The sequence below is a fragment of the Rhinatrema bivittatum genome, chromosome 9 (genome assembly GCF_901001135.1).
Source record: "Rhinatrema bivittatum chromosome 9, aRhiBiv1.1, whole genome shotgun sequence".
NCBI classification, from domain to species: Eukaryota; Metazoa; Chordata; class Amphibia; order Gymnophiona; family Rhinatrematidae; genus Rhinatrema; species Rhinatrema bivittatum.
The window spans coordinates 190,854,032-190,926,120 of record NC_042623.1 but is presented as its reverse complement, the minus strand read 5'-3'; the positions used below and the strand labels follow the sequence as shown (position 1 = coordinate 190,926,120).

The window sequence follows — 72,089 nt, the reverse complement described above, 5'->3', positions numbered from 1 at the left end:
GGGGCATATTATACCTGGGACACTTGTTGGATGACAAGGGCACCCTATTACCCTTTGACACTTTGAAAGACCTGTATGGGTTACACATGAATCAGGTTTTTGGCTATTTGCAGGTTAGGCATTATATTCAATCGCTGGGTCCTGATGTTCGGCAGCCTTCCGTATTTCAAGCCTTAGATGCTTTCTTTCACTTTGACAACCCAAAGTCTCCTTCTTTATCCAGATACTATAAGGGGCTATGCCAGGGTCGACCAGAACCTACTTACGCTTTGTCAGTGGAGCGATGGGAATGAGATGGAGTGTTCCAGGTTCCTCTTGCGACCTTCTCTGCTTGTATGCGAAATGTGTGTCAAAATACAGGTACCATGTACTATCGGGAAATGCAATATAAATTTTTGTGGAGAGCCTATAGATCTCCCCAGAGGCCGGACGCTACATATTCCCGATGTCATCTGGCTGTGGGATCCCTCTCCCATGTATTTTGGGCATGCCCCTTGATCCAAATGTACTGGGGAAAGATTGTGGGGTTTTTGAAGCATCTCTTAAAGGTGAATATCCCGGTGTCTCCGCAATTAATACTATTTGATTGCATTCCCCAGTCTCTATTTAGGGAGGTGGGACCTTGATGCTTTGTTAAGAAGGCATGGCTGGTGGGGAAGAAAGTTATCCTACTTTACTGGAAGGATCCTTCAGCTCCCTCTTATTGGACTTGGCGTATACATTTTCATCGTATGATGCAGATGGATAATCTCACTTCAAGATCTTCGCCACAGCATTGTCGGTTGTTCCTGCGAACCTGGGAGGCATATATACAAGCCCTGCCACATCGCACCAGAAGTCTGATACTCAATGACTGATATTGCTGAGCTGTCCGTACCACCGGATAAGGAAGCGACTCTGCAGCTTGGGGTTCAGTATTCAGAAACATCAAGGACACTGAGACTGATAATTTTATTTGACTGGACCGGGAGGGTATTAGGGTTTTGATGCATAGTGTGGAATGTTGGTATTGTTCCTAACCGGGGGGGGGGGGGGGGGGGGTGCTGAAGGGTGTATAAGGAACCCTACATCCACGGCACCTCCGCAGATCTTTTTTGTATGTGTTGACAACTTTGTAGGCTATTATGTACCACCTGGGGGAGAGGATGAGACTCTAGTGGAGTGGGGGGGGGGAAGCAAAGGTCATTAAGAGTTGACTCAGCTCGGCTGATGGTGCCCGACCTTCCATATGTACAGGACTTGTTATTCTGTATCAGGAGACACCATTGTTTTGCTGGTATTTCCATTGTTCCATTTATTCAATAAAAATTGTTTTTCCAAAAAAATCATGAGGTAAGAGTTAATGTCCTTTTGTGAATTCCAAACTGGCTAAAAGATCGTAAACAGAGAGTAGGATTAAATGGTCACTTTTCTCAGTAGAGAAAGGTAAACAGTGTAGTGCCTCTATACTTGAATCAGTGCTTTTTAATATGTTTACAAATGATCTGGAAAGAATACGACATGTGAGGTAATCAGATTTGTAGATGACTCAAGATTATTCAGAGTAGATAAATCACAAGCGGATTGTGATACATTACAGGAGGACCTTGCGAGACTGGAAGCTTGGGCTTCCAAATGGCAGATGAAATGTAATATGGGCAAGTGCAAGGTGTTGCATATAGGGAAAAGTAACCCAACATTGTAGTTACAAATGTTAGGTTCCATATTAGGAGTTACCATTCAGGAAAAAGACCTAGGCATCATAGTGGATAATACTTTGAAATCTTCAAGTCAGTGTGTTGTGGTGGTCAAAAAAGCAAACAGAATGTTCGGAATTATTAGGAAGGGAATGGTGAATAAAATGGAGAATGTCATAATGCCTCTGTATCGCTCCTTGGTGAGAATGCAGTTTGAATATTGTGTGCCCTTATGGTCGCCGCATCTCAAAAAAGATATTGATGCACTGACGAAAGTGCAGAGAAAGGCATCCAAAATGATAAAGGGGATGGAATGGTTCCCTTATGAGGAAAGGCTGAAGAGGTTAGGGCTGTTCAGCGTGGAGAAAAGATGGCTGAGGGAGGATATGATAGAGGTCTATAAAATCATGAAAGGACTTGAATGGGTAAATGTGAATCGGTTATTTACTCTTTCAGATAACATTAGGACAAGGGCGCACTCCATGAAGTTAGCAAGCAGCACATTTAAAACAAATCAGAGAAAATTCTTTTTCATTCAATGCACAGTTAAACTTTGGAATTCATTACCAGAGGATGTGGTTAGGGCAGTTAATGTAGCTGGGTTGGGAAAAGGTTTGGATAAGTTCCTAGAGGAGACATAAACTGCTATTAAATTGATTTAGGGAGTAGCCACTGCTATTACTTGCATTAGTATCATGGGATCTATTTAATGTTTGGGTACTTGCCAGGTACTTTTGACCTGGATTGGCCACTGTTGGAAACAGGATGCTGGGCTTGATGGACCCTCGGTCTGACACAGTAGGGTAATTTCTTATGTTCTTCCTTTTTCTCTGGCTCAGTTTTGAAAGGGGAAGACGCGTGCACGCCCTTTCCCTTGGAGAACCGGTGCAAAGCCTGCAGGTAAAATGTCATGGCAGACTTTGATCAAGGTGAGCCGTTTGACAACTGCCCCTCCCCCAGGTCAGAGATACCCAGAGAAGTAGGAGGAGGGGGAGGGGAGGGCATGGCAAGGCGAGTGAGATCTGAAGGGTGTAATTCTACGGAGGACTCTGAGGGGGAAGGGAAGGAATTTTGCAATATGAAAATAATGGGGAATCAATGCTCTTGCCTTATTAGACGATAATAGTGTTAATTTTAGTCAGCATGAGGAAAACCATAACAGAATTTCTCTGAACTGGCCTAATGTATACATGGATCACAGGATCCACAAGTTCTCCAAGCTAGTGTCACCTGACTTCATTGTCGTAAGCGGTTTTATAACCACTAACAAAAAAAAAGTCCTCATGGCTATGCAGCTTTTTTTTTTATTATAGGCAGGGATTCCAATGGACAGAGGGGAGAGAAGGGGGCCGAGAGCCCCCATATGATGGAACAGAGCAGTGAGCGACCTGCCCACCTCCCCACATCCGGGACCAGCGTCATGCAGCACAGCCAGCGTCAGGCCAGGCTCCTGTAAACCTCAGCCGCGGTTTCATTAGCTGGTCCACCTGTTCAGAAGAAACTTCTTAACAACTGGCATCGGCTTCGTGTTGCAGGAAAGCTCAGCAAGCCACGGCACGGTGGGGGTTTTTTTACACATATAGGGGCTAACTTTCCAAAGGTTTCCGCGTGTAGAATCCACACAGCTGTGTAAGTTGCGCACACTTATTTATTTTACTTATTTAACATTTTTTATAGACCGACATTCGTTGGGAGCATCCTATCGGTTTACATATAACATGAATGCAGCGTTAAATAGCTTTACAGGGAACAAAGGTTAACATAAATAATAGTTGGAGAATACATTATAACAAATAATCTTTGGAACATTAGTCTCACAGGACACTTTCATCCCAATCCCTGAGCCCTTAATCTTATATATTATAACATATAAACTTTGGAACATAAGTCTCAAAAAGAAAATGTTTATGTTTACATTTTAACATTTTTTTTAAATCACAAAGAACAAATATTAAATATAGACTACATGGAATAGTTGGACAGTGTAACAATGTATCCGATTAAATGTAACAGAGTAACAGCAATATTAAGTGACAAAGAAAATTAGGGGTAGATTTTCAAAGGGTTATGCGCGTAACCCCCGAAAACCTACCCCTGCGTGCGCCGAGCCTATTTTGCATAGGCTCGGCGGCGCGCACAAGCCCCAGGACGCGTGTGTCCCGGGGCTTTGAAAAAGGGGCGGTCCGGGGGCGAGCCTGAGTCCTCCAGCACAGCGGCTGTGCCGGGAGATGGTGCGCCGGCGCACACAAGTTACGCCTGCCAGAGGCAGGCGTTACTCCGTCAAATAAGGTAGGGGGGATTTAGGTAGGGCCAGGGGGTGGGTTAGTTAGGGGAAGGGAGGGAAAGGTGGGGGGGGGGGGGGGAATCGAAAAAAAGTTCCCTCCAAGGCAGCAGCGCGTGCATGTTATAAAATCGGGTGTACATTTGTGTGCGTCGGGTAGCGCGTACAAATGTACCCCGAGCACTCCTTTAAAAATCTGGCCCATAGGATTTAGTGAAGTGATATGTTTGCATGTTCATTGAATTTGGGGGGAGGGGGGGTTAACAGAGATAGGCGAAGGGGGATTATGGTAGGGAGGGGTGGAGGTGGGAAATTTATTGAAAGATTTTAGTTGTAGTTATAGGCTTGTTTGAAAAGCCATGTCTTGAGTTTTTGTTTGAATTTTGTAAATGCATATGTATTAGTTTGGAAACCTCATGAACATGTGTGCAAATGTTAACCGAGGAAAAAAGGTGCGGCTTAGGGGCATTCTAGCGGGGGGGGGGGGGGGGGCATAAGTTTTGATTTTGTACATGGTAGCTGCGCTTTCATCAACAATTTTTATTGTATGTTTGTTTTATTATTTGTATTGGTATTTCTGTCAACAGTTTTTATAATGTGGCATTTTTATTTTTTTAGTTTTGTCATGTGTTTATTTTTTTTATTTTTAAACAATTGTGTTTGTAAATTGTAACCCCCACTTACACTTTTGTTACCCAGTAAAAAAAAAAATATCCGTGCGAAAATCCCCCAGAAGTAAACCCAGAGACAGGTATTTTATAAAAGCATGTGCGTATACCATTCTGAAAATACTTACCTTGAGCATGTACTTGGAATCACGGCTTCGTCGGTACCTCCTCTAGTTCAGTTTACCTAGACCCTCTACTCTGAACTCCCACCAGTTCCCCCCAGACCTCTCGTCCAAAACCTGACTTCAGTTGTGCTTATCCATTAGCAGGTGTGAAAGTGTCCAAACAGGATCGGCAACGTGTGCGCATACACATCGTGCAAAATAGCAACTAGAACATAAGAACATAAGAAATTGCCATGCTGGGTCAGACCAAGGGTCCATCAAGCCCAGCATCCTGTTTCCAACAGAGGCCAAACCAGGCCACAAGAGCCTGCCAATTACCCAAACACAGAAGATCCCATGCTGCTGATGCAATTAATAGCAGTGGCTATTCCCTAAGTAAACTTGATTAGTAGCAGTTAATGGACTTCTCCTCCAAGAACTTATCCAAACCTTTTATGAATCCAGCTACACAAACTGCACTAACCACATCCTCTGGCAACAAATTCCAGAGCTTTATTGTGCGTTGAGTGAAAAAGAATTTTCTCCGATTAGTCTTAAATGTGCTACTTGCTAACTTCATGGAATGGCCCCTAGTCCTTCTATTATTCGAAAGTGTAAATTACCGAGTCACATCTACTCGTTCAAGGCCTCTCATGATCTTAAAGACCTCTATCATATCCCCCCTCAGCCTTCTCTTCCTCAAGCTGAACAGCCCTAACCTCTTCAGCCTTTCCTCATAGGGGAGCTGTTCCATCCCCTTTATCATTTTGGTTGCCCTTCTCTGTACCTTCTCCATCGTAACTATATCTTTTTTGAGATGCGGTGACCAGAATTGTACACAGTATTCAAGGTGTGGTCTCACCATGGAGCGATACAGAGGCATTATGACATTTTCCGTTTTATTAACCATTCCCTTCCTAATAATTCCCAACATTCTGTTTGCTTTTTTGACTGCTGCAGCACACTGAGCCGACGATTTTAAAGTATTATCCACTATGATGCCTAGATCTTTTTCCTGGGTGGTAGCTCCTAAAATGGAACCTTACATTGTGTAACTACAGCAAGGGTTATTTTTCCCTATATGCACTTGTCCACATTGTCCACCTTGCCCATGTCCACATTGCGTGCATACTTCTGAACCTTATCCCAGAATGCCCTCTGACCACCTCTTTTTTTTTTGTTTTGCCCAGTAAAATGTATTTGCTTACTCTTGAGATGTTTAAAATAGCAGATACATGTTTCTTCCAAGCATCAGATACATAGCAAATAATGCCTTTAAAAAACTGGTCATCTGCTGGTATTGAATGCATTAACGATATTACACTAATTATAATGCTATGTAGTGTATTTTTACTAGCTTGGAAATTACTTTCATGAACAGCAATTTCTCGGCACTGTAAGGTGCAACATGTTCAAAACGCAGCCAGCAGATGGCGCTACAATCTGCAAGGTATTGGATGCGAAATCCTGTATAGGAAGGGGGTAGTGCAGGATCCAGTGCTGAGAGGTCATCATAGGCTTAACGTGTAAAGCTGCAGCTGAAATACAGGCAACCAGCACCTACAGAATAAAAGTAAAGAATCCCGCCTGAGCTTGTTGGAGGGCAAAGGGTTTTAGAGGCTCTTTGATGCAATCTGAGGGATAAGAACATGCCATACTGGGTCAGAGCAAGGGTCCAGCAAGCCCAGCATCCTGTCTCCGACAGTGGCCCAATATTTCAGTGACATGGATCCCCGGTGTTCTTAGACTCACGGTAAAGCGTGGAAATGTTTCTTCAGGGAAAGGGACGGATGCACGGAGCAGGCCCCCTAATGCTGAGGCGAAATGAGCAGAAGAATTGAAGAAAGCATGGAGCCGACCCGAGCCTCCCCGAACCTGACCTGGGGAGCCCCACAGCCAGCTGGGTTTTCAGGATAGGCTCCTTCATTGTGGACGTCCTGGGGAAACCCAGGACAGGTTTGTTTTTTTTGGAAGTACTCCCAGCTGTAAGGAAGCGAGAGGAAGGGCAGAGATCAATCCGGGTCTGTGGTCACGCAACAGAAGAGGTAGAGGAGCAAATCTGAAGGCCCTCGTGCTCTTCAGCTGCCGCCTGTTCAGTCACAGGAGACATCAATGTCCCGTGCTGGGCATCCTCATTTCCTACCCAAACCCAAGAGCCGGCAGTTTATTTTATTTTTTTAGGTTATTTTACTTTTATTTATATTCTGCTTTTCGGCGCTTCCAAGCGGATTACGTTCAGGTACCGTAGGTATTTCCCCCCTCCCCCAGAAGGCGCACAATCTAGTTTGTGCCTGAGGCAATGAAGGGTAAAGCGACTCCTTCTGCTGCTTGGCACATAAATGCTGTGCTGGGCATCTTTTCCGAGCCAGAGCTTAAAGCCAACTTAGTGGCACATTGGGGGTTTTTGGTTTTTTTTTTGGTTTTTCTTTAACCCAGTGCCTGCTTTGGAAATGAATGCCCCCGACTGGACTGGTCTAGGAGAACTGGACTGCTACCCGGAGGGCCAGCATTGCTTTTTAAGCAATGGTGATTGGGGGGAAAAATCATTAACAAGGCAAAAATAAACCCCAAAAAAACTCTTTTAGCTCTGACCTATCTAAAAGCATGGGAGACATTTGCCAATCTTTTCACTCATTTGCGACTCTGTGTATATGACATCAACCCGAGAGAATCCCATAGTCCGACCCCAGTGCTGGCCCTGTGCTCCTGGAAGCGTCCAGCTTCGGCTCATGCTCAGGGCCATTCCTGCAGCCTGGAGGGCACACACAGGGTGCTGCCAGGGATGAAATTCACCCTGCGGAGGAGGAGGGCGTATTTATTACAGTAAAATGCCTAACCATTTCTCTGCCTTTGTGCACTGCCGCGTGAGGCAGAGCTAACCCGCTGCTCGCGCTATTTATTCTGAGAGAGCGTGACAAGCCTGACAGCTATCTTTCTCCCTGGCCAAGAACGGAGCCACTCAATTCCTGCGCCACAGGAGAGGTGGAAGGAAGCCAAGCTGGCCCATCAGCCAAGAGGAACAGAGCACTTAACAGCAGAGGACAGAGCCGTGGCAGCAGCACAGTTATGTAATCCAGCTTTTCTGAGAGGTAGATATTAATTATAAGTATATCTTGAGGAAAAGTGGGTGGCAGGCAGCACTGCCCTTAATACAATGGAAACTTCAGGTCACTGAGGCTTTGGCTCTGGGGTTTCTCCCATTAATAATCCTAACTTTCTATTGAAAACTTAAAATCTCGCTGTGTGCATGCACTAGCACATAATAACAGTTCATGCGTTCAGCCTATGGTTTGAACAAAGCAACAAAATAAAAATCATTGGTTAATTTTAATGTGCTGTGTTATGTTTGTCGCCGGTGGCTGCACTCACCCTGGGACCAGCGGGCCTCGCCGCGGCAGGTTGCCACCAGGATCGTTCTCTCTGTATCTTCCCCCTAGGCGCGTGTGCCCGCGCATGCCCAAAGCTAGCTCTTCTACAGGGCCCGTGGCGGGAAAAGCCCGTGGTCCCCTTGTTTGATGTCATGATTCCTCGCCCTATAAAAGGGCTTTCCCCCAAACATCCTTCGGCGCCTCAGCAAGCAGATCACCGGCCTTCAGCCTCTGCCTGTTGCATTCGTGCTTGTTCTTGCCCTCGCTCCACCCTCTCTACCTCTGTGGCGGCTCCCTTCTGGTCTGACGGACAGTTGCTGCTGCGGCTTCTCCTCGCCGCTTCGCCCGGAGTCCCCGGCCTGGCCTGATGCTGCGGATCCGCCATGTTCCCGATGATGTAGGACATGCGCGCGTGCTCCAGGGTTTGTACATAGTGATGTCATCCGCTTCCAACATAAAAGGTCTTTGCTTGCGCTTACGAATTGAGTTAGCAAGGAGGAGGTGGGGAAACCTTCCTCCGCTGCTCTGCCTCCACAAACTTACCAAGGGGTACCCGCTCCTCGGGGGCCCCGCTCTCTCTCTTCTTGATTTCAGATTCGAAGACGGGATCCAGTACTCGCTCCTCGAGGGCCTTCGTCCCTGAATGCTCAGAAGACTCCCTATTGCCTGGAAGCAATCGCAGACGTGAACTCTGTGAGTTTCTATTACAGATAGGAACCAGTACTCGCTCCTCGAGGACCCATGTTCCTAAACTCTGAAGACTCTCTATCGTCTAAGACGCTATCGCAGGTGTACGGAGATCATGAGTTGTTATTGCAGATCGCAGATAGAAACCGGCATTCGCTCCACGAGGGCCCATGTTCCTAAAACCTTTCAAAGCCTGTCTTCTAGCTCAGAAGCCATCACATACCTATATCCTGTGAACTATTATTCCAGATTGCAGATAGGAACCGGTACTCGCTCCACAAGGACCCATGTTCCTAAAACCCTCCAAAGACTCTCTCCTATTTCAGACGCCATTGCATACACAGATAATGTGAGTTCTTATTCTAGATTGCATATGGGAACCAGTACTCACCTGGAGGCTCCTGCTCCTGAATATACTGAAGACTCTCTGTTGCATAGAAGCCATTACAGATATCTACAATTGTGAGTCTATCATCTACTACTGGTTATGTATCCAGCCTACCCTGTCTACTAACTACCTATAGTCTCTCTCTACAGCTTAGCCAATCCAGAGATCGCAGTTCCAGTATCTGAGGGACTTCAGCCCTGCCGTGTACATCAGCTCACTACTGCCACCTCTGGTGGTTCTACTTCCTGTCTAATAAAGAACTGTTTGTGTCTGTCTCCATATTCCAGCCTAGCCGGTGGTCCTTCTCAGGATATCCTCCTGGGGGCGCTGTCATCTGCCATCGGCCCAAGGATTCACCAATTTACATTAAGTGTTCATTCCTTATACCACAAGAGCGGTATCATAATAGACTGCCACTCTGAAGGAGTAGATCACTACAGGTTGCTAACCCTCTAGCAACATCACTAACTGATAGCTAACTCTGTCTACGGAGTATTATATATTGCTAGCTCTTCCCCTCGGGGGAGCAGCATGCTACAGTTTACTAACTCCTCCCCTCTGGAGGAGTAGATCAATGTAACATTGCTAGCTCCTCCCCTCTGGAGGAGCGGATCCTCAACAGATTGCTACTCCTCCCCTCTGGGGGAGTAGATCCCCTAACAATGCCACAGCCTTCGTCTTCAGCCTCAGCCTTGCTTCGTCTTAAGCCTAGCCCGCCCTTTGGCTTTGTTCACAGTTACAGACTTCTGGACCCCCCCTCTTAATCTGGCCCGTGCAGAGACTCCTTCACCTGCTGTCGGAGCAGACCTTAGGGGCCCTGCCCTCAAGGTTGCGCCAATTGCACCATGGCAAGAGGGGCTCAAGCTTACGACATTTGAAACTGCTATAATTGCATAAAAGCATTGCATACCATGGCAGATAGCGACAAATCCCTCCCCCCCCCCCACACACACACACCTAATCTGTTCTATGCCCATTATTCCATCCTATTGCAAACCCGCAGGCTCTGCTTTACCACTGCTTCCCTTCACTAAGGATCCTTTCTTGAATAAATACTAGCGTCTCTCTCTTCCTCAATGTGTGCTGGTATAAGTGTGTGTGTCTGTGTGCATTTGTGTGTGTGTGTGTATATATATATATATATATATATATATATATATATATACATACACACCCACACACATACATAGAGAGCTGGATTTCCCATTAGGCAGAATAAGCACCTGTCTAGGGGCACCTTCTGTCTGGATGGCACTGTGTGTCTTTAAGGAGGCAGGCTTCCGATGGGTTACCACCGCCATCTTTTTTTTCATCTGAAAAAGAGTTAACCTCTATATGTGATGTGTAGGGTCTTGTATCTTCATTGCTGTTGCTTTTATTATGAAGGTAGTTTTATCTGCTTTGAGAAGTGGACTACAAACGTTTACAAGGTAGTAAAATGTACCCTGTGTGTATGCACAGTATGTGTTTGTTGTGTACATGTATACATAATATAGGAGCTGATTCCCTAAGCCTTTCCTCCCGTTCTGTATCCATGGGGAGAAAAAAAAAGCTTAATGAATCAGTCCCTTAATCTAGTAACCAAGCTGTCTTTTGTGGCCCTCCTACCTTTCATGAAAAAAGTATCACTAAATTAGGAGATTCGCTATAACTGGAGAAGGAACGTGTCTGTCAGAGGTATAAGGGAACCATCCAAGACGGAACCTGCCAGACTGTGTTTCCTCCCTATCAGATGATTAATGGAGCAGTGAAGTCTATTCCTTGTTGCATCCGTCACAAGGCTGTGAATATGGCCAAAAAAAAAAAAAAAAGGCTATTGAAATAGGCCATACCCGATAGGTTTTTACTGTAATAGGAGTTTCATTCGCCGTAAAAGGAGTTTTGCTCTTTGGAAATACGTTGAAAGGAAGAAAGGCAGCAGGGCTCCAGGAAACATTTGCTAGAATAGGAAACACTGGGAATGCAATTGAGACTTGCAGAAGGAAAAAAAAAATGCTTCTCCAGCCTCCTCCCCTGAAGGCAATAATAAATGAGAGAGAGAGAGTGCAATGCAGCGCTAGAGGTCACAATTCCAATCTGACAGCTCACAAACGTTTCTTCGGCTCTGTGACTCGGAAACATTATATATATATACTTACCTGTTCGCTTTACATCTTACACAGTTTTAAAATTACTCTCTTTGCTCACTTTTCAGAGCAACAAAGGTTGGCTAATAGTTGCAGTTAGGGCTAGGATTTCATGTCATAAAGCGAAGCTGCTTGAGCTCCTAGCAGGATAATGGTATTTCTGGCGATTCAGGTTTGGCAAGATTCTAATTGATAGGAATTGATCCAGAGATTTGCACGGTTACCTTGCTAAGGGGGGAAAGAGGGGACGATTTTGTGCCTGCAATGTTAAGTGGTTGAAATTCTTTTTTTTTTTTTTTGCCTTCCTTGAAATCACCAGAAACTAAAAAAATAAAAAATACAAAAAATGCCCCCAGCTGTGGCTGGGCCCAAAATGTCAACCGTCTTCTTTCAGCCGGGCGACTCTAGATCACGGTGAGCATGGGTTGGTTCCAACTGAACGACGACAAAGTCGTTTTCTCATGGTATCCCCATTTTGCAAGAGATGAGGGGGCTCGCGGGATATCCCCTTGGTGAAGCTTAGGTACAAGCCATCGGGTTTCTGAGGTTCCACCTTTTCTGTTTTAGCCGTGGGGGCTTAGGATGCGGACAACGAACGATCCAATCTCAGAGCAACAGTGAAAGGAAACAGGGATAGAGAGAGAGGAGGAAGAAAAGGAGAGTGACAAAAATTCTCTTTAAGATATGGCACAAGTTCGGTCCCAGCTAAACACTATAGGCTGCAAAATAGAGGGGTGTGTAAGATTCCTTTATACTAAATAGACAGGCTGATGCAATAAGCCCTCAAATTCAGCGCATGGGTTTTTTTTAATGCATTGCATGCCCTAAAAAAACCAAACAGAAGTAACTCCCGATGCAGTGAGCTAATGGTGTGCTAATGCAAAGGCAGTTAAAAATGTGTGTGGACGTTAAAATCTGCTTTCAGCACGGGCTGAGCGCACATTTTAACTATGGGGGAGGTGTGGGGGGAGGGGCGTTCCTCTATTGGTACTCAGCTGCAATGGAGCTCCTTGCCCCTCTTCCAGTCAGCATGGAGCAGGGTTCGTGCAGGCACTGATGGAGGGGCCGGGGATCGCCTGAGGTGCTCCCAGATCAGTGAAAGCTCCTGGAGCAATGATGCCCGAGGGCACTGACATGGGCGGCCTCACAGCTTAGAGATCATGTGTATGCCGACTCCTCTGGGCCCCAGGTCTCTTACAACAACAGAACACCCTTTCCCTCCCCACCGACTCTGGGCCTGCAGACCACCCTGCCCTCACCCACCAGGGCCTTGGCTGAAGCCAACGCACAGCGACGTGTTGCCGGGAGTGTTGTGAGAGGCAGCAAAATTCATGGCTACAACTTTGGGCACATTTTGGCTGGAAAACAGTGTGGGTAGAATAGAAAATCCACCTTGCATCCTTACCCTGCCCTTTCCCTGAATGCATCTAAAAGTGCTGGCATTGTTTCGCAGTGCAGGTGCTTTTGTCCACGTTAAGGTGGGTCATTTAGAAAAGGGCATTCTAGCCAAAAACATTTTTTTTCTGAGAGAGCCTAACTTTCAAACACATTATTATTATTTACTGAACTTAACATACTGCCTGTAACACATATATCCAAGCAGTTTACAAAATAAAACAAGCATATAACCAATCAAGTCAACAATACATAGAAACATAGAATCATAGAAATGACGGCAGAAGAAGACCAAATGGCCCATCGAGTCTGCCCAGCAAGCTACGCACTTAATCCATTTTTTTTCCCCTTTTTCTCTCCCACCTGTTACTATTGGCTTCCAGTACCCTCCAGCCCTAATTCCCCTCCACCCAATTTAGAGAGCAGCTTTGAATCTGCATCCAAGTGACATCCAGCTCAATTGGGGGTAGCAACCGCTGCAACAAGCAGGCCACCCCCTGCTTGTTGCAGCGGTTGCTACCCCCAATTGAGGCAAATAATAACTAATGCTGTTTTTTCACCGTGGAACAAACTCCCAGAGTCATTTAGAGCAGAATCTGATCTGCTGCAGGTCAGAAAATTGCTTAAAACCCATCTTTTCTCTTTGGCTTTTTCCACTTAGTAATTTTTAGGGAATTTGGTCCAGATGGTGCTATGTTACTGCATTGCTTGGGACCAGCCATATGGGTGAGTCTGTTCATGTTAATTGTTAGAATTTTTGTGTTACGATCAGCGGTCCCCGGGGTGCTCCCATGGACCACCACTCTCACCTCCATGCCAAGGCCACTTTCCCCTGCCTGAAAGTGAGGAAAAGACGTCACCAGCAACCCCTGCCCCATGCTGTCACGTCGCTCCTCCATGCGGCGAGACGCCAAGGCTGACCCCTGCCCCATGCCGTCGCGTCGCTCCTCCATGCGGCGAGACGCCAAGGCTGACCCCGATGCAGCTGGCCACTACCTCCGACTCCTTATGCGGCGTGTTGCCCTAGGCATGTGCGCTTGCCTATCCCCCTTCGGTATTTAAAGGAGGCTCACCCTGTAATCGTGGCCTTCACCCTTCCGACGCTTACAACTCCTTGCTGTTACGATCCTGCTCGGGGAGCTCATCCCGTGAGCAGGCCCTCGCTCATCATTGCCGACGCTGCCGGACCATGCTGCCGCCCAGACTGCTGCTCTTGCCTCCTGCGGCAGGCCACCGCCGACACCATCGTCACGTGGCCCGCAAGCCGCGGCTGTCGCCTGTTTTCGCGGCCTGGCCGCTGCCGCTCCTTTCATCTTCGCGGCAGCCACCGCACATTTCTTCTATCTTGCGGCAGGAAGCCGTGAACGAGTCCTGTCTTTACGGCCTAGTGCCGCTGCCGAGGCTTGCTCCTGCTTTCCCTGAGAGGCAAAGGAAGCCGCTGCCGCCGCGACGCTATCCTGCAGCTCAGAGGCCGCCTCCGATGCCTTCCTGTTCCTGTTCTTTGCAGCCTGGTCCTGCTCCAGTTCCTGGGCCTTCCTCTAAGCACGGCACGTGCCTCTTCTGATATAAAGGGCCAGCGGCGGGAAAAGCCAGCGGCCCTACCGGAAGTACTCATCAGCTTTACTTCCTGCTTCAGCCCCATAAAAGGGCTCAGTTCGTTCCTCAGGGCCTTCGAATCCGGGGTCCCATGGTCTTCTTTGCCGGATCAAGATCCTCCGTGGTCTTCACTTGTCTAGATGGCTCTTCGTTCCATGTTCCTGGTCTTGTCCTTCGTCGGAGCTCCTTTGTCATCTATTCCAGTTGTCTTGATGTTCCGTGTTCCTGATGTCCTGGTCCTGATATCTTCATCTTCACCTCTGCAACCCATTCCCAGATTCCTTGTGTCCACCTTTCCTGGCGTGCCACCGTCGTGTTCCATGACCAGCCCATGGGGGGCTGTATAGGGCGCCTAGTGGCACATTGCCTCCTTCTCGGCTGCAGCACAAGCCTCTGGAAGACTCCTGTTTTTAATGCCTTGCTTCTGAGAATCCTGAGCCTTGAATCCTGAGTCTTGAATCCTGTCCTGGTCTTCGTTCCTTGTGACTGCTTCCTTCCATGCCCAAGACTCTGCCAGAACCTGCTCTGCTCCAGGGTGGTCCGCGACCAGCCATAGGCAGCTGTGTAGGGTGCACTGAGATGCAGTTCTCACCCAGTACTTTCGCCTGACTCCTGATTCCTTGCCTGAAACTTTCGAGCAACCTGAATCCTTGTCCGAGTCTTCTGAGTAACTTGAATCCTTGTCCGAGTCTCCTGAATATCCAAGTCTTCGTCTGAGTCTTCCGAGTAACCTGAGTCTTTGTACGAGACTTCCTAGTTCCTGAGTTCCTGTCTTGTCTTGTGCCTGCCTTCAGCCTCCATCTGGCCTCACGCACTCATCGTTCCAAAGCGGCGGGTCTGAAAGGGCTAGCGAGTGGCCGGAGGGCTACTCTTGTGATCAGCATTGCGTTGCTGGGTCACACTGGTGTGTGTAGGTCCAGCGGAGGGCTAACCTTGCCTTGTTCCTGCTTTGAATTTCCTTACCTTAGTTCCAGTCCTGCTTGTTCCTGCTCCACCCGTGCTTACATGTGCTCACCTCCCACGGTGTGCCCTGGAGCTCCTCCCTGAGTCATGCCGTGGTCCAGGGGCTCACGTTCTCCCATGAGCTAGCGATCGCACCGTGCTCTCATCACCAGCCTTGGCAGCTCCCACTACAGGATCCGCAGGCCTCACGGTCGCAACACTTGTAGGGAGTCTGGAGGACCTCAAACCTCTCCACAGTGTCTCCAGGACAATTCTCTTAAAATACTCTATGGACAATTAAAAGAACAGTTGAGACAAGAGAGGTACGAACATGAAAGTTTGGAAAGGAACACAACCGCACCAAGAAAAGATTTGAGTCTCTAGTCACCAGAAAAAAATGAAGAGATACGAATCCTGCACACCCTTCTTCAGAAGGAGAGGGAAAATAACTCCATATTTCTGTCTGATTCTACCAGACCAGATCCTAAAAAGAAGGTAACCATCCCCACTCCAGTTTTGGGGCCTGTCCTTTGCCAATGCTGCCAAGGAGAGGCCATCCCTCTGTCTGGAACTCTGCTTCAATCCCAGGAATTGCATGAACTATGTGAAAAAAACAAACGTTTGGTTGCAGAAGCTATCATCCAAGTCAAGAAACCCTTAGGGATTCAAAGGAATCTTCATGCCTGGTACCTCGGCAAACCCAAGGCCTCAGGAGAGAGGCTTAAGAGGGGAAGTACTGTTATGATTGGTGGTCCATGGGGTCTTCCCACAGACCGCCGCTCTCACCTCTGTGGCCAGACCACTTTCCCCATCCTCAAAGAGAGACAAAGATGTTGCCAGTGACTCCTGCCCCGGGCTGTCCCATTGCTCCTGTATGCGGCGAGATGCTGACGATGATCCTGATGTGGCTGGATGCCGACACCAACTTTTTATGTGGCACTTTGCCTTAGGTGCACGTGCAAGTTCCCCTTTGGTATTTAAAGGAACCATGGCGCGAAATCCCCTGCGGCCCCTACTGAAGATGTCCAATATTGATGCCTATAAAAAAAAGCCTCTCATGACATGACTCCAGTCCTTCAGAACCAGGTCTCCTTATTGCCTAGTAGTGTGAGATGCCTCAGCATTCCTGTCTCTGTGTTCTCCAGGCTTCAGTCCCAGCAACTTCAGTCTCAGCATCTTCAGTTCCTACGTCTTCTGCTCCAGTGTCTTCACTCTTCAGTTCTTATGGTCAGTCTTCAGTTCCTTAATTTTCAGTGAACCTTGCATTCTTTCTTGCTCCTCGCCTTCCTACCCTGCCTATCTGTCCCACCTTGCCTTTCGGTCGCATACCCTATACTCACTCTTGCCTGCTTCTTGGACCTGCCTGAACACTGCTTGCCTCTGACCATTGCCTGCTTCTTGGACCTTCAGCTCATTAGCAGAGGCCCGCACCTAAGACCTGCAGCTCCCGGCACCCAAAGGCTCAACCTGAGGGGAGAGTGGGCTAGTAAAAGCGAAGCTGCAGCTGGGCTTCTGACTCATCTGACTCTGCCTTCCAATGGTGGGGTCCTGCAGGGCGGTGGAGCCCTGCAAGTTGTGCCAACTTCATCTTGGCATAAGGGTCCATGGCCGCAACATTTGTTATGGTGTATGTTCATGATATGCTTGTGTTTTAAAATTTATTTTACTGTTCAATGAATCTTTGTTGACCTTATGTATGTAATATTGTTACTCGTTAAGCTCTGTGGACTAGCGGATTATAAATGTGTTAAATAAATAATTAAATATATAAATACATAAACAAAGTCCCAGGAGAAGTTATAACAATCTGCATCAACAATCAAACACCTGGCTAAAAAAAACCTATGTTTTAAGAGCTTTCCGGAATTTCATGTAGTTTAGTTCTGAACAGATATCAAAGGGGAGGCTGTTTCAGAGGGTTGGGGCTGGGTAAGTGAAACATGACTCTCTTGGGCCCTTGAGCCTAATAGCTGAGGGAGGTGCAGGAGATCTTTCTGAGAAGAGCGTAGGGTGCGGTTGGGAGGATAATGAAGCAGAAGGTTTGAAAGGTAGAGAAGGGACCCAGAATGTCAGGCAGAGTATTTAAATCTATAGGCAGCCAATGGAGTACTTGCAATGCTGGTGTGATGCAGTCAAATTTCTTCAGGCCAGAGATGGCCCTTGCGGCCGTATTTTGAAATGATAATTTGGGAGCCCAAGAAAAATCAAATTGTAATCTAGGAATCACAAAAGGATGAATAAGTAATTTTAAACCATGAAGTTCAAGGAATGATGCAAGCAACAAATATAATGGAGGGAAACAAAGAATTTATGGACTATACTAGAATTGTACAGATCCATAGACAGTTTAGAATCAAGCTGTACACCGTGGGTAATGATGACATTTTTAAGGGAAAAGAAGAATTTCTGGACTATACTAGAAATGTACAGATCCATGGACAGTTTAAAATCAAGCTGTACACCGCATGTAGAGATGACATTTTTAAGGGAAAAGAAGGATTTCTGGACTATACTAGAACTGTACAGATCCATGGACAGTTTAGAATCAAGCTGTACACCACGTGTAACGATGACATTTTTAAGGGAAAAGAAGGATTTCTGGACTATACTAGAAATGTACAGATCCATGGACAGTTTAATCAAGCTGTACACCGCGTGTAACGATGATATTTTTAAGGGAAACGAAGGATTTCTGGACTATACTAGAACTGTACACATCCATGGACAGTTTAGAATCAAGCTGTACACCACGTGTAACGATGACATTTTTAAGGGAAACGAAGGATTTCTGGACCATACTAGAAATGTACAGATCCATGGACAGTTTAGAATCAAGCTGTACACCACGTGTAACAATGGCATTTTTAAGGGGGGGAGGGGGTTATGAGTACCAACCATTATTGGAACAACAGACAAATCAGTGCCCAATGGCTAATCCAGAGGGCTCCAGACTTGGAAAGATTGACTTTCTGTTGTGGGAGTTAGCAACCTGTTGATGTTTGAGGTAGTTGTGGGTGGATTCTTGGGCAGGTGGCAGATGACCATGCCCCCGGGGAAAGATCCCGAGAGGGACCACCGGTCAGGCTCTGGATATGGAGACAGACACACACTAGTTCTTTTATTAAACAGTATATTGAACCACCAGAGGTGGCAGTAGTGAGCTGGTAATGCCCGGCTGGGCTGTAGTCCCTCAGATACTGGAACAGCGATCCCAGGATGGCTGAGCTGTAGAGAAACTGAATATAGTGAGTAGGCAGGGTATGCAGAGTTCAGGAATAGAGCCTTGATGGTAACACTCACACAATAGTCTCTTGAGACAGTCCAGGAGTTGGTATGCATTAGGGCCTCGAGGAGCGAGTACCTGGTTCCAGGGAAAGCTCTGAGAGAGAGATGGTAACTCACTGGTGTTGTAGGCAGTGGTGACTTCCAGGCAGAAGAGGTATTCAGCAACCAATCCGGGAACATGGGCCCTCGAGGAGCGAGTACCAGTTCCAGATTGTGACCTGAAAAACAAAGAGAGAGCAAGGCCCCCGAGGAGCGGGTACCCCTGGTAAGTCTGAGGAGGCAGAGTAGCTTAGAACGAATCCTTGTACATATCCAATTCCTTGCTAACTCGACTAGTTAGCGATTTCAGAGACCTTATATATCCGGCACGGATGACGTCATCTCAGGGGGACGCCCCTGAGGTTTGCGCCACTGCTAGTACATCAGTCGGAGCCGTGCCGCGCGCACGCCCTTAGGCCCTTGTGAATCATGGCGGCTTGCAGCGTCGAGCTGCTCCGGAGACGCCGGAGGGAGTCGGCAGAAAGACGCCACGGCAGCCAACCTTCCACTCAAGGAAGAGGGAGTCGCTGAAGAGGTAAGGTGGGCTTGGTGGAGATGTTGGGCAGCGACAGTCGCAACACTTTCAACCTGGGAATAGTAAGTCCATTTGCCACTTGATCTAGACAGTTGTTAAATTCACTTATTGTGTGCATACAGATTGCTATTTTATAACTATGAAAGCAACATGCCCATGGCTTTATCTGCGCATATTTACACCTGCTAATTATCTGGTGTAAGTGAGAATAAAACTCTTTACAGCCAAATACTGGCTGGGTGAGGGGTCAGGGTAAACTGGGGGGAGGTTCAGACTGAAGAACCAGGGGGGTCTCGATGACCTAGAGATAGACTGGGCAAACTGGTGGACCAGTTGGTAAAACTAGTAATTTCCTTCATGTGTGCATGCTACAAAATTTGATGATTTATATGCGTAAAAGCTGACAAGTGTTAAGGAAATTTGCAAGTTAAATTTCCTCTTGTAAATGATTAAAATTAGGAACACATATATGTGCACATAGCAGATTTGTGACACTTATCAGGATAGATTTTTACTTCTCTGGGTACGTGGCAGCTTGGACTGTCACTTAGCCGAATAAGTCACAGGAACCGTTACTTATCCAGCTATGTTGAAAATAAATGTCACGGATCTTTTAGATATGCGAACATATTGTTCAGTAGATTTAAGTATATTTTATATAGTGTGTGCCTATTTGCGAGCACAATGTAAAATACATGTGTGTATCCATTTAGTCACATATATGGGAGTACATACTCTTGTTTTAAAGTTATCCTTCCTGAGAGAAGGAAGTCGCAGTGTTTATAAAGATGGTGATCTGGATGGTGTTCTTGTACATGGGTTACTAAAACCCCAAATCCTGGATCAAAGTGGCCAGCGGGGGGGGGGGGGGGAGAAAAATGTTAAAATGTAAAGGTGCTAAAGTAGATCCTGGAGGGTCCCCGGATAGCAGAATTATATGATCAGAAAGTTGCTGGTTCCATTCAACATGAAATGACTGCCCATGAATTTAGGAGCAGAACAAAGATAGGACTATATCAGGCCAAGATCCTCTGTGTAGGAGGAGGAGTTCATGTTCAATGGTGTCAAATGTCACACTCATGTCTAATAGGACAATGAGGGCATCCCTGCCACCATCGGGCCGATATCATTAGACAGAGCAAGCAATGTGGACGCCATTCTATGTCCTTTTCAGAAACCTGATTGTGACGGATGAAGAATGTTTGCTTTCAGGTCAAGGTCACTAAGTTGGTCATAGACAACTTTTTCAATGATTGTAGACAACATTGGAAGGTTAGATACTGGCATGTAGTTGGCTAAAGAAGTTGGATCTAAAGATGGCTTCTTTAATAAAGGAAGAAACTCTAGCTACTTTAAATTGCTGCGGAAAGTAACCAGAAGCAAGCAAACCATAGAAGAAATTGGGTTAGCTAGGACTAACACTAGATTTTTTAAAAATTGAGAGGGCATAGGATCCAATTAAGAGGTGGTGAGACAGATTAATATCAGCAGCTGAAGATAAATTGAAGGTGGAAAGCTTGCTATTCAAATAATAATAAGAAGAGGTAGGTGATTTTAGACTGATTTTCTTTAACGCAAAGTCATTATGGATGATAAGCTTATTCAAAAAGTGCACAGAAAAACCATCAGCCAAATAGGCAGTCAACTGGGGGCAAAAGAGTAAGATGATTAAAGAGATTGGTAATAGTCTTGAATAATTGACGAGGATGATTATTGGCTGATTTTATCTTTTCAGAAATGAGAGAGATCATGGATCGATAATGCATATCAGCTGCTATCCATTTGTTTTAAACTCAGTAGTTTTTATATTGTTGCCAAAGGAGCTCAAAGTGATGTACTTGTTCTTTCAATGTTCTTAAACCAGGGTGCTACCAAGGATGGGAGAAATGATGACCATATATGCTTTGTGTTGAAGGAGCAACCTTATCATCGGTATTACAAATATCATGGCACTGCATTTGCACCATAAGTGGACACGAAGAGATGTATCCTAGTATTTTATAGACTGTGCAGCAGTTTATAAAGTATCGCATATTTCTGCTCAGAAAGTACATGTGTATATTTCAGTACACGCAAATATTTATAATGCAAGAAAATGCTTACTTTCGCTACCTATTTTATAAACATGTATAATTTATGTTACGTTTGGCAGTCTGCGGGCTGTCCTCATGAACTGCTGCATTCACCATCTCGGCTGGGCCACCCCTCACAGGCTGACGTGGCCTAGTGCCTCTGGCATGGCAGGATGCCACCACCATTTTGACGTGGCAAGATGCTACCAGCATCCCGATGCGGCAAGTCGCTGCCAACACCTCCTAAGTCAGGAAAAGACAGTGTGTATTCTCCTCAGAAACAGAATTTTATTTATCAGGTTTGGCAGGATATAGCACAGAAAACAACAATGTCTGTCTCTAATGACCTGGCCACTAAGCACCAGTTTTCCCTAAAGAAAGTTCTGTACCTTGGGTGGTAACAAACAAGCCATAAACCTTAGCCTGCTTAATATATTAATACTTATGACTAACTTACTTACCCCTGGTCCCAGCTTCAGGTGATAGCCCTGTGTTTTATCTCTGAAGGAGACGCTGGTTGGAGAATGTAGGCAGGAGAGAGGCTTGCTTCCTAGACTTGGTACTGGCAGAGCAGGCAAGCAGTCTGGGAAGGAGATTTGCTTCTGGCACTGGTACTTGCCAGGATATCTGGGCTTGCTCTCACCCCTCACCATCTCAGATTTCATGTCACTCTCTGCACCTGAACAGGATGTCTCCTCTTTCTGGTCTCCTGCCCCAGTCTCTTGGCCATACCTAGTCTTCTCTCTCCTCGATAGCAGGAGCTGCTGGTCTGCTTCAGGTTTCCCTTTCTTTTCTTTTAGGAATCCCTTCTCTGGTTTTAGGATTTTTCTCAGGATTCGCTCCATTCTTCTTCTTTGCCCCCTGTCTTATACTTTCCAGCTGATAAATATGCATAGGTTCATGCATAATCATGTGATGGGTGGAGGATCTTTGCCATATTGCAGGTCTTTTTCCCCTCCACATTTTTTTGGGGGAGAACTGCCATGTCTGTATGCCAAGCTGTGTGCCAGAGTGATTTTCTCTGTTTCTGACTGCCCCTCTCCTTTTTTCCAAGGGTGGGGGGTCTTTCTGACCTATGGACTCATCTTGGCTGGTCCCTGACAACTGCTTATGAGCTTAAGTTGTATTGTCCTTCTGTCTGCTTCTTTATTTAAACAGGCACTTACAAACAGGCACATCTTGATAAAGTATCCTTTAGTGTTTCAGGGCAAAAGTTCTTCTTTTTCCACTGAGCTATGACAGTGCTTTTGGGTCCTGTCAGTACACTGGCCTGTACATTTCTTGGCTGTTATGATTCATATTTGGTGATTCAGTGGTAAAACATGAGATATCTCCCTACACACCCAAAAGGCTCAACCCATGGGGAACGAGGGCTGGTATAGGTGAAATTCCTAATGTGTCTCTGCTTCGCTTGGGTCCTCCTGCTGACAGTGAGAACAGGGCCAGTGCAAGGGTAATAGGCACCCTAGGCAAACCTTCTGCCTTACGTCCGCACCCCCCCCCTCTCAACCCCCTCCCCAGTCCCGGCCCCAGCCCTGATCTCATTCAGTGAGATGCCGCTCATGGCTCGCTGAGTGCCTGCTTCTCTGGGTCGCAAACAGGAATGGCGCAGGTTGCGGCCTACTGAGTCTCTATTATCGGCTGTGAGTGGGATGGGCTCCGCTCGCGGCCCCACATGGCTGCTCTTTGCCGTCCCCAATGGTTGGCGCCCTAGACGACTGCCTAGTTCACCTAATGGGATGCAACGGCCCTGGGTGGGAACATGCAGGGCTGCTTCCTGCAAACAGAGTCAATCCTGCCTCGGACCAATTTAAGCACAAAAAAAATATATGCATAATAACTCTGATTATTAAATGGAGGCAAGTATTTTATAAAGTGTGGTTGTATACCATTTGAAAACACCTACATGCATACTTGAAATCGCCAGTTTGCCAGTAACCTGCACCAGTTCACCCAGTACTTCTCCTAGACTCTCTAGCATTTCACTCAGAATTCCCACCCAAAAAAACTGCAGTCAACATTTTTCACTTGTGCAAGTCAATTACCAGGTGTAAAAGTGTACAAATAAGTTTGGTAATATATATGCATATATATAATAGCAATCACCATGCACACTTCTGAACCCCATCCAAGAACACCCAGAGCCTGCCCCAGTAAAATGTACACATGAAATGGAAAATACACATAAACTCTTGACATTTATAAAATAGCACATAAACGAGAACATGATGCATACATACGTCTATATGCTATTTTTCCATGCAGAACCCATTTGCCTTGATAAAGGGCATAGAACAACATTTTTGGGATGCAGTATTTATTTTCTGTATCTGGTATCCAAATACTTGAAATGTAAGGGGGTGGCTTATGTAGCAAATGAAGCTGGGCAGGCAATATCTAGGATGAGGTTTACGAATCTTGCAGTTACTAATTAAAATCTAGGAGGATCAATTATTGAAGAAACACAAAACTCCAGGTCCTGTCTATGCTGCAAACATTAAAGATCCCTGGGGACTATGTAAGGATCATTTTCAATTGCGCAGATATGGCAGCACTATTGAAAATTAGGTAGCCCGTGGTTTACAAACTGTGCAGTGGGAGCCACAAGGTTATAACATACTGCAAATGACTGCTGTGAAAGTACACACACACAGTGACAGTAACTTTTAAACAGGCGCACGGGCACACGTGTGCACTCATTTGTCGCCCGCAGCCAGGGACACGCCATTTTATAACATACGCGCCTGCGAGCCCAACATATTCGCGCATCCCCTAATGAGTGTACGCGTCAGGTTTTTAAAATTCAGATTTATTAACTGCGTGAATCCCCACATTAAAATAATGTAATTTCAAAAGCCCAGCGTCTGCCAAAACCAGGAGATGCCTTCATGCCTTGGGCTGGTGGGCGCCAAGCTGATTTTAAAGGCCACCTGGGTACGCGCATGCTTGCTGCTATGCGCACAAATGGAAAAGTTAAAAAGAGGGGGCGGGGAATTCCTGGATTTTAACTTGAAATTAGCGCATAAAGCTTGCGTGCACTGGTGCGCGTCGTTGCCATAGCGTGCACAGCTCAGAAGTTTTCAAACAAGAGCAGGAGATGGGCGGGGCATGGACATTTCAAGGCATGAGATAAGTGCGTAAATGCTTATGTGATTCGGCGCGCAACAAGGTCCCCTGCCGCATACCTTTACTTCTGCTACGGATGACTTGTAAGTTAAAAAATAAAGTAAATGGGCAGATCTGCGAAGGTTTTAACGGTCATGGATAGCTGGGGGGAGTGAAGGCTATTAAACTAGGGGGACCTATTAGATCTATGTTTTAACTGGGTGAACTGGGGATGAACTGGTAAAAATTGGGAATAGCATTGACGTGCGCCCCTATTAAAATCCCCCTGATTTACGCGGTAGAAGTGGCATTTGCGCGCGCCTGTGTGCGTCCACTTAAAATTTGTCGCATATGTGTGCACGGCTAGGCTTTTATAACATGCGTGCGTACACACATGCACGTTATAAAATAGCCGTGTCCCTGGACAAGGGCCCATGCATGAATTAACGTGTGCCCTCGTGTAGGTTTGAAAGTCACTTTCCCTGTTTATAAAAATATACGCATATAGTTTGTGCATTAAATAATTGCAGCGTGTATGTAATAACTCTCAGTTTATGCACAAGGGTGAGTATTTTACAAAGTTGGCTGATGCATGCGCATACCCCGCTTATGGAAATATTTTACTTGTGCGCGTACTTCCCAGCACCAGTTCCCCTCTGCCCTCCACCATTTCACCCACACCTTCCACCACCTGCTCCAGGACCATCCCCCAGCCCTGCATACAAAAGCGATCAGATTGAATATCCATGACTTGATTAGCCGGGGTAAAGGCATGCGTACAGGTCTGATGATGTCCGCACAAACTCGGTTTTATGAAATCCATAAATGGGCGCACGCCTCAACGCCCAGCCCCAGAGCATTTTCAAAACGCCCTCCTGGTACGTGTGTACTTTTCCATGTGCAGCAGCCCCCAACTTTCAAAACTCCCCATAGTACCTATTCTCACGCCGAAGTGGTTGTGCGGAGATTTGTGCTAGCACGTCGCAAACTGTGTGGTAAGAGCTGCACTGTTTATAAAATGCCACCTATTTTTGCCCCAAACATACATCGTATGTTGCCGCACATGTGTCTATTGGTAATTCAGGAACCGGTGCTCTTTCTCTATCTAATTTAAACAAATGTGCAGAAAGGGGCAGACTTTCAAAGGCTACGCGCGTAACATACGCACGTAACCCGAGAAAATTTGCCCCTGCGCACGCCGAGCCTATTTTTCATAGGCTCGGCGGCGCGCACAAGCCCCAGGACGCGCGTATGTCCTGGGGCTTGCAAAAAGTAGCGGGCTGGGGGCGTGGTGGCGGTCCGGGGCGGGGTCGTGCTCCTGCACGGCGGCCTGTGCCGGGACATGGCGCGCAAGTTACTCCTGCCTCGGGCAGGCGTAACTTTTTCAACAAAGGTAGGGGGGGGGGATTTAGTTAGGGCTGGGTGTGGGTTAGATAGGGGACGGGAGGGGAAGGTGGCAGGGTGGGCTGGAGAAAAAGTTCCCTCCAAGGCAGCTCTGATTTCGGAGCGGCCTTGGAGGGAACGGGGAAAGCCATCGGGGCTCCCCTCGGGCTTGGTGCACGCAAGATGCACATATGTGCACCCCCTTGTACGCGCCGACCCTGGATTTTATAACATGCGCGCGTTAGCGCGCGCATGTTATAAAATCGGGCGTAGATTTGTTCACGCCGGGTTGTGCTAACAAATCTACGCCCGCGCATAAGTTTTAAAATCTGGCCCATATATTTTACATTCAAAATAATTGTGTGCATAATAATACAGAATTAAACATCAAAGACAGCGATATTTTAAAGTAACCGGTGGGTCTCCCCATGTGTGCCATGGGGAGACGCTGCCATCCAGCGTCCTGCCTCTTCCTAGGCGCGTGTGCACCTTGCCGGCCTTTAAAGGGGCCATGATGGGAAACTAACCCACGCCCTGGATGATGATGTCATCGGGCCCAACTACTTAAGGCAGGGTCTGCCATTCATTCCTTGCCTTGGCAACGTCTCCACACTAGTCGTGTGCTCGATGCTCGTCCGTTCCTGGTTCCTGTTCTTGACTTCATTCCTTGGTTCCTGTTCCTGCCTCCATTCTTGGTTCCTACCTAGTTTTGCCTTGGACTGGCTTTGACCTTTGCTTCGTTGGACTATGCTCAGGACTGATTACTGGCTTTGACCCTTGTTTCGTTGAACTAAGCTCAGGACTGATTACTGGCTTTGACCCTTGCTTTTGTTTGACCATGCTCAGGACTGGATTACTGGCTTTGATCCATGCTTCATTGGATTACGCTCAGGACTGATTACTGGCTTTGACCCTTGCTTCATTGGACTTCGCTCAGGACTGATAACTGGCTTTGACCCTTGCTTTGTTGGACTATGCTCAGGACAGATTACTGGCTTTGACCCTTGCTTTGTTGGACTATGCTCAGGACTGATTACTGGCTTTGACCCTCGCTTCGATGGACTACACTCTGGACTGTTTACCAGCCTTGACCCTTGCTCCACTGTACCTCGTCTAGCTCTGCTGCCTACCACGACTCCAGCCTGTTCCTGACTTCGCCTCTGGTATCTCCTTGGACTTGGCCTTGTCAGGCTTCGGCCTTCTGCTGTCCGGGCGTCACCTACTCTTGCTTCTGGCCCATCCTTGCCTTTGGATCCCTGCCTCATCTGGACCTGCCTCGGTCCCTCCCATACCTCTGCTGGTCCCTGGCTACCTGCTACAAACATCCACTGGGAGTCGTCTGACGGAGACCCGCGTAAGATCAGCTGGCCCTTGCACCCAAGGGCTCAACCTGCGGGGAACGAGGGCTGGTATTGGCGAAGCTCCAGTTGGCCTCCGTCTCCTAGTCTGCTCTGCCTACGGGTAGCGTCAACCCCATCTCGGGCCAAGGGTCCACCACCAGCGCAATAGTGTTCATGCATGTTCAGTATTGAATGTGCATATACTTACAAAACTGCAACTTGCATGCAAACTTATCAACCTCTAGATTGCCCCTCCCTCCCCATTAAAATTTATATGTGTATGCATGTGCTGGTGAGGTTTATAAAATATATACATGTGTACATGTTAACACGCATATATGCCATTTTGACTCATGCAGCCCCCATATATTTCTTTGAAAAATGAACTACTTACATACTGATTTTAAAACATACAACCCTGTAAGGATAAAAGGCATTACCCCCGTGTGCTGGGCTAAATTCTATCATAGGATCTGTTTTCTGCCGCCAGCGCCAGCACATCTAATAGCGCTATAGAAATGGTTGGTGGTGGGAGTGGTTGAAATTCCTCCCTCATAAGCCTTCCTGAATAATCCTCTTCTGCTTATCGCTTGTTAGCTTACCTATTAAATGCCTTACAGAAAAGCATTAATGGAATAGGAATATTTATAATAATAATATAAGCAGCACAAGTGCTCCGTTTGCAGGCATAATTGTCTAGCAACCAGGTACACAAGATGTAACTGTGGCTCAGGAAACCCTGAGCAAGGTCTAGGGAGTGAGGTTTATGTATCCAGTACATGTACAGAACAGATACGGGTGAGGTTTATGTATCTAGCAGTAAAGCTATCCAAGGTTTAGGGGTGAGGTTTGTGTATCCAGCACCTGACGAGAACGTCCAGAGGTGAGGTTTAAGTATCTGGCACTGAGATACAGAGGCAAGTTTTATGTATTCAGCATCTAGATAAACAGTGTCTTTTTATAAATAAATATCCTGCCTGCTTTTTCTCCCCTTAAATAAACCTAAAACATACATTTCTGGAGTGAGGAGAGGACCTTTTCAGAGAGTTTCCATGCCCACTATTGCTTAATAACTGTGATATCCCTTGTATCTTGTACGCCACTTTGCACGTATATTTTGGCAAGGTGGATAACAAATAGCATACATAAATAAATAAATGTATTAGTATACATGGATAAATTGCCTCCGTGTCGCTGCTTCATGATGCACCATGGTCAGTTTCCAACCTTCCAATGGCATGTCCTTAACCCCACTGGCCGCTCTGCTGTTCTTATATGCTACTTTTTTTTCTTGGATTATTGAACAATGACTAAATGCGTAAGAAATGTGCTTGACTTACTTAGCGACAAATGAGCGCCTGCTCTGATTTCTAGGTAGGTGTATTCATTTTCTAACAAAATGAAAAGCAAAGTGGAAACCAACCACCCCCCCCCAAAAAAAAAAAAAGCTAATCAAATTAATTTTTCACTGCTTCCTTTCATACGGGAAATGGAAAAACATATTTCTTGCCACAGAATTTTAAAAATAACCCCTGCCCGGGTCTCCCATATCCTCCCCCCTTCCCTGGGCCTGATCTTACCCCATCCATGGGGATACACGCTCAGTCGAAACGGGGGCGGGAGCATTCTCCAGTTGCTCCTGCCTTGCTGGATCCTGCTTTCAAAATGGCCGCAAAACAAAATGGCGCCGTCCTCAGGGCTGGCTGAGGACGGATCCATTCTGAAAACTGGATCCGATGGGGCAGGAGATTCTGAGGAGGGCTTCTCTCCAATTTTGACTGCTTCTTGCATTTGCAGTGCCTCCTGGGGAGGGTGGGGAAATACAGGAAGGCTGAGAGAGAGGCATATTCATTTATTTTCTTTATTTCAGCAGCACTTTGGGTTTCTATTTTTCTTTTCTTTTCTTTCCTTTTTTTTTTTTTTTTTGCTTTGTACTTTATTTTGGTTCAACTAAACAAAGCAAACTGCAAATAAACATCAAACAAACAAAAAAACGAATTAAAAATTGATTTCTGCAGGTGCCTGTAGGACAGGGCTGAAGACAAGGATTTAATGCCATGGGGCTCATCCACAAAGACTCCAGGTCAAGCTTCTAGAAACAAAGAATACACCAGCAACGTAGCAGGGGAAATTGAAACTGGAATGACAATGCAAATATCGAACTGTTTGTGTGAGCCCCAAAGTAATGCACCGACAGAAACCATGTCCCATGCCCAGCCCATTGAGGGGCTACAAGGAGTCTGGAAAACAGTAGAAGTGAGTTGAGGCAGGCCTGACTCAAATAGCATTCTTGTGCCTGCTGAGGGCCGGTTTCTGGCCCTATTCCACAGGAAATCAGGATAACATTTTAAAAGGTGGCTCTCGAGAAGCTCCTACTGATGCACCAAGTGTTGACGTTATACCGTGCTGCCTGTTGGTCCAGTCCCCCTAAAAAAAAGATTAAGTACTTACACCTTCAAATAAATTATAAGCTTTCATGCCGTTGTATATTTATTTACCTTTCTATTGAATTAATGTGTGTGCTGGAGGGACAGAAACCAAAGCCCTGTTTGTTTTATTTTGCACGCTTAACTGATCAACAAGCTGTGCCCAGTCCAACCTAGGGAGAAATCTCTGCTTGGTAACAATGGAGTCAACCAACAGAGGGCAATATTTCAGTTCTCTGTAACTCATTATTTCATGCTTGTTCTTGGGAGAAAAAGAAACTGAGATGTTGTAAGCATGGCCTAAGCAGATGAGTTTGGTTTTAACATGTAAAACATGAAGCAACAGTACCAGTCACTTGCATTTGGAGGAGCAAACAGCGGATGGTTTTTCAACCTCCGTTCATGAGCTCTCTCTCTCTCTCTTCTTACTTTTATCATATTATTTGAAAAGCAACATGCCACACAAAACGCAAAATGGCATGCCATGCAATGCGATGGAATAAATGACTACGTCAAGGAGTAGCTAGTCTAGGAACCAATGAGAGGGGGAGCTACTTTAGATCTAATTCTTAGTGGAACGCAGGATTTCGTGTGGGAGCTAACAGTAGTGGGGCTGCTCGGCAGCGGTAATCATATCGCGATCACATTTTGACTTAATGACTGGAGAGAGGACATTAAAGTAAATCTACTGCTCTAGCATTACACTTTCAAAAGGGAGACTTTGATAAACTGAGGGAAATAGTTAGAAAAAAATCTAAAAAAGCGCAACTACAAAGATGGGGAAGGTGACTTTTAAACAGCCGTGTGGGTGCTCGTGTACTCATATACATTGACTCACACCAATATACTTGGCCATTTTATAACATACGCACATAGATGCACGCTTAATATAAAATAGGCTGTACGTACGCATGTACAGGTGTACACAATTTTGTATAGATGTGCGTCTGTGTGCTTAAATGCTGCCTCTACCATGTAAGCGGGGCAATTTTAGTAGATTATGCACGCCGACGCAATTACCAGTTTCCCCAGTTCATTCCCAGTTTGCCCAGGTAAAGGATAGGACATTATAACCCCCCTAGTTAAATTACCTCCCTTTTACCCTGTTAGCCCCAACTGAGTAGCCTAGTTATTTTTGTTTCATGACTTACACACCATCCATAGCAGAAGTAAAGTTACGCGGTAGGGGACCCCAGCGAACATTTTTGAGCCCTGGTTTCCTTACGCCCTGGTTTCATTCAAAAATCCAGGAAAGACCATTCCCGACCCAGATCATGCCCACGCCCTGGCCCTTTTTTTTAAAAACAAGATTTGTGCACTTACTGGGAGATATGTACATACTCACGCACCTTTTAAAATCCTTGCAGCATGCACCGGCCAGATTTCTGCGCATATCTCATGGCTTTGGCACACAGAGGGCTTTTAAAATTCGCCTTTAAAGGTTACATCAGGCGTGGACATTGTTTAAAAATACCATCTTGGAAGCCCATACCAGAAGTATTCCATGAATTTAAAAAAGTGGAAGGAAGGCCAAAACGAATACTTGCATGGTTAAACGGTGAGATGAAAGAGTCTATTTTATCTAAAAGAATTTCTTTCAAAAATTGGAAGAAGGATCCAACTGAAGAAAATAGGAAAAAGCACAAGCTTTGGAAAGTGATATGTAAAACATTGATAAGGAAGGCAAAAAAAGAATTTGAAAAGAAGCTTGCCATACAAGCAAAAACTCATAATAAAACCTTTCTAAAATATATCTGAAGCAGGAAGCCTGTGAGAGAGTTGGTTATATTGTTAGATGATCGAAAGGAGCATTTAGTGAAGACAAGGCTATAGAAGAAAGACTAAATTCTTTACTTCAGTGTTTACTGAAGATGATGTTGGGGAGATACCTATGACGGAAATCGTATTTAATAGTGATGATTCATAATAAATAAATCACAGTAAACTGGATGGTGTGATACAGCAGACTGACAAACTAAAGAGTAACAAATCACGGGACCAGATGGTTTACACTTCACAGATATGAAAAACATTAAAAATGAAATTGAAGTTCTATTACTAGCAAGTTGTAACATAATTATAATTGTTTATTGTACCGAAAGCGGGTGGCCAATGTGATACTGATCTTTAAAAAGGACTCCAGGGGTGATCCAGGAAACTAAAGACCAGTGAGTCTGATGTCAAACTTTGCTAAAGAACAAAATCACAGAACATATAGAAAAACATGGTTTAAAGGAACACAGTCAACATAGATTTACACAAAAGAAATCCTGCTTCATCAATTGCTACACTTTTTTGAAGGGGTTAATAAACTTGGATAGCCAGTAGATGTAGTGTATTTGGATTTTCAGAAGTTGTTTGACAAAGTGTCCCATGAGAGACTACTGAGAAAAATAAAAAGTCATGGGATAGGAGGCAATGTCCTACTGTAGACTACAAATTGGTTAAAAGATAGGAAGCAGAGAGTAGGATTAAATGGTCTTCTCAGTGGAGAAAGATAGTGGAGTGCCTCAGAGATCTGTACTGGGATCTGTGCTTTTTAATATGTTTATAAATGATCTGGAAAAGGGTATGACGAGTGAGGTGATGAAATTTGCAGATGACACTAAATTATTCCCAGTTATAAATTACAAGCAGATTGTGAGAAATTGCAGGAGGATCTTGCAGGACTGGGAAAATAAGCATCTAAATGGCAGATGAAATTTAATGTGGACAAGTGCAAAGGGATTCACATAGGGGGAAAAGTAACTGTAGTTACACAATGTTAGGTTCCATATTAGGACTTACCACCCAGGAAATGGATCTGGGGCGTCATTGTGAACAAAACTTTGAAATTCTCTGATTAGTGTATGGTGGCGGTCAAAGCAGCAAACAGAATGTTAGGAATTATTAGGAAAGGAATGGAGAATAAAATGGAGAATGCCATAATGCCTCTGTATCACTCCATGGTGAGACCGCACCTAGAGTACTGTGTGCAATTCTGGTTGCCGCAGTTCAAAAAAATGTAATTGAACTGTAAAAAAAACCAAAAGGTACAAAGAAGGGTGATCAAAATAATGAGGGATGCGTTGAGGAACGGCTAAAGAGAATTAGGGCTGTCTAGCTTGGATAAGAGATGGCAGAAGGGGGGTAGGGAGATATGATATAGGTCTATAAAATCATGAGTGAAATAGAATGAATAAATGTGAATCGGTTATTTATTGTTTCAAAAAAATAAAAGACCAGGGGAACTCCATGAAGTTAGCAAGTAGCACATTTAAAACAAATTGGAGAAAATTATTTTTCACCCAACACACAATTAGGCTCTGGAATTCATTGCCAGAGGATGTAGTAATCACAGTTTTAATATTTGGACAAGTTCCGGGAGGAGAAGTCTATAAACTTTTACTAACCAGATAGACTTGGGGAAAGCCACAGAACTTATTCCTGGGCGTTAGCAGCTTGGATTGGAATATATCTGCTGTTTGGGATCCTGCCAGGTATTTGTGACCTGGATTGGTGACTGTTGGAAGCAAGATACCAGACTTGATGAGCCCTTGGGCTGACCCAGTATGGCAATTCTTATTTCTTATGATTATATTTCTTTATGAACATTTGATATTCTTCTTTTTGCCAGGTGTGGTCTCAAAACAGATTACAGAAATTAAGATTCAAACAGGTATAATATGGTTAATATCAATATATGTATGGCATTAAGGACTCAGGGTGGGAAAATTTTAATATTCCTAATGAGCCATCTGGGAAAGGTGATCGAATTGCCCTGCCTTGGCTTTTTTTTTCTGCATGGGTACAGTAACTTCATTCCAAATCTTTGGAGGACGGCAGGTGATGGCTCTTAGCCTCGTGCAGATTTTAATTACCAATCTAGAATGTACTCAAGTGACTTGGTAGTCTAAGTGCTAGTTTCGCCATGCAGGAAATCTGACCTCAGCTTCTGCTCCTTAGGCTAGGGCTGGTGTGGATTGGAGGGGGAGCGGGAGCATTGAAGGAATCTCAGAAATTCAGTGGCCAGGCTCATGGTGCATGTGTCTCCGGGCTTCTGGAGGGAGCTGGGGCTCAGTGGTCCCTGCCTGAAGACTATTGCTTTGTCGGCTGGACTGAAAGGGAGGTGGGGGGAGGATTGAAAATACAGAAAGAACTCCAGGTAGTCGTGCATGAAGACTCATGGTGCTGTTGCTTCTAGTAGACTAGAGGCCAGTTTCGGTTAAGATGGAAGCCCCAAAGTTGGAGAAGGAAATAGACACAAATAAATGTAAAGGGTAGATTATCATATTTCTGATGAGAATGATAACATCTAAAAACCATTAATATTTTTAATACCCAATTTCTCCTATATCGAGTGCATGGATGATAAACTAGGTATATGTGCCTTGGTGCTGGATAAGAAAATGTTATGTCTCTCAGGTTCAATGGCAGATTTGGGGTATTTTTTTAGGAATGTGCAGTAAGGTTGTGCACACAACAATTTTGGTTTTGTTTGTACATTCATTTTGCTTTTTTGGGGGGGACATTGTTCATTTCATTTAATTAATTTTGATAGTTGAGGCACATAAAATTGAATTTTATACATGTAAAATATTTCCACAAATAAGAAAGTGTGCCAAAGATGCTATCTAAAGATAAAAGTACTAGGGATGTACACACAAAAAAAACCTATCAGTTTGGTTCATTCATACCTTTTCCTTTTTTTTTCAGCACATTTTTTGATTTGCTTCATTTATTTCAGTAGTTGATGCACATAAACTACCAAAACAATGAACACAAATGCACACTCCCTCATGTGCATCTCTCATGTGTATTGGTTTTCATTCATTTTTGTAGTTGATGCGCATCAATTACTGAAACGAATGAAACAAACTGAAAGAATGTACGAAAGAAAAGGGGGAACCAAACGAGCAAACCAAACTGAAAGTTTTTATATGCGGGTCCCTACTACTTTCATCTTTATGTAGCATTTTTGGATCAACTCTTATGATAACTTTCTGCATCAGGATTTTGAAGGGGCTTTACAATCGGTAGGGATCCTAGGTCAAGCTCCATGAATAATGATTTGTAACTAGGCCTGGGATTAGAGGTGAATGCATTTGCATGACCAGGAATCAAACTTAAGCAGATTTCATGCTGATTCGAATCCACAGAAATATGTGTTTTAGCTCACTTTTCCAAATAATGTTCAAGGTGGCTTACAGCAATTTTAAGTATTTAGGTACAATGAGTCCCTGCCCCAAAGAACTTACAATCTACTTGGATGCCTGAGGCAACAAGGTGGAAATGTGAACTGAACCCTGGTTTGCAGTCCATTACTCTAAACAACAGGCTACCCTTGCTTCCAGTTTCCCCAAACCAAATCACAAGTCTTCTTCTATACGGTGCATTTCTACTTAGAATAAGAGCTGCAAAGGATGAGCAGTTGATGCTGTTTTCCCAAAATTTTAACAGCCAAACCTTGAAAGGGAAGGTGGGGTGGATAATGTCAGCCAGGCAAGGGCTCTAGCCTTTCAACATAGTCCCTGTGTCAAAAAGATTTGGTCTATTGGAGGAGATCTGGGGACGGAAATCCCAGCAAAACTCGCTCTGAGAGATCCGAACTTTGCATCTAAGTTTCTGTGGGCCCTAAGGATGGATAGGAGTTCATTCAATTCCCTCCCCCCCCCCCCCCCCCCCCCCGAACTGTGCAATTTTGGGAGCACTATACGACAGAGGCATTTGGATATCGAAGAAAGTGCATTGTACCGGAGATAATCCTGCATCTATGCCACTGGTTGCATCCTATGCAAAGAGCTAAGGCTTGGCTAATGCACCCAGCCTGTAGCCCCTGCGCTGCATCCAGATGGTAGAAGGCATGACCACCGCAGGGTAGACAATAATCAAGAGACGATTCTCATAGTAAGCTCATGCAGTGAGTCACATCTGTGTGGTATATAAGCTTAGTCACCTGTTTCTGAATTCTAGCTAGGCGAAAAAAAAAAAGCATTTTTCTACTGTTAATTTTGTAGGGCAAACGTTCTGCCTGTAATACAGGGCATGGCTGATAAGCCTGGTGAAGTCGACCACGAACAAATGCTTTAGAAAGTGTAAGGCTCCCTTTATTTTCTGTCTTATTATGACTCAATAAACGTTTCCGAGATGGTGTTTCCCTTCCAGCAGCTTTGTGTGTGTGTGTGTGTGTGTGTGTGTGCAGGTAGATTCAGAGGGTGGATAAATGCTGTTTCAATGCAGAGGGGAAAACTGACCTTTGACGAAGACTCATTTAGATAATCGACGCATGTAATAAGTCAGTTATTATGGAGTAATTTAAGGTTTAAGCATGTAATTTGATTTGAAGAGTGGGATTTAGTTTGATCTGGGCAATTAGCATTTGGAATGCAGCACCCGGGTGGGCATATAATGAACTATACACAAGCCACAGTTTAAGAAGACATTTGACAAATCAAATATATATATATTATATATATATATTTAAAAAGAAATTCTCATGGAGTGAGGGAGTCATTTCACTTTTGATGCCATGTTGGAAAATGTCTGAAATGAAAGAATAAGAGGGAAAGTGTCTCTCTCTCTTTTTTTTTTTTTTTCCCTGTGCCATGGATTAACAGAATAAAGTGTCCTCCGGGGGGTGAAATAAAATAACATTCCATATGCCAGGCTATTCTCTTCTTGGGCTTGCTTTGCTTACAGGTTACCCCTGGACTATCCGCAGATCGTTTCCGAAATAAGGTCAGGTTACTTCTCCCTCTCTCCCTTTGTATATCTTGCCATGGCAGGGAGGCAGTGCCTCGCTTTTTAACACTTATAGTTCTGTTATTGTTAACCCTTTTCTCACACTTCCTCTCTCACCTTGTATGCAGAGAGTCTTCTGGGTCAACAGAAAAGCCTATGCTCCGGCTTTATATTCTAATTACCCCCACTGATTTCTGTTTCCCTCACCCCCTGCAGACCCTTGGCCCGGAGTATCCCAATCCTTGGGGGGGGGGGGGGGAGGGGCTTCTTTTCCTGTGGTTCATTAATGCCTGATGCCCCCCTATCACAGCACATCACGGCCGGGTGGCAGCAGCCTGCAGGGCAGGGCATTCACTGCCAGTGCCTTCCAGTCTCCTACGATTGCACAAACTTTAACGCCTTACCTTCTCAGACCTGAGGACTTTTTATTATTATTGCCAAGACTGAAAAACAAAAAACAAAACCGCCTTGAATGTATTCATTTGGCCAGTTTAGCTGCCTTTTTATTTCGCCCTTAGCTCCCTGGATCTCAGATCCCACTGCACGCACCGCTGAATAGAAGTCCCCGTGCGATCGCAGGTTGGAAGTGAAACGCATTCATAAATCATTGCAACCGAGCAGGAGGAGCAGGCGGCACACGGAACTGGCTCTTGGATTGTTGTTTGTTTGTTTTTTTGTTGTTGTTGTTTTTTGTGGTTTTGGATTTTTTTTTTTGTTGTTGTTGATTGGTGGGGACCCGAAAGACTTTGATTTCTGGCAAGTTTGCAGTATTCCCGCACGTCACGAGCTTGACAGCTCCGCACCGAATCAGAGCGCGGGGCTGGGAGAGAGAGAGACCTGAGGCATCGCTGCAAGCTCCTTCAGCCGGACCTCGCCTTTCCCTCCCCCGTCCCCCCGTTTTTTAAAGCTCCGGGCGGCTTTTCAGTAAAACCTGTCTCCCGGCGGCCACATCTCCCCTCCCAGGATGGTAAGTGCCACTCCGGCGCCCACTCTCTCTGCCCCCTGCTAGCCGGGCTTTCTACTTGCACGACCAGGGGCTGATCGTTGAAGGTGGGGGTAACAATCTGCACGGTTAATGTTGCTGTTTATTTGCGTGCAAGTTTTCAGTACTGTATAAATAGATTTTTTTTTTGGGGGGGGTGGGGGTAAGTACCGTTTACATATATTTTTTTTCTTTTAACTTTTTATTTGAGGCTTTTGCTTGGTTCCGATTTGGAAGGCATTATTTTTGCAGAAATGTGTTTTGATTTTTTTTTTCTAATTCGATTTCAAGTCTCTCTCGCAAAGGAAACGTAAAAGCTGAACGTTACAGATGGGCGATTTAAAAAAAATAATAATAAAAAAAAAAAAAAGTGAATTCGTGCTCACGAACACGGACTCAACTCCCAAACTTTCAGGGAAGCAGAGGGAGTAGCTGGGGCAGCGTCCCTGGTGCTCACCTGGAAGCCTGGCAGTAGAAAGGGGGGGGGGGGGGGTCTGTGCCTTTCCGTGCCCTCTGCACTCCCCCCGCCAGCATGGAGTCTTCCTGCTGCTGCCTGTTTAATACCCCCCCCCCCCCTCCCGGTGAGACCCTGCCCTGTTCCTCATACCTGTCCAGGTGAACAGACTGAACCTGGAGCCAGAGCTGCCGGGCTAATGCTCCCTGTCCATGGGGTTTGTTTTGTGGTTGTTTTTTTTAAACACTAAATATAGCTGTGGGAAAAAAAAATCTTTCGTTATTTAAACCTTGCTCTTAAGGATAAATTCCTAAGCAACTGGCACGTTTTGGCACAGGTGATTTTAAGCAAGTGCATGCATCTCACTTCATAAAGTTGCTTGCTCTGTATCTGTAGTGTGTTTTCATTTTGAATATGTGCATACAGCTGATATTTCCTGTTCTTAATCTGCATTGGCGAGTGGAAGTGAGAGAAACACTATAGAAATACCTGCTTTTCTAATGCTACCTTAGGTCAAAAGGAAAGATCACACAGGTGTGTGATAAAAGTCACTGCAGGGCAGAGGTTTTTATGTACTTAAGGTCCTATTTGTAATTCACTTTGATGTTTTTAGAAGGGCAAAAAACAATTATCTGGATAAATAAATCAGTCGATTAGCAGGAGCTGTACTGGTCCTGGAGAAAGCCTAATACTTCACAAGGTGTAATATCTTTTCTTGGACCAAGAGAAGAATTGCACCAAGCTGTGATTCTTTGTGTGCAATTCAAGACCTCGATGGGTCCCTTCTCCCGACTTTTCAGGAGCTCGGTATGGGTGGACAACAGAAGTCCACTCCCCTCATTCTGGAATGCTGGGAATTCCTGAGCTGCTCCTCGTGGAAGCAGAGGCTCCCCGTCACCATGCTCTCTGGCGGCCCCATCTGGACCCACGCTGCGGGGGGAGGAGGAGGGGGGCGAGTGACTGGGAGCCTGCCCACTCTGCCCATTCCTCCTGTGCTACAGCCTCTGCTGATCCCATCTTCTCTGGACCCAAAAATAACTTCTGCCATTGGTTTCACCACCCGGGGATGATAATGACAGTGAAACTGTGTCTGAGGAGTGGGGGTGGGGAAGGTTTTTTGTTTTTTTTTTTTAATCTTTTTCTGATTTGCTTTTCAAGTCTATTGAACCTTCTCCCCTGCCCCTTGTGTTTAACTTTTACAGAGCACCATTCTGTCTTGCCAAGATCAGTACTTTGCAGGGGGCCAAGGCTATGACTGCCCCTATTCCGCCGCGACGTCAGCAGCCAGTGTTGACGTTTCCAAGGAAACTTGGGTCTCCTTCTGGGCCGCTGGTATCCGGGACAACAGTGAGTGCCAACACGAGTCCCAGGCACAGGGTAAGTCTCCTCTCATCTGTGCCACTTCCAAACTGTGTCTGTCCGTCCCCCCCTTCACCACACAGAAAGCCCTAAAATAGAACCTTCCACCCCCCCCCCCCCCAAAAAAAACCCCAAACCCCTAAAAATGCCGATCTGCCTTAAATTTCAAGGAAATCCAAGATCAAGTTTAAAGGCAGGAGGTCTATTTTTCTTAATGGGCCTTGCAGAAATTCCTCCTGGGTTTTTCTGGTCTGCTGCCTGCCTGCCTGAAACCGGCTTCCGATTCCCGTGTGCTCTACCTGCTGCTTTTTTATTCACCCCCCCTCCACCCCAACCAACTTCAGCCTTCGGCAAGCAGGGGGATGCAAAATCTGTAGTCGCCGAGGAAGGAGGGCCTGCGAGTATGAGGCCTGCGGATTTCCAGCCCCGAGGCCCAAGCTCTGAAAGGACGTCCCGACCCCCAGGCCTCCGGAGGCTGTACCGGGTTTCCAAGGAGGAGAAGAGCATGAACAACATGCCTGTTGGGTGTTTTGGGAAAATTTTGGATGCTGAGGTTCCTGCTTTAGGGAGGGGTGGGGGGGGGGGGTCATAAAGTGGGATGATACAGGGGGAGTGGGAACGTCATCGGACAAGAGGAGAAAAGCCTGAGGGGTCTTCTCTGTGGCCTTGCTAGGGTTGAGTTCTTCTCCAAAGCCCCAGCCCTTACTTCATAAACAGGAGAGGGGGGAGAACGAAGAATTTCTGCAGCTCTCATTTTAAAAAGTTAAAAAGGAATTGTTGCTTATACAATACTCTTCCTAATCTGGTACATTCCCCTCGTCATTATATCAATGAGGCAATTCAGTGTTAGCTATGTGGCCACTGGCCAGTGCTTCAGTGTAGAAAGTGTGGTAAGGGGCTGGCACTGTTTGCATTAAAGCTTCATGTTTCTACTAAATTGGATTGCTTGCAAATATATTTATAGGGAAAAGGACTTCAGATTCTACATTTTGTTGTTATGTAGTTTTTTAAAGAAATTTTACTGGGGAAATAAGTGAATATGATAAACATGTTAAATGTAATCTGAAAAGTGTTGGTGTAGAGAGAGAGAAAAAATGTTTGTTTTGATTAGAAATATTGCAAATATTTACCAGTGAGAAAATATAGCACTACAGGAAGTCCTGGACTTAAGGTGTTTTGAGTTACAACGACTCCGAGTTACTATATTTCTAAATTGATACCTATTATCCAATTTACATTTGTTTCAACTTTTAAGATGCCTGAGTGGCTCCCAAGAGGCTTACATTGGTGTACCGATGACCATGAGGCCTGGTGAGACGATGTCAATAGGAAGAGTAACCAGGGACTTCCTCTCCTCACATCAGTGTCCGTGCCATGTCCCGTAGGCACTTTCCACTTTAGACATAAAAAAAAAAGTAATGCTTTATAATGTCGCTGCTTTTTACAGTAATGTACATACACAGTATCACCAAATTCCAGGTTATTCTGGTGAGAAAAGGGTACTGGACCGTGGTGCTGGCACCAACATTAGTTTTATGGGACAATCAGTTTTGACTTGTGTTTCGATTCAAGACTCGGGTTTCAGGAACCAATTGTGTCTTAAGTTCGAGGACTTCCTGTACATATTTTACTTCCTTTCAACATTCAGATTTTTAACAGTTGAACTGATTTCTAACTGTATGCTTTATTGGATGAAGCTCAATAGTTAATTGTAGTTGATGTTCTAATTTCTTTGTGGGGCGCAAAGGGTACTCTTTTTGGGATGGGAAAGTTGGCTTACTTGAATTTGGTTTTTTTTTGCTTTTTCTTTTTCAGATCTTTGTGACAGTCTGGACTACACGGATGAAGAAGAGTTCGTTTGGGAAGATCCGCTGTCCTCTCAACTGCACAAAAACAAGCAGGTGTGTACCTCTAAAACAGAAATCGGTGGAAGACGTAATTGCCCATCTTCTTACAATACAAAAGCCCTGTTTTAATTTCTCTCCAGCTTGCTAATACTAAGAGGAAACATGAGAGTGTAGGGATGAGTTCTTGTCGCCATATTGGTTGTGGAGGGAAATGGATTCTTCGCAAGGATGTTGATACCTTTATTTGGCTCAGAGTAATTATCCAAAACTGATGCTGTGTGTGAGTTTCTGAGACCCCATGGAAGGGGACCTATGTGGTCTTCAAGATTCATGTGCAACAACATGGACAATGTTCGTGCAATTTTTAGTTTGGGCCGATAAAAGGCAACACTCACATAGAATCCAACCAGTTGTCAACAGAAAGGTTATTTAATTCAGATACTGCAACCACATGAGAGCTTCACAAGAAGCTCAAAGATATTTTGAAATGGAGTAAAGCAGCTTTTGGAATTAAGCTAGAATAGTCCTTGGGCCCTTTGGTTTCACTGGTCAGCTTTTTCTCTAGGCTTACTGATTTCTAAAGACCTACAATGTCAATAATAATCTCCTACCAACTTTAACAAGGAACAGGGACCATTAAAAAAAAAAAAAAGACTAATGTATTCATGAGGCTGTTGTCTACTGTTGGTGCAATTTTCTTCATGCCCTTCAAGGTATCCATGAGCTGATATTCATATAAAATAAATAAATGCATACATGTGGAGATGATCTTGGGGACAACGGGTGAGGAGATTCTCATGGCACAAAGTCAAAGAATCTAGTTTAACATTTGTTTGCATATTTCAGCTTCAAGATACCCTTCTACAGAAGAATGAAGAACTTGCTAGACTATATGAGGAAAACAATAAACTCAAGCAGTACCTGAACTCCACCTTCCTTAAGTGTCTGGAGGAAAATGCCAAGGTATTTAATTACCCTTTACTGTGCCTGTACAGAATCCAGAAATCCAAGCAAATGATAGAATCTTGGTAAAATTATTCAAGGCTGGCGACATCGCCACCAATATGTACCCATATTTCTTGTAAGGAAATAATTCCTTTCCCTGAGTGATGCAGACATTGCACATTTTGACTTTGCTAGTTCTCCTCAATACTCCAAAGATTTTGTCCATGGAATGAGAAGATACCTTGGAAGAGTAGGGTTGTCAGGGTAGATGGTTAGGGCTTGGCTGGAAATTTCCTGGCAATGATGGGCCTGAGAGAGAGAGAGAGTTTGTATTGTTGCAGCAGTGTGTTTGTTCTAATTGCTCTTTCAGGTCACAGAATTTGGTTCTGTGACACTGGAAAGTCATCTCAACTATCAAGCATAAAGAGCTCTTCTCTTCCTCCGCCCTGCAGTTCAGATCGTCCCAAGTGTATAACGTGCATGTACAGGTGTGTCGGCATGGGTATTCCCTAGGGGCCTTACTGCCCACCCGTAGGACCTTGTCACTTAGTAGGTACTGTAAGACTGGGGAGAGAGCGTTTAGAAGCCCAATATAGTCATTTTTATCCCTATATAACAAACTAAAGACAAATTTTACTGCTATCTGCTTGGTACTGTTGCAAGATCTTGGAACGGTTCCAGTGTCTGCAGGGCAGGAAGGTAATTAGTGGTCACCTTCAGAGCTTGTGAATATCGATGAGTTTGGCACATTAGATAATTTGTGTGTCCAGAAAGTTGCTTGCCGCTTTTGGTGCTATGAGATTTAACAAAATGTAACTTAGCAGGAGGAAGTCTGCATTTATCTGGAAGTCTAATGAGCCATTAATATTAAGTTACAGAAACTTTCACAACACGGTCTGAGAGCAGATGGAACTGGCAAAATCGGAAGGAGGAAAACTAAGGAGGATAATTACCCTGCCCAGGAGACTCATCCCAAAAGGGCAAGGAGAAACCTTTTCAACGACTTTGCTGCCTGTGAGAAGCAGCCGAGCCCAGCTGTTGACTCTTGGGTGCTTCAGACCTTGGGATTGAAAGACATCAATACGATTGATGATTCCTTGTTGGCTAACTGCAGCGCCCTGCCCTCCGAACTTGTAAGCAGTTCCTACAATGAGGGCCCTTTGGAGGCAATGGACTACGGCAATGGCTCTGCCTCACCAGCAGCTTATGGCTGTGATCATGTGATGCCCATAAGCACTGCTGCTAGTCCTAGTGGCAAGGAGCTGACCTGTGCGCAGCATCTTTCTCCTCCTGCCTACAGCTCGGTACCGCTGCCAAGCAGTGTGTCTTTCACGCCGTCTGCATCTCCGCCTTACTATACTGCCAGCGTGTCTCCAAATAAAACGGAAGTGGCTTTTTCCACCTCCTTAAATCCTCACCGGAACGTGAAGACACATACCTTTGCCCAGGGACAAGCTTTTGTGCGCAGGGATGAGGAAGGAGGCTGGAGGTTCACCTGGGTACCCAAGCAACCCGAGTAAGCGAAGGTTGACCAGCAAAGGCACTGCCATGAACTCCTGCGTTTTACAGAACTCTCTTGCACTTGAATTTTGCCTTGGTCGGGAATGAAGTGGAGATATAGAGACTTATTCTAGGGTTGCACCAGTTGTAAAAGTACAACCCCCCCCCCCCCCCCCGTGCGAACAGGTGCAGTTCCCTTTCCCCAGGACTCCTCCCAGCTCCATTTGAAGGCGCACTGTGTCTGTTCTCCTCATGCTTGCTTACGAGCAGTTGCTACTGCTGGTTTGGTAGGAAGTGGGAGGGGGGGGGGGGGGAATACAGGATCTGCTTCTGCTATTACATTCTCTAGTAATTTATTAACATTTCCTATGTCAAAACAACTTCTTCACTGCCTGTATACATTTAAGTGTTCATTTTCCTGAAGACCAGACTGCCATTACAAAGCTTTATTTTTTATTGTAACAACAAATATTAATTCTGGGGGGTGGGGGTGGGGGGTAGTGAAATAATTAATGTATTAATTAGGCAAACCTTATATTCAGTAGAAATAAACAACACCTCCTGCCTATTCAGCTACCACTAACCATTTTTGAGGAAAGGAGTTAAGTGTCTCACATTGTAGGTAAGGAGCTCCTAGAAAAATTGGATTTTAGGGATTTTAGCATGGAGTGGGTTGTGTGATAAAGAATTTCCTTCCCATTTGCCTTATCTTAATAGTCTTAACAGTCAAATGCCCAGAGCAGGCTAACAGCAACTTTTGACTGAAATGGAAGTGGTCTCAGCTTTGTATGTTGTAGCCGACCTGCCTTCTCCTTATTGCGCTGGAAGCAATTGCTTAAAAGTCAGCTTGCCAGCATTGCTGGGCGAGAAGATTTTTATTGTTGTTATTATTTTGTCTACTCTTAACTGAGCAAATCACGAGCTTTAGCATAAAATTAACTGGTTATAAGAAACTGTGCAAGCTCAAATCTTACATCAGAGCTGCTCAGTCTTCAGTCGTATCTTTAAACTTCGGGATTTGTTCTTGGGCCTAGAAAACAGTCTAAATTTGTAGCATTTACTAGTTATCTTGGTTGGTGTAAAGCCTATATTGTAGACAGAGAGGAGGTGAAAAAAAGATACTAATATTATTATTTTTTATTTTTTAAATAAATCGGTAAGTTGGGTAGCAGAAACACAAGGCATTATCAAGACATAGGGCCTTGTTTATCAAGAATCTTCTCTTTGCCTTTGAAAGCAGTTCTGTCGCCTGTCTTGTGGGTCCCCATGCAGGTTTAGTTAGCAGAGCACCTAAAATCCACAACTTAGATAGACCAAACAGAAACAGCATGACTGCTCCTCAAAACCTGGGAAACAGGTGTATTACACACTCAAAACCACTCGAGCTGAGTGGATGAGAAGCTGCCAAGCAGATGAAGCTGTGAAACCAAATGCTTGCTCGCTTCACTATGACATGACCTTCCGCACACTCACACACACACACACTTGAGATATTATTTTCTACTGTGGAATTCAAGTGCACAGATCTGTGTAGAAAACTGTTCTTATTGCAGTAAGCATTTATAAATGGAGATTTTTCTAGATATACATTTTTCAGGGGGGTAAAATTGGGCTTTGCATGGATAGAACGGTCGAATCTTTCTTGGCCGGTTAAAAGTCCACATGCAGTTTCACAACGCGCACACTTTTAGACATATTATAACAAAATTTTAATTTGTACAATTCACTTTAGTTAAATAATGACCAGCTTTCATTTGAAGAACTGTAACTTCTAATTGCTCTGTCACCAGATTGGTCATAAATCTGCACTTGCCCTGATTGTAGTGATCTTCGTTTCCAAAGACGTTCTCCCATTCTGTGCCTATGGATAAAATCTTTTCAAAGTAAAGTAAAAAGGAAGGCACCCATATATTTGAATCGGTTGGGGATTTTTAGCCTGCCTTTCCAAACAAGGCTCAAGATTTAAGGTTCAGTGAATCCAGGCCCTCAAAAGCTTACAATCTAAGAGTACCTTATTCAACGAGAAAAAGTGACTAGCCCAAGGTCGCAAGGTCACGTCAGTGGGGGCGGAGGGTTCTCCCTGGTTCTCATTCCATTCCTCTAACCGCTAGGCCACTTCCAGGACACGAGAAGGTGGTTCCTTTGCCAAACATAAAAAGAACACAGTTTTGCCAGGAGAAATCAGTTTGGTCTCCAGGTCTAAACTATCTTATTCTATGGCCCAAAGGCCATAGAATAAGATGTCAAAACCACTGTTATTTCAGGGGGATTTTTCCTCAATTTTATTTGGTCAAAATTCTCGAGGTGACAATGTGAACTGAACAGATTCTTCACTGGCCAAGACTAGAATCCTGGTTCGGCTGGGGAAGCCGGTTTAAACGTCGAGAGCCATGCCTTGCAAGTTAGGCTGCCAAATGCAGCATAGAACTTACTGTATAACTACAGATATTTCAAAGACCTTGAACCCCCGGTGCTGAAGAATTCAAAGTATTCTTAAAGTACCCCGTTTTCAAATAAAGCTTTTTTTTGCTTCACCACAGAAGGAAAAAAAAATTATATTTTATTTTGCAGTTTTGGCCATAGGGAGGGTAACTTTAAAAAGGTATTTATGTGACCTAAAACAATGCTTTATCTGCATAAGTTCTTCTAAAACCTCCCACCCGATATGCAGGGGAAAAAATGCATGCGTGCCCCTCGTCCCACAACTCTTCTTCTCCCGCGTATCTCGGGGCCGTACCAGTGGACTGGTTCTGGGCAGGGATCGTTCTTAAACTGCATACGTTTTCATTTGAAAAAGGTGTGCACGTCAGTTCCGCCGGGAAGGCTACCCGCAGGCACCGGCAGGTTGCAATGTGTAAATGGGTGCAGGCATTTTTCCCTAGGATAACTTTCCAAATGAAAGGACATGCACACACATCCCCTTTGATCATCAGTGTGCCCACGGATTAGACAATGACTGAAAATTACACCTAGAACCCTTACCCTTGGGATGAGGGAGAGAGGAGTAATCTGTTTCCTAACAGCGAGGGTGGTGGGTGCACGGAACAGCCCCTCCCGGAGCAGATGCTGGAAACAAGGACCGTATCTGAATTCAAGAACACCAGGGACAAGCACTGGGGAGGGGGGGGTCTCTGAGGGAGCGGTAGGGATTGTAGGGATGAGCAGATTAGACAGGCTGTATGGTCTTTTTTTTTTTTTCTGCCGTCATATTTCAGTGTTTCTAAAATAATCTCTAAAAACCCGGGCAAGTACATTTGGAGGGGAACAGGAGGCATTTACAAATATTTCTTAAAAGCTTTTCTTATCTGTATTGCATAGCTATGAGTCAATTATTGTATTACCAGGTAGAATGGAAACAATAAAACTGCTACACAATGTATAAATATTTATTAACATATTTATTTTATTTTTCCTGCAGATTATTTAATATGTACATAACACAACTGAAGCTGCCTTTTTTTTTTTTTTAAATCTATGTCCTAGAAACAGAGTCTACAAGTAATAATTAATTTAACTTTTAATATCTGGATGATTGCTTCTTGTGTGTGGTGAGAAAAATTCTAATTATATGTAAAAGTCAATTTTATTTGGAATCCATTAAGTTATATGTAATAAAGCTGGAAAGAACTCAGCCTTTTACAGATCTTGCTAACTTTTTTTTTTTTTCTTCTGGAAGAAACGCACCTAAGGAAAGGTAAAGAGTTGATGAGGGATATTTGTTTTAGCCTTAACTTTAGCTCTTGGAGCAAAAAAATCCCACAGACCTGTTTTTTGCATGCTTGCTCTCTCACATTTTTTGGGCGTTCTGTGGAACGTTTCCCTTCCTGCGGCTGCAGGAAAATCCAGCCCTTGGGCCATTTTAAATTAATATTAGACAAGAAACTGATTTTTCAGGATTTTTATACATTTTTTTTAGGTGGGCCCTGATTTGTCCCAGTCCTTAAAAATTTTAGTTGTACACAAAACGGGTTTCACCATGGAAGGGGCAATGATATGAAGAGCTGAATCCGATTTCTTCATTCAGTGCCTGCAGGTGCACAGCGCTCTGCATGCATTGATCGGCCGTCGGAACACACTCTCCCTCAATCCGGCTGAGAGCCTCAGTGCGCTGCTCCACGCTGGGAGGAGGCATTCCCGGAGGAGGGGGGTGTTCAGGTCAGGCGAAGGAAACGTTTGCACGTAGACACCATTTTTTGCATGTGCGCGCTTTCACGGTGAAAATCGTTACCCGGCGAGGCCACGGCCTGAGTTGTGCCCACAGCACACCTTTTGGGGGGGTTCCCCCTTGGTTGAAGATTGGGCGGTGAGGCACACTGAGGGGTCAAGGGGGGGGGGGGTTTGGAGATGTAAGGGGCGTGGCGTCAGCCCCAACCGATTTCGGCCATTGCTTCCTATCCTGGGCCCCTTTCCTCTCCTCGGCGGCATCCCTGCCCCCCCCCCCCCCCCCGAGTCAGTCAGTCAGAATTGCTTTGGACTGGAGTGAGGAGGGGGATTGCCGACACTTGTCGCAGGGGTGGCCGTGCACGTCCCACACTCGGCAGTACGTTGATAAAACCTTGTTGGACAGGGACATGCTGTGAAGAACCTTTCCTGTCTCCCACGTGCCATGTGATTATATGCGTGAAGTTTGTATTGGGGGGTGTGCTTCAATGGCCACCCCAACGCGGAGCCTACGAGCAATCACCGGTCGCTTAACGAAGACGGTGCTCCAAGGGACCGGGATCTCAGGATAGAGAACTGCAGCGAGACCCAAGCTTTAATGGTCTTAGTAACCATTGCCTATGTTTCTCCACGGTGGCTGCTGGGCTTTTACGGCCAACTCCCTGTTGGACAGCGGTTCCTTGAGGTACTTTTCACTGCGGGGTTTCTGTGCGGTGCAGAAAGTGTTGAGAGTGGAGGCACGGTCACCCCTAGGGGCTTTTGATTAGGTTATAGTTAGAAATGTTATTGTTTAGAACACGTGATTGCTAACTTGACTGCTTGCGTTGATTGCTGCGGTCTTAATTGTACATCAATAAAATACCTTTTTTTGCCCTCGGACATTGTCTTGTTTTTCCTCCCTTACCTTGAGTTACGCAATGTGTTTGTGCAGGACAGGGGGAGGGAGTAGGTAGGTTTTTGACTGGCAAAGGTAAGGGCGGGTGCAATGTTGGCACCTCCTGGTTCTGAGCTCTCAGGTAAAAAAAAGTCCCAAGGCGGACACTTTGAAACTTGCCTCTTATGAAGGCACAGCTGCTTCAAACGGTTCCTTCAGATTTGCTACCGAGCACAAGTTGTTCCCGCTTCAAACTGGTACTTTTCCCTGTTCAAGGCACTGGATGTTTTCATTGCTAAATCTGGAGTCCAGCTGCAATGCATTTTGTCCCACTGTGTGATAATTCATTGCTGGCAGCTATTAGTTCACAGGGTACAGAGAAGAAAAGTCTGCCGAGAGCAGTATGTGAGGATAAAGATAGAGGCTAGGTAGGATCTGTGGTGTTGAAGCAAACAGGAAGAACAGGCTGACAAGCTGAGCCTTGTGGTTTATCTACCACTCTTCCACCTTTCTAGGTAATCTTGCTGGATAAATGTATGGATCTGGATTGTTATTTCTCTGCATTTATTCGGAGACAGCTGTGGTAAAATGTCTTGCTTTCCAGTCGTTTTGGGTTTTGTTATTTGGTGTTTATTTATATACATGTCCTCTGGTCTTTACTATCCTATAGGGATGTGTTATTGAAAATGAATTTTAAAAACTGATGCGCATAAAACCCAAAATTGTTTACACAATGAATCCCTTCTAAGTGGTCGTGATAGATTGCTAGCTTTGGCGTATCGCAAGCTTGCACTTCATAATCACACCCACTGCCCTGTCCTCCAACTCCATCACCCCTGAGCAGTGCTCATCTAAAAATAAATCTAATATCCAAATATTTATGGTTTAAAGCTCTCACCCCACACACAAGTATCCAAGTTAGTGCATCCAAGGCAAAAAAAAAAAATCACCAGCATTAAAAGATGACTACAGGCCTTGACCTAGACTTACACCAAATAAACCCTAATAGATGTTTAGACACGCAGATTTCAAAATGCTTTTGTCATGGCTTTTCTTTTTGTTTTCTGAGGCCACATACTACCTCCTCTGCTGTGTATCTGCCGTGCAGTAAAATCCTGCCTTTAAGAGGGTAAAGTTCATAGGGACTCTGTAGGTAAAGTAATGCGTTACCCTTTAGAAAGTTACACGTCTGATACAAGCATGAAATTACGCACGTACACACTGTGTGCACATGAGTCCCGGGGCAGGAATTCCCAAACCTGTCCTGGGGACCCTGCAGCCAGTCGGGTTTTCGGGACATCCCCCAACGGATATGCAAGAGATAAATGTGTCTATACTGAGTCTCCATGGTATGTAAATATATCTCATGCATATTCATTGGGGAGATCCTGACAACCCGACTGGTTGTGGTGTCCCCCAAGAAAGGTTATGGGAGGCCCTGTTCTAGGGGCTGGAGTCTGGGCAGGATTGGGATTTGTGTGTATACTTTTTGGTTTTGAAAAGCAAAACTACACGCACCCAACAGCAGGTGTACATTATTTTGCCAGGATAATTTTCAAAGCAGATTTATGCGCTTTGAATGTTGGAGTAACTTATGCACTTATTTGCCACTAGAATACATGATGTTACAAAATTACTCCCAATGGGGTTAATTTTCAAAGGAGTTCTGCATGTAAGTAGCTTGTTGCATGCTATTTTATAAATATCAAAACTATGGGGTAGATTTTATAACATATTCGCACGGCCTACATGTGCGCATGCTACCCGGCGCGAGCACATGTACGCCTGATTTTATAACATGCGCACGCAGGTGCGCGCATGTTATAAAATCCGGGTTCAGAGCGCGCAAGGGGGTGCAGAATTGTGCACTTTGCGCGTGCCGAGCCACACTGCTGTCCTCCGTTCCCTTCCCCCTAGCCTGATCTCCCCCCCCCAGCCCTACTCTAACCCCCAAAAGTTTTATCCTACCTTTTGTGCCTGCCTCTGGGCAGGCACAAGTTGTGTGCACAGGCAGGCTGCCGGCATGCGATCCCTCGACACAGCGGCAATGGCCGCTGTGTTGCAGGCCTCTGGCCCTGCCCACACCCCGCCCATGCCCTGCCCCTGGACTGCTCTGCCCCGCCCACACCCCACCCTTGGACCGCCCCACCCCTTTTGCAAAGCCCCAGGACTTACACGCGTCCCGGGGCTTTACGCATGCCGCTGGGCCTTTTTGAAATAGGCCCGGTGCGCATAAGGCCGGTTACGCGTGTAACCTTTTGAAAATCCGGCGCTATGTATGTATTTCATATGCAAAAAAGGTGGTGGTGGTGGTGGTGGTGGTGGGATTTCTGGAGTATTCCTGGGTGGGCTAAGAGTTACACATGCAAATTGCTATTTTATGCATACAAATTGCTATTTTATGAGACTTATATGAAACTTTGGCAACTTTTTCACATAGTTTTACATCTTCTTTTTATTTATTTATTTATTTATTTATTTATTTATTTTTATTTTTATTAATTATAACATTTCTTTACAAAATGTGATAATCAAGGCATACAGGTAACTTTTAACCATTTAACAATTCACAATACAAATATCACTATATATTCATTGTAAAGTCCACATCTAGGGGAACGGGTGGAGATCCTGTTGCAATTCTTTTTACTTCTTTGCAACCCTAACTCCTTAAATAAAATAACTCAATTTGGAGACTTGTCCTTTAAGAAGCATTCCAGGTGTGTGGGGTCGGTGAAAATAAACTTATTATTCTGATACGTTATATAACATTTGCAGGGAAATTTCAAAAAATAACTAGCTCCTAAATCTAGGGCCTGTTTTTTTAAATTTAAGAATTGTTTCCTGCGTGCTTGCGTAGCACGGGAGACATCCGGAAAAATCTGAATTTTTTGCCCGCAAAACATGAAATCTTTTACCTGAAAATATTTTGAAAAGAATAAATCTTTATCCCTTCTTAAGGAAAAAGAAACCAACAAAGTGGCTCTTGTATGTACATTGTCCATGGAATCCTCCAAAAAAGTGGAGACTCCAGGACTATCTAATATATCCGTACCCCCTTCTAAACCTTGGAGCGCTCTTCTACAAGGTAAATAATAAAGTCTTGACAGAACAGGAATTTTATCACTCTCAAAGGACAATATTTCCACTACGTATTTGTTAAACAATTCGGTAGCTGACAACAATCGAGTTTTCGGAAAGTTCAATAACCTTAAATTGAAAGCCCTAAGTTCATTCTCCAATTTTTCTATTTGATTGTGCATTACCAAGTTGTCTTTGATGAAAGTGGTATTGGTATTATACATAACATTTACTTGTGGACTTAATACTGCAAGTGCTTGTTCCACCTTAGTAGCTCTACTTTCTAAATCTTCAAATTTAGAACACACTTGAAGGGAGAATTCATGCACTTGTGAAACAGATTTGGTTAATTTTCTATCGATTTTTGCTGATAGCCTCCACACATCTAGGAGGGTAACACTTTCTGGTTCCACATTGCATTCATTCCCCTCCTCAGTTAAATCTGGTAGTACCATTGGACATGGAACTATTAAGGGTGGAACTACATTATTACTAACATTTATTTCAATTTCTTCCATTACATTTGCTGACAACCTACTCCCTATTACAGTAGGACCAACTCTTGTTTGGTTCCCTGTCAGGGATTCATTTGTCAAACCAATACCCTCTCCTAAAGGCTGTAAGGGGGGTTGCATGGACCTGGGGCTTAAGGAAACTCCCAACTGGGAGTTCCCTTTTATATCGTCCCTAACTATGGACTCACCCATACGTAATATATGGTCGTCCATGGGTCCAATTCTCTTAGGGCCAGTTGTTGTTGGAGAGGAGGTCCAGGTCTTTGATTTGTGTTTTCTTCCCATGGTAATCACTTATTTTAAGTGCAAAAAAGAAAATAAAAAGAGGAAAGATCACCAAACAAAAAATTTACCAGGGGCGCGCCCCTTTGGCGCGCGGCTTCGGCAACGCACCGGCAGCTGCGCGCCACAGGGCCCGTTATTATATGCTGTCCCGGGGCTCCTGAAGATGACGTCACTAAGGGGGCGTGCTCTCCGGCCGCACCTCCCTTCTCCCTCGACGAGGAGTTCAAAGTTCTTTATCACTCACTCTGCTCCACGGCACTCGTCTCGGGGTCCCAGCAAACAGTCGGTACTCCTCCTTTCCCCGACTTGTGCGCCGCAGGGCCCGTTGTTATATGCTGTCCCGGGGCTCCTGAAGATGACGTCACTAAGGGGGCGTGCTCTCCGGCCGCACCTCCCTTCTCCCTCGACGAGGAGTTCAAAGTTCTTTATCACTCACTCTGCTCCACGGCACTCGTCTTGGGGTCCCAGCAAACAGTCGGTACTCCTCCTTTCCCCCTTAGTTTTACATCTTCTAATTAACTCGCATAATTGATATTAGACCGGTCTGTTGTCTCCTATTGGTTTGGTGGGAGGTCTGGTGAACTGAACTAGAAGGGTCTCGATGAACTGGAAGGAGGACTGGATGAATTGGAGCCAGAATTGGCAGACTGGTGATTTCAATGACACATGTTTTATACAGACTTCCATGCATAAATCAGAATTTATGTTTCATGTTAGTACACATGAAGCTGATGCTTAATAAACAAAAAGCTGAAATAATATTGCTAAACAGAAAAATCCCTATCAATATTTCTAACTATTTTACAATAGACTCTATTCAAATAGAGTTGACTGAAGACGCTCATGATTTAGGAGAGATAATGGATATTAATCTTACCTTGCAGAAACATATCAGTAAAATAATAAAGGTCGGGTACTATAAATTACATGTGCTACGGCATTTGAAACCATTATTACATTATGATGATTTTCGGACAGTACTTCAGACCTTAATATTTGCTAATATAGACTACCTTAGCGCTCTATTATTAGGACTACCGGCCAGCTCAGTTAGAGCATTACAACTATTACAAAACGCTACCGCCTGAGTTTTAACAGGTAATAAAAGCTATGATCACATCATGCTAATACTGAGCTCTCTGCATTGGTTGCCCATCAGATTCAGAATACAATACAAAGTATTATGTATAATATACAGACTCATCAGCTCAAACAATTCAAATTGGCTAAGTGCATCTTTACACCTGTACACCCGCAAAAAGATCTGTGCTCAGCAAATAAAGGTCTTTTAACTGTTCCATCCTTACGATCTGTGCCTTTGAGCGGTATGTGAGACAGCTTTCTCCGAGGCAGGGCCCAAACTGTAGAACTCAATACCTGGTGACTTAAGATTAACTAAAGATCTGAAGTTGTTTAAAAAAGACCTTAAAGCATGGCTTTTTAAACTGGGTTACGATAGCAGTAACGAACTATAACAACTGAACAAGAGCAGTCTTTTATTCTGCTATGAGAGTGAAAACGATAAGAAGCAGAGAAACACCCTGAGGCATTAATAATAGGGACTCTATAGAATGTGTGATTTATATTATGTATTTGTTAAGTAATATGTTCTGTTGGTTTTAACTTGTGAACCGCCACGACTGTATGCGAGAGACGGTATACAAAAAAAAAAAGAAATAAAATTTCACACGAGCAAGTCGCAAATTTTTTCACACGTGAAATATACGCGCATCTGTTTTTAAAATAGGTAGGAAAGGTACGCGCTTTCCATGCAGTAGCAGGTCTTCGCATTTAACTACCGGTATACATGCACATGCATGTTTTGGGGTCGACATACACGTATTTTATAATATACGTGTATCTCATATGTAGGGGTTATAAAACAGCGTTGTAGATCTCCGTGCGAGCACGTACGCAGCATTGTTTGAAATGTACCTGATTTATTTGGTGCCGTGCTGTCACCAAATAAGTTTGATTTAGTTCACTGAAAAGTTCAACGTGAACCCCTTTAAGGGATCCATCATCAGTGCTTCTTGGGTGTTAGCAATCTATTGGCAGCTCTTCAGCACACTGGGTTTCACTGCATTTCAGGTGTGGTTCAGGCGAATACCAGGATTCGTAGCCGGTTCCCGGGGGGGTAATTTTGAAAATCCTTCAAATTTCCCAGATAAATTTCCATGGATTAAATAGCAGTTGTAGATGCGTGTGAATAAATTTGGTAGTGATAATTTTCCAAGCAGACTTGTGCGGGTAAAGCCCGCTTTGAAAACTGGGGTACCTTACGCATGTTTGCCGTCTAACAAATGTGCGATGTTTCAAGATATAATTTAAGGGGGCCAATTTTCAAACTTTCCACATTAATAATACCCGCAGACGATTTCCAAACATTGTAACCAATTGTTTTGTTTCTGACTATTTGCTGAATTTATTACTATGAATGTCACCTTGTAAACCGTTGTGATCTATACATGGAGCGGCGGTATATAAAAGGTCTAAATAAATAAATAAATAAAATTGGGACAAAGATTTTTTTTTATAATTTTTTTTTATTGCAAGAAATTATCAAGTACAATGTGCAATTGGTGTAGCAATCATAATACAGAACAAACAAACAGCAGTTCAATAGAACATTAACCATCTATATAAATAAAAATGTTAAATAGTTTGTACCTCGTCGCTAATCTCGGCAACCACTTAACCGAATGCGTTCAAATTTGTACACAACATTCACTTCCCATACGGGAAGGATCTTATACACTTACATTACATATAGGTCACACCTGTGACAGGTAATACAAGTTTAAAAATTGCTTACACAAAACAGCGACATCTGGTAGCCATCAGCGCAAGCGCAACCTCTTACACCTTTCACACACACTCACACACCACACCCCACCCCCACACAGGGCTATTGTCTTTCATTCGCACACCCTCATAACACACAGAAATCCACACTCATCACACCACCCCCCACTCCACCCACACTCATGCCAATGTCACTTACTTCACCCACCCTCCCAAAACACACCAAAACACAACGAATTCCTGGCTGCTACATTGGGAAGCCACGCATTTCACACACCCTCCGAAATGAAATAAAAAAACCCTCTTCCACCCACCCACGCACATGCCTGTTCTAATTAATGACCACGCACTCCAAACACACACTACACCTGAAACAAGTCCGTGCTTCTCCGCCGGCACCACAGGAACGGTCCGGGACACATTGCATTCATTAGGGCCATCGGATGCCAGCAAACAAAATGGCGCCGACGGCCCTTGCCCTTACTATGCTATACAGAGACAACAATGACGTCGGTACACCATGTGACATAGTAAGGGCAAGAGCCCGTCGGCGCCATATCCTCAGCGGACATTTGCCCTTACTAGGTCTGGGATCCTGACGCGCCACTTTCACCTCAACACTAACGTGCTTTACTTACATGGCACTCGGAGAAGTTTTGCTACATGGCAGCCGGCGGAACAAACCCAAGCAAACACCCTCATCAACGGCTGGCAGTTTACACAGGTATCCGGGGAGGAGCACGGTGGGGGACTGTACTTATTTTCCACTGCGGGTGGGGAGTCACTGAGGTGACAGTGAGGGGAGGGAGAATGAGGGGAGAGGTGAGTGTGAGGGGACAGAGTTGGAGTGGGGACAGGGGAGGGAAGGGGGGGGGAGTGACCAAGGGGGAAGAAGATGAGTGACTCAGCTAAATGAGCAAGGGGAAGGGGCAGGGAGGGCAAAGAATCTGACTCAGCCACTGCAACGCGTGGCAGGGGTCCGCTAGTTGAATATAAAAGACGACGAGGTCGATATTCAGCCATGGAGCGGCTAGTTAAGTTAATTGGATATAGCTATCTGGCTAACTTAACGGGGATTTCCAGCAGCATGGCTGCGACGCTGAATATCCCCAGCTATCTTAAAGTTGGCCAGATAAATATATCTGGCCGGCAACTTTAGGGCAGCGCTACGGTGTGATCAGAGTTAGCTTAACTTATGCGGCTAACACTGGCCCGCCCGGAAACACCCCTCGCCCGCTCCTGGAATGCCCCCAACTTATGTGGCTTTAACTATAGCTGGCTAGCCATTTAGACAGATAACTTTTCAGCTATCCGTCTAAATGGCTTTTGAATATTGCCCTTGACGTTTATCCACTCATCATATAAATAGAAATATAAATTAACTGTTTTTAATTCTGTCCAACCTTTGGGTTTTATTACCGAACTTTACTTTGTAATCCTGCGGGTAGAGTTTTCAAAAAGCAGGGCCAGGGTTGTTGGCGTAAAAGCTGCTTTTTAGCTATCCATGGATTTCCATCCCAATGAATGCAAGTGCAGCATAGAGAGTCTCCAAATAGCAAAGTCAGGGCTTCTTTTATCGAGCCATTTTTGTTAGAATGGGTCTCAATATCACTGAACAACCTTTCGCGAAAAGAAATTTATAGTTGTTCTTTATTGCTTGTATGAAGTCCCTATGGCTTAAGATGCAAAATGCAGCAGACCAGGGGAAAAAATTCCGCAAGCTTTGATGAAAAGTACTGTAATGGTCGCCGCCAGAAAATAACACAGTACCGTAGGGCAGAGCACAAATGACGCTGGAGAATGAGAGCATTTAATACATTCATCAGAACTGGCAATTTTAGCAGCATATGCTTTACTAGGCCAAAATATTCTGTTTATAATCCTAAAGTACAATTCTCTTAACCGTATCTTGTGCACAGCCCCTTCCTACAAGGCCGTCAATGCACGCTTGTAAGCCATGAGACTAAACATCAGCTATTGACTGTAGAATGAAATATTTGGAATTATTATGGAAATAGGTGAAAAAAGTCTTGAGGGATAAAGATTTTTTTACCCACAGATGTTGCACCTATTTTCACAGTGGCACGCCTGTACTTTCACTTCTGATCTTACCGCAGGTACAACGTACACACCATCACGTGCACATGCTGTTTTCTGCAGGTAGATTTGTGCTGCAAAAAGTACCCGCAAAAGTTTTTAAAATGTCATGGAGCTGCACACTTCATCCCCTGAACCCAACCACGCCCCGGAAACACCTCCTCCCAACGCGGGCGCTGCTTCTAGGCTTTGAAGAGGGCTCACCGTTGGGAGCAGAAGACAAGGGATGTAGCAATGGCCTTAGCTATTGCACTGCTCGTAACTGCATTATTGCAAGTTTCATTTGCTAATTATTATATGTCATGACCCTGGATTTACCATGCACGCAACCTGAATGCATGCAAAACTCGGAACAATTCCCAGGGACAAACTATTAGACCGATAGCTACCTGTTCTTGCTAACCACAGATACTGGATTTCCTCCAGCACAGGGGGACGGCAGAACTCCCAGAATTTATCACTCAGACTCTTCAGGTGGAGGGAGGTTTACCTCGAAGAGATTATTGCTAGTTACCAAACCTGAAGTGACCACATTCAAACAACCACATTAAAAATCTGGATATGGCTTATCATAGTCATATGGGTGGATGTTATTCTTGGCTGTTGTCGCAGCCAGAATATAGAGTGCCAAGATTCTGTTAATGCTAACTAGTGGGTCAAATTAAATTGCATCTATCAACACAGCAATGAAAATAATTTTCCTAGACATTTGGCTTCACCCCTCCCTAGTAGGTGTAGCAAGTATATTTAAATCATGCTGAGTGCTATCTGCTGAGAGCTGCATGCCAGAATTATATTCATTATATCAGTTACAGATACGTTAGGGAGTTTTGGCTATTTCTTGATTTTACAGGTCAATTGGATTCGTCTTCCATCGGGCTAAAGTACCTTGAACCTTCATCCACAACTACTCAGGGTGGGTTTTTTCCCCCTTATTTTTCCCCTCCTCCCACCTCACTTAGCTCAGCCATAACAGTGACAATCCTCAGCCAAGGACCATGCAGCAGGGCTTCTTGAGCCTGGTAACCTTGAGCCCTAAGTTTGTTGCCATTGCGCCAATGATTAGGACTCCCTCCCTCCTCATTCTGTCCTTCTTACATAGAAACAAGATGGCAGGAAAAGACCATAGGGCCTAATAAGTCTGCCCATCCATCCATCACTCCCTTAAAGATCCCCCCTACCAGGGAGTGGGAATGTTGCCTCTGCTGCATCTCCTAGCCCAGGTAGCCTAGAGAGCATAAGCCAGGCCCAGGAATTGACACGGAGCCACTATACCAGCCCAGTTACAGGTACTTTTGAGAGCTAGAATTTTCACCACCCAATGGAAATTCTGCAGCGATCCATTATTGCCAAAATATACTTTGATAAATTTCTCCATTATCTGTGGCATTAATCAGATTATAAATAATGTAAGGCAAGTTCCTGTCATGTTTAAGTCTACCAGTGGTGAATTTATATAGGAGGGTGCTGATAGGTTCTTGGAGTAAATTATCAACAGGGCGCCTATTGCAGGTTCACTGCACGAGTGTGGTAAAACACAAAGACACAAGCCCCCCCCCCCTCCCCCCGCTTTCCTGGGAAGATTCCCTATTCTGAAAGTCAAACTGGACCGGTATCCTCCCAAGCATATTCTCCCCTCTTGAGACCTGCTGCCCTTAATACAAACGAAACCAGTATCCTGCAGGCTCACTTCTCTGACAGGATCTGCTATTCCAGAAAACAAAAGCCACGCTCACACTCTGAGTCAACACACATAGTCGATTTCAGGATAGCAGTGATTTATTATATGCCTAGCAGAAAGCAATGCAGTAAAGGTATCACAGAGCAAAGGCAATAGTTACAATAATACAGCTATGCCATGTTTCCCGCCTCTGTTGTCACAAGAGCCCAGAAGAAGATCATGACTCTGTTGTTTCTAGTTGTCCAGGATGGCAACATTTTCTCTCCCTCAGTTATAACCCCCTTTCTAGCTGCACATCTGAAACCATGTTTTGAGAAACGTATATAGTTTTCCCAAAGCAACTGGCTTTTGCTCGTTATTCTGCACACCTGCTGTTTACTTTTTCCTTTCCCACACTTGTTCACGGTCCTGTGATATGTGTCTCTGTGAGAATGAGTTCATGAAGACCTAGCGTAGCTTCTGAATACGTCCTTAGAGTAATCAGGCTAAGTGATTCTATTACAGTGCCTAACTGGTAATGTCTATTGGTAATGTACTTTTCCGCACATTCAGACCCAGAGGATTTTCTAACAGGAGGCACATTGTGTTTGGATATCAGGTGGTTGTTCATGAAACTCTTTGTGCTTCTTTGTCTCTGTTAGGGTGGCCAAGGGCCGTTCATGTCATTGTTGGGGCCACTTTCCCCCCACTCTTGAAATGCTGTTCCTTCTGCTGCCGATGCTTGCCTGCGTTTAATTAACCTGCATAGAAAACCCAAATGTTGAGTCCAAAATAGGATGCATTGCTGCCTCCACATGACAGTGAAACAGCATAAGAAATTAAATGAATGAACCTGGAAAACCAAAACAAAAAAAATGGCAGACAAACAGAAATAATGAACTGCACTTACGTTTTTTCCATGCATTCCCCTACAAATCTCTCCTCTGCTACTGCTGGTTCATTCTGTCTTTCTTACACAGAAACAAGATGGCAGAAAAAGACCATAGGGCCTAATTATTCTGCCCATCCATCCAAGTAATTCCGCCTTATAATTCCCATCATTCCCTTAAAGACCCCTTGTGTTTATCCCATGCTTTCTTGAATTCAGATACTGATTTTGTCTCCAATACCTCCACTGGGAGGCCGTTCCATGCATCCACTACCCTCTCTGTAAGGAAATATTTCCTTAGATTAGTCCTGAGTGTATCCCCTTTCAGCCTCAACACATGCACCCCTCAATCTACAGCCTCCTTTCCATTGAAAGAGTCTCTAGAATGAAGGGTCAGGAAATGCGCATGGAAACAGATATTTGAATGTCTCTATCCTATCTCCCCTATCTCGCCTTTCCTTCAGGGTGTACGTGTTTAGATCTATAAGTCTATCCCCATATGCTTTAGAACGAAGACCACTGATCATTTTAGCAACCATCCTCTGGACTGACTCGAACTGCTTTATAACCTTTTGAAGGTGCAGTTCCCAGAATTGTACACTGTATTCCAGATTAAGTCTCACCAGGGACAATGTTACTTCATTTTTTGCCGACCATTCCTCTCCCTATGCAGCCAAGCATCTTTCTGACTTTTGCCATCACTTTGTCCACCTTAACATCTTCAGATGCAATCACCCCTAGATCCTGTTCTTCTTTCATGCTTAGAAGAATTTCACCTCCAATAAAGTACCTTTCCCTTGAGTTTTTGCATCCTAAATGCATAACTGTACTTTTTAGTATTAAATCGTAGCTGCCAGACCCTAGACCATTCCTTGAGCTTCGCTAGATCCCTCCTCATGTTTGCCACACTTTCCTGACTGTCCACCCTGTTGCAGATTTTGATACCATCAGAATAAAGACAAAATAAAGTTTTCCCGACAGTCCTTCTGCTATGTTGCTCATGAAAATGTTGCAAAGAACAGATCCAAAGAGCGATCCCTGAGGCACATTGCTAAGGCCTTACTGAAATCCAAGTACACTAAGCCTAGTGCTCTCGCTTGATCCAACTCTGTCAGCCAGTGAAATAAATTGATCAGAGTTCTCAGATAAAACATCTCTGGTAAAACCATGCTGCCTCAAAAACTGCACTAACCTCTGTTTTAGCAGTGTGGGAACAAATGGTGATTCCCACAGGTCTGGAGACAAATGTAATCTGACTCCAGCCTTTCTTAAATCATAATCTTTATTCACAGCTTCAATCATATACACCACAGTGGACCGTCCGTACTGTCAGACAGTGTACCTTCTACTCACAGTTTGTACTGCTTCATCTCAGACAGTGTTATGCTACAGGAGCTGCCTTCCTCCTGGAGACCTGGACCTGGTCTGGTTATCCCCACCTGGATCCCAGCTCTTATTCCCCAGTTTCTGTGGTTATGCCCTGTGAGCCCCACCTGTCCCGCAGGATCCCGCCCATAGAACATACTCTCCTTAAGGAATTTAAGGTGGACCTGGCATCTAACCTGATCCTGCACAGGTAAATAGAACACTAGGGGCACTGCCTCAGAAGCAGTGATTCCATTAGTTTGCTCACCATAGAGGTCAGACTAACTGGTCTGTAGTTCCCAGTCTTCTCCATACTTCTGTTTTTATGAATACGAACCACATTCGCCCATCTCCAGTCCTCTGGAACTTGAAAAAGTTAGTCAGTGGAGCCGTCAAGACTTCTTTAAATTCCCTTAGTACTCTCAGATATATCCTATCTGGCCCCATCGCTTTATCTACTTTAAGTTTAGTTATTTTCTCAAGAACACACTCTTCCAAAAATCGATTGAGGTTTACCTCATTGCCAATCTTATTTGGGTTTATTTTATGTGGCTTCGCTCCAGGCCCTTCCACAGTGAACACCGATTGGAAATATTTGTTAAGCAATTTTGCTTTTTTCCTCATCAGCCTCTACATATTCCTCCCCATTCACCTCTGAGTCTCACAGTGCCACTTTTGCACTTCCTTCTACCACTAATGTGGTATCTAAAAAAAAAAAGCCTTGTTCCCCGTTTTACTGTATTTGCTATTTTTTATTCTATTTTAATTTTTGCATTCCTGATTACTTTCCCAACTTCTCTTAATTTTTCCAGATTTTGTTGCTTGTCTGCCGTTTTCTGTGATCTCGTGTAGTTTACAAACGCTAACCTTTTCTCTCTTACCTTTTCAGCTATTTCTTTAGAAAACCATAGTGGCTTCTCTTTCCTCTTTTATTTACTTTCCTAACAAAAAGGTTAGTTATAATACCTCCTTTTAGTTTTAGAACATAACATAAGAACATAAGGCTTGCCATGCTCGGTCAGACCAAGGGTCCATCAAGCCCAGTATCCTGTTTCCAACAGTGGCCAATCCAAGTGACAAGTACCTGGCAAGAACCCAAATATTAGATCACAAGCTACTATGGCTTATTAATTACCGTCATAGGAATTTATGGATTTATCCTCTAGGAACTTATCCAAACCTTTTTTGAACCCAGTTACACCAACTGCTGTAACCACATCCTCTGGCAATGAATTCCAGAGCTTAACTATGCGCTGAGTGAAAAAGAATTTTCTTTGATGTTTTAAATGAGCTACTTGCTAACTTATTGGAGTGACCCCTGGTCCTTCTAGTATCTGAGTTTTGCCCACTGCTCTTCTAATTCTCCTAGATTTTTCCATCTAGCTAATGACTCCTTGAGGTACTCCCACATTTTAAGAAAGTAAGTTTTCCTGAAGTCTAGGACCTCACCTTTGAATGAACCATCATCTCTTGCTCCCTAATTCTGAACTACTCCATCCAGTGATGATCTCTGGATCCCAGATGATCATTTACTGCAGATTCAGAGATATTGTCCCTGTTGGTAAGCACCAGGTCCAGTATCGCCCCCTCCCATGTGGGTTCTGTTACCTGTTGACAGAACAGTTCTCCTTGCAGGGGATCCAGGATCTCCCTGCTTCTAGAAGATACTGCAGTTGGGATGTCCCAATCAACATCTGGAAGACTGAAATCCCCTAGCACTAGCACCTCCCCTTTCTCAGCAATCCTGTGAATATCCTCCATTAAATCTCTACCCATTTCTTCTGTCTGTGATGGAAGTCTCTATATATATCACTAAAAATCTTTGTAATCAAATACATCAACAGTAATATCACATATTACCAAAAGGAGAAAGAGGTAAAAGATTTTAGACAAGACAGGATAGGAGCATTCATACTCGCAGAAAGGAATCACCCATGATTTTTTAAGATGCCCCTTAGTTAATCAGCATACTCCTCTCCACTGCTCCCTACATACATTTTATTTTTTATTCTAAACTAAATTAACTAAATCTTATAATCAATATTTCTAAACAACCGTACCTACAGATAATGAAATCAGTGCTCATCTATACTTAAAATGTACATTGGTACTTCCTCCACACATATTCACAATTTGGGATTTGATACCCCATACAGCTTCAGTAGACTTCCTCCCCAAAATATTTTCAGAGCAATTTTTACATCATTGTGCTGTCAATCCATGATGGCATCCTGCTTTATATTGCTGAAGTTCCATGCTATTTAGAGCCAACATGTATGATTCAGTCTTATTGATGAGAAGAGTCAAACCCGTTGTCTGCCTCCACCACCGATGTTCCTACTCTATTTCATACAATGGATATTACTGATGAGGTATTTGATTACAAAGGTTTTTCTGCTTGAAGCCCGACACACTACATTATACATTACATTCTTTAAGATTGAGTGATGTGGAATATACTCTATTATTATTATTATTATTGCCGAGTGGTCTGTATATTACGCCAGTATAAATAGGGGTTCCATTCCCTCTTTTCAGATTACATCACAGAGCCTCCTCCTTACCTCATGAGTCCTGCAATGCTGCTGCTTTAATAGTTTGCTTCATATATTATGCCACACCTCCTCCCTTCCTTCCTACCCAGCTCTTCCTGAATAGATTGTAGCTTGGTACAACGTTAGCCCAGTCATGGATTTCCGTGCACCAGGTCTCCATGACAGCCACTGCATCCAAATCAGCTTCTGCCTCTATGGCTGCCTCTAGATCCAGGACTTTATTTCCCATGCTATGAGCAGTGGTGTCCATGGCAATAGCTTTCCAGATGTCGCCCTTTCCCTCCATTTTTATAGAAGTATTTAATGTTTTACTTACCTTAGGGGTTTTTTTTTTCTAGTTTAAAGCCCTCCTCAGTAGGTTTGCACTCTGTGTCGAAAGACGCTGCGCCCTGTCTTCGATAAGTGGACCCCATCTCAACTCCTCAGTCCTTGAAACAGCATCCCACGACCTAAGAAGCCAAAACGCTCATGTCGACACCATCTACGCAGCCGTTCCTTTATTTACTTATCTTTATACATAAGGACTTTGCAGGCGCCCCGAATATTCTTTATTTCCCCTTTCCCCTGTGTTCCTTTTTTTTCATTATTAATGAGCATTTATTTTCTGAGCTTGTAGGAGCAAACACGTTAACATGGAGACCACATACGATGATGCCGCTGTCTGTTATTTGCAGAAACATTATGGTCAGTGTCTCATTTGGGGTTATACTGTAAACCAATAGTGAGACTCATATTGTTCATGTCAAGGTAACAGCTGGTTTTCTTCACTTAAGTGCCAGGTCTGTTACTCTAACAAGGAAGGCGTGCCCTGGCTCTTGCAACCATCCGCCTAAGCCCAGGAGAGTTCCCCCCAGTCTGCGAGGCTGCTCAGCTGGGCAGAAGGACCCAAGAGGCATGGCTGCTTGTCATCTATTTCCTAACTTCAGTGTTTCCCCCCCCCCCCAAGGATCCAGGCGCACATCCCAGGACAGACAGAGGTGGGATCTCTTTAATGAGAATGTCAATCCCCCGCACAGATGCCGAACAGATTGTAAGGTTTAACCCTTTCACCAGGGAGGAGATCCTCCTGTGACTGAATGGCGAAGCTGGAGCTGCACCTCCTGAGCCCGGCGCAGGGATTCTGTTCCTGCAAGCTTTGTCATAACAACACGAAGCCAAAACATGAGCCAGCCAGGGGACAATATGTCAGGATAATGCTGCTTGTCTTTTGTGTGCCATGGAAAATTAAGTGTATCCAATGAATCATACTTATTATTACCAATAGTAAAGGTCTCACAGTGTCAAGCCACGCTTTCTACTGTTTTGTTCAGGGAAAGGTTTGTTTTTGAGATAAAAAAAAACAAACAATATAATGAATGTATTCCTTTTAAGTGATTTTCAACCAGAGCTGTAAGCACTCTAGAAGTGGCTCACTCTATCCGTCTGTTTGTCTGTCTGAGGGCATGACAACTCCTCCGTCTGTGGACCGATCTGAGGTAAATTTGGGGGGAAGGTGGAGCACAGTCCTGCCTGGCCCCCTACCCTTCTGAAAATCACCTTTCCATGCGCTCAAGATCTAAATGCACTATGAATCCATGCGTATGTGTGATTTTTAGCTTTACTTGTTTGCTGAGATCTTAAGAAAGCATTCAGACCTGTTGCTAAATCCTGTTTCATCAGGCCAGTAAGGATACCACAACATTTAAAACAAGCAATCCTGCCAAAACCTGAGCCAAAAATAAAACACATTTACCTGTAACTTGCTTAGGAAGACCCTGTCCCAGAAGGCTTCTTTCCATTCTGGAAGAAAATGAACACCTTACATACATAGAAACATAGAAATGACGGCGGAAGAAGGTTATATTGCCATGCATTCTGACTATCTAATAGATTAAGCAGCCGCATGTGGTAATATTGCACTTGAGAAATCAAACTCAAAGCTTCTTGCATGAATGGAATTGTTAATAAAGGCTCCCCATTCAAGTTACTAGCTGCTAATTCATGCACGTTCCCGAGCCATGATGAAGGGGGGGTCTAGAAAAGTTTTTGTGATGCTTTTGCTATTCCCTAAAACTCTACCGTTTTTATACAAGAATCCCCCATGGGCAGCGCTGTCATTAAAAGGGGCTAATAAGTAGGCAATGGTAGGGGGCAGAGGGTACAGGGCTTGCGCTGCTGGGGTAGATCCACCCCCAGCATTAAAAGTTCCTGTGACCCGGGAGGGTGGAGTCAGACACATCGATGTACTGGGGCCCCCACCCTGGCTGCTTTATCCTGGACTCCACAGCCTCCCCAGGGTCCCTCCACAGACGTAGGTGCAGGAGCTTTAAGAGATGTACCAGGGCCCCGGGGGTGATCCGCATGATCAAGACCCATAAGGGGATCAGGAAAGCTCATTTATTTATTTATTTAAAAACTTTTCTGTACCGTCGCTAAGTTATATACCATCGCAACGGTTTACAAATAGGCACATAGACTAAGGTAAGTAAATGTAGGATATCGTACATTCTAACAGGTGCCAATAAAGTTTGGTTACAATTTCATAAATAAAATCATTATTTGAGTAATGTTGGTCAAGTCCAGGTATATTATTGAGTTACTATCTCTTTGAGATATTACTTCTTAAATGTAGGATTGAGTAAATTCATTCTCATCTGCATTACCCTGTACTTTCTTTCTCTACCCTCCACACTCTTTAGTGAAGGCTTTTTTAAAGAGCCATATTTTTAGATTTTTCTTAAAAGTTTTGAGATTATTCTGTAATCTGAGTTCGGGGGGCATCGTGTTCCATATTATGGGCCCAGCCAATGATAAAGCCCTTTCTCTCACTTGGGTTAATTTTGCTGACTTTACTGAAGGGATTGTTAGTAGTGCTTTGTTTGCTGAGCGGAGGTTTCTTTGTGGAACGTGTACTTGTAAGGCTGTGTTTAGCCAGTCTGCTTCTTTATCATATATTAGTTTGTGTATTGTGCATAAGGCTTTGTATTTTATCCTGTATTCGATGGGTAACCAATGTAAGTCTGCTTGAGTTTCGGTTATATGGTCCCTCCTCTTTTTTCCGGTTAGTATTCTGGCTGCAGTATTTTGAAGTATCTGGAGTGGTCTTATCGATGTGCTTGGGAGTCCTAGTAAGAGTGCTTTGCAGTAGTCAGTGCTAGAAAAGATAAGTGTTTGCAATACTGTTCTGAAGTGGGCACGTGTGAGTAATGGTTTAAATCTTCTGAGAACCATAAGTTTTGCGTAGCCTTCTCTTACTTTTATAGATATGTGTTGCTTCAGGTTGATTTCTGGGTCCATTATTACTCCCAGATTCCTTACTTTTTCGGCTAGCTCAATTTTTTGGTTATTTTTTAGGGTTATCGGTGTTTGAATGATTTTAGTATGTTTTCTCTCAAGGTGAAGGAATTCAGTTTTGTCAATGTTGATAACCAGTTCCATCTGGTTTAATAGTTCTTTAATTATGTCTAGGTACATGTTAGCTAGATTTAATGTTTTTTCAATTGTGTCATCTATTGGTAGAATTAATTGAATGTCGTCTGTGTAAATGTAATGTATTATCCTTAGACCTGCCAGCAGATGACATAAGGGTAGCATATATATGTTAAAGAGGGTAGCAGACAGCGCTGAACCCTGAGGTACTCCTGTTTCAAGTTTAAATTTTTCAGATAATGTGTTTTTTTATCTGGACTTGAAAGAACCTGTTGTTTAGGTAGGATCTGAACCAGTTTATTGTTTTGTCACATAATCCAATTTCTTCAAGTCTTTTTAGTAGTATTTTGTGGTTTACTGTATCAAAGGCTGCAGATAAGTCGAGCATTATAAGGATGTAATGTTTACTGTTATCAAAACCTCTTAGTATGTTGTCTGTTAGTGAGAGAAGTAATGTCTCAGTGCTGTAGTGTTTTCGGAAGCCGTGTTGTGAAGGGTACAGTATGTTATTATTGTCTAGGTGTTCAGCTAGCTGTTTCTGTACTGTTTTCTCTATTAATTTAGCTAATATTTATTTATTTATTTATTTATTTAACAGTTTTTTATACCGACCTTCATAGTAGATAACCATATCGGATCGGTTTACATTTTAACAAGGGTAAACTAAGGTAACATTCTGGTTAATAATAGATAACAAAGGAAAAAAGGAATAAGTCAAAGTTACAATCAACAAGGAATGTATAAACTTGGAGGCTTGAAAGGCAAGCTGGAAGGAAGATAAAGGCAGGAAGAATAAATATAACGTGATACGAATAATTTAACGGGTTAGAGCAAGTGCTTTAACCTGGAGATGCCAGTGTCCATTGTTCAGGAAGAAGTGTGTCAAAGACCTTGTAAGAAGTGCGGAGGTTTGAGACTGGGCGGTAGTTAATGAGGATTAATGGGTCACTGTTTTTCTTTTTGATGATTGGCTTAATGATTGCCCCTTTTAGCGGCAATCATAGCTGAGAGGATTGCCCCTTTTAGTGGCAATCATAGCTGAGAGGATCTCGGGTCTATTTTACTGCCGGTGTTACGGCAAGGCCCTCAGTTCAAGTTCAATCCCAGAATCCTTTCTGAACGGAACTTCTGGTAGGTTTGGCAGGAATGTTACTGGAGCATTGCCTGCCCTCTGGAAATCCCCAGAATTCAGAAATTGTTTCTCCGACTGCCATTGTTTTTCATTTACAAAGTCCCTTTTCAGTTTGGCAATGCTACGTTCTGCAGCAATGCCGTAACGACTTCCAACAAGCGAGTCCTTTCCTCCACATCATCCACTCTCTTTTCAAAAAAAAAGGAGGATTGCATTGTAAGAGAAGCCACATCCATCTTAATTTCTTTTGTTGCACCAGGATTCTCTCGCATTAGTGCTGTTAGGAGGCGATTTTCAACGAGTTACATGGGATTTGTGCACGTAAAATAGGGATCTGCACGTGAATGAAATCCTCGTGGGTAGTAAGCAAACTTTCAGAAGGTTGAAAGTACGCGCGTATTTACCATTTCACGCATGCTTCCATGTGAGTAAAACAGAGGACATTGCAAGGGCATTCCTGGGAGTATTTTGTAAGCAATGTATGCTTTTACACTTGCTATTCAAGGCACAGAAATGAAATCAAACTGTGTGCAGTTTTTTGGATGGAAGTTCTGGGTATAAGTGAACTGGTGGACGTCTGGGTGAACTGGTGGAGATGTCTGCAAACTGTTGATTAAAAAATATGCACTCAAGTATTTTCACAAGTGGCGTGCACGCACAAATGTTATAAAATACCTGCCTCCAAGCACAGACTGCGGCCTTCTACAGGCACAGGTTACAAATATTTTCCCACGTGAAATATACACACACACGTGCTTTTATACAATAGGTTCACAAACTATGCGGATCCCAGCCTTAATAAAATAAGTGTCTGTGCTTCTGGGGCGGAAAGATGTGGTTTATTGTAAACTGTCTGGCTCCTGCTGCACAGTTTATAAAATGCAGGCATAATTCTCCCTACGCCCGCTTCTGCGTGCTTGGGCCGACTTGCATGTGCTATTGAAAAGGATCCCCCTTAGGGACTGCAGCTCCTTCACAGTAAAGGGAAGGGATGTTTCAATTCCTGTCTCCTTGCCTGCAGTCATTTTTTCGGAGGGGGGGGGGGGGATGATGGAGGCTCCCCTTTGGACCTCTTGGTACCCTCCCACACTCCAAAAGCTGCTTCTGCGCTGCTCCACTGATCGCTGGTCATCACAGAAATTGTATAATTGTTTCCATTCAGTTAAGAAGTTAAACTCCTGCTTTGCTTTCATTCATAAGCTGTGCTAACTGGGTCTTCGCTTAGGGAATCGGCTAACACCTCTTAGGGTACAGGCGTGCCCTACCTCTCTGTAACGGCTTTGTTCACCAGCAATTACTTTTCCCTTCAGACCTGCCAAGACGCTTCGTAGCCCAGAAAAAAAAAAAAAGGCTTTCCAAGCACAATTTTCAGGTGCCAAATATCTGAGAGCTGTTATCTCCTACTCACGTGCTCTGCTTCTTCTGCTGTTTATTTTACCTGGCGCATCTATCAACAGCGTGCAGAAGACACGCACTGTGCCATCATGTAATTATGTGCCGGGGCAGTAAGGGCTCGTTCCTGAGTGCTTCTGTCCATTGAGCAATTGCAGTAAATTAGCAGTTTACACCTCCACCTTCAGAAGCAACATATCTGGGATATGAAACATCAGAGCAAGACCCAGAGGCCTGGAAATGAAAGAAAAACAAGATGGAATGCTTGATTGTTTATAACTAAATTCTGTGAAGTCAGGGCCAGTGCTAGCTTTTTTGCTGCCCTATGCAAACAATTACCCCCCCCCCTCCCTGGCCCCTCCCTAGCCCACCAAAAAAAGCCCAATTCCCTCCAGCAAGCCAAAAGTAAAAAACTGACACCTCCCCCATCCTTCAGGCCTTCACAACCTCCCCCCCATGGTTGATGCATGGGTCTTAAGTGCCCTAGGCAAACCTCATAGTCTTGTGCACACGCACACACACACACACACACACACACACACACGCACACACACGTGCGCACACACACACACACGCACACACACACGCGCACGCACACACACACGCACACACACCAGCCCTCTCCATGCACACAGTTAATTATGCATTTATATCAGATTTTACATGAAAAAGAGCAATCTTCTGAGTAAAAATATCATTTACATTTTATTATATTTACATGCACTACTGTGGTGCCAACCAGAAATCCCTGCAAAAAAAAAAAAGGCATTTGGTACCCAAATAACATTAGGCCTTTTATAATGTGTGTTGGATGTGCTTGACCTTCAGAAAGCCAAAAGTAAACTGAATTACAATTAAAATATAATAAACCTCCCAAAACCAAACCGCACTAACTGCCAGGACTCCAACAGTATCGACCCTACCTATGAAAAGGCAACACTGCAAATATAATACTAGCTCCTAAAACACCAATACACCTCTAGCGGACCCCATCCTCTGAACTTTGGCCTCAGGCCGCTGCCCCTTCCAAAGTTGCCACGCTATGCAAGTGCACGCATGCTCTCAGAGACCCAGCCCAAAGGACTTTCAGGAACATAGCCCAAAGGCTGGGGGTCCAGGGAGTAGCCCTCAGGTCACTCTGAAAGTCCTTTCGGACTACGGGTATGCGTGAGCACTGAGCCACGACACGACCGACACAACCCTGGGGCTGGCCGTGGTCCACGCTGTTGGTGGATGAGCAAATCCTAGGCACAAACTAGGCTGAAGCTGAAGGCTCGGAGTCCAAGCAAGACTCGGAACCAGGCGAAGACTGAAGGCAAGGAGTGCAGGTCAAACAAAAGACCAAGAGAAAACTGAGAATCAGGATCAAACAGACCAAGGCAGGACCAAGGCTCCAGAAGAGAAGGCACGGGAATTTCGGAACTCAGATCCAGAACAGGACTAGGAACTCGGAGCAGGACTCTGAAGACATGGAACCGTTGGGGCTGAAGACACTTCTTGTTCCAGTGCCTTCTGCCTGGTTCAGCTGAGGCGGACTGGAGACACAGGACGCTGGTGAGATGCTGACACAAGCTGAAGACACCAGAACGCTGGAACAAGGCGAAGACTAAAACACTGGAACAGGTTAAAACCAGACTCTGAACCAAGCAGAAGGCACTGGAACAAGAAGAAGAAGGCCAGGTCACTGAACGAGACCTAGAGCACAGGAAACAGGAGACCACAGGCGACCCTGCAAAGCCATCCTGGAGAGACAGAAGAGCCCTTTATAGGGCATCCAGCGATGACATCATCAGAGGGTGCCACAGGCTTTCCCACTATGGGCACTTTAATTGAAGAGGCAGAGTTGGGGCCGCCACGGGTAAACGAAGCCACTTGCAGGCCTACCCGCAAGCCCCCTTTTAAGGCCCTGGCACTTACACGCGTTCCGAGGTTTACGCGCGTGGCCGGGCCCCTTTGAAAATTGGCCCAGCGCGCATAAGGCCCGGCCACGCGTGTAAACCCCGGGATTTACGTGCGCCGGGGTTTTAAAATCCAGCCTTAAGGATTTAAAAAGCACAGCAAAAAGGATAAAAATATAGAAAATATCCTTAAACTGATAGAAAAATGAAAATTCTCCTTCCCATTACGTCAATCCTAACAAGTTTTTTTGACTTTAGGGACCAGGGAAGAATATTGGTGCAGTTAAGTCATTGCTCACTGTGCTAAGCTGTTGCTTGCACACGAGAAAACAAACTCTCACCCCAAACAATTATTTTTAAGAACCCCTTGGGATTATAAAAAAACGGTATAAAGTAGCTGCACATCTTCCACATCTTTTGCAGCAAATAAAGCAAAATGAAATGCAACATGCGTGTGTGCCTGAATATTGTCGCAACAATAATGTGATAAAATCCTATCTGTTCGGTGAAAAGGAATGTATAAGTTTCAAAATCCAGTATTTTGGGAATTCAGTTAAGGATCCTAACTAGCACGGTTTTCAACTGGCAATGCGAGTGGGAAAACGCGATGGCCATGAGAGTTTCCTCGGGAAATTCTGTGTTTTGGGCTGTAACCCGTCAGCAGAGGCCCTGGGCATCATGGGGCATTGACCACATCAAATCCTTAGCTTTTGACTTTATGTTATGATCACTTAGATCATAACATAAAG

The 72,089-nt window shown here is 44.5% G+C and overlaps 1 protein-coding gene across 2 annotated transcripts; it reads left to right on the top strand.

Annotated features, from left to right (window-relative positions):
• Positions 1 to 36,563: 36,563 nt before the first annotated feature.
• GMNC (geminin coiled-coil domain containing) lies at positions 36,564 to 48,180 on the top strand. Of its 2 annotated transcripts, none has more exons than XM_029616934.1 (5): positions 36,564 to 37,103; positions 38,775 to 38,949; positions 40,747 to 40,832; positions 41,625 to 41,741; positions 42,602 to 48,180. In XM_029616934.1, the coding sequence occupies exons 1-5, from the start codon at positions 37,101 to 37,103 to the stop codon at positions 43,241 to 43,243; spliced, it is 1,023 nt and encodes a 340-aa protein (XP_029472794.1). In that variant the 5' UTR covers positions 36,564 to 37,100; the 3' UTR covers positions 43,244 to 48,180. The 2 variants fall into 2 exon arrangements, with proteins under 2 accessions (XP_029472794.1, XP_029472793.1); XM_029616933.1 differs by having other exon boundaries at positions 42,596 to 48,180.
• The last annotated feature ends 23,909 nt before the right edge of the window (positions 48,181 to 72,089 follow it).

Bases quoted from the DNA above. Each gene is read 5' to 3' on its own strand.
- GMNC (XM_029616933.1), top strand. The intron at 38,950-40,746 runs GTAAGTCTCCTC...TTTCTTTTTCAG, and splicing joins ACACGAGTCCCAGGCACAGG to ATCTTTGTGACAGTCTGGAC. The intron at 40,833-41,624 runs GTGTGTACCTCT...TGCATATTTCAG, and splicing joins AACTGCACAAAAACAAGCAG to CTTCAAGATACCCTTCTACA.